Consider the following 72089-nt stretch of genomic DNA (forward strand, 5'->3'; position numbering starts at 1 on the left):
GATATGCTCGGGTGTTAAATTCATTTTTACTTTGTCAAAAATTATAAAAAAAAACTACATATTTGACGTTACTTTAATTATAGCAAAATGTTTGTTTAAACTGAGGTTCACGTTCGCTACAAACTTAACAATTTCAGGTTTGACAGTAATGTTAGTGAACTCTAATCTAAACCAGAGTTTGCGCTTTACCAGGTAAGAACAAACCTGCGTTGTTAACATATAACCCCTTATATTGATACGGCCTTAATAGTGTAACCAATGTAATTATTTACAATAACTACTAATTTATGCTACATGTCGCTTTATAGTGACTAATCAAAACACTAATTGCTTTATTTTAGCAAATCAAAACATTTGAGTTTACCCCTCGATAACTAAAATATACTGTGCAATATTTTAACACGAAACCTTTTCTTCAAAAATAAGAGTTGATGGCCCTTAACTTAAAATTCCAATTATTTTATAAAATAATATTAATGTGGTCTGGAGGCACGCCATACGTCTTCTAACTTCTATCAAAGTTTTTTTTTTATTTATTGCAAATCTAAGCTGCTTTCACATAACATGTGGCTCAGATGACCTAAACCTAAACTAACGTGGCAGGGGTTCAGTTTAGAGAGAGAGAAATCAGAAGAGTTCTCTCTCCAACTGGGGTGTTCAGGAACTTTATAGTTCCTCTTCGTCCCTTACGTGAGAAATGTTTTAAAATATTCATGGAGTTTTTACTTTATTTTTAACATTTCAAAAATATTTGTGAGTGAGAGGAAGGACGGGAGAACTGGACGAAAGCAGCGAAAGTGAAGTGAGCCAGACTTTAGCTCGAGGATGGAGAACCCTGGCGGCTGGCGAATTGGTTTTTTTTTAAAATTTACTGTAATTGATTAGATACCCTTGACTGGGTAAACGGCCCTTTTCAGAATGAGGCTGGGACCTACAGGTCCGATGCCAGAGATTTTGCTGTGTGACCATTAAGTGGACTTTATTTTAGCTCTCTTTGTTTCTTTATATATCATACCTGTTCAGTCAGCCCGGTGGTAAAGCTGCACGTTGTGCTAAAATGCATTCTTTTTTTTTTTCTTTTGTAGAACAGATATTATCTAGAACTTACAGCCTCTTTTATTTTGAATGATAACAACCAGTCACGTGGTTGACATTAGTCATTATTGGTAAATCGGACGTTTCCTGTTAAGTTGGAAACATTAGTTTTTAATGCTAGAAACGGAACCTCAAAAGCGTTAGTTGATGGAAAAAAAAACATCTGAGAAGAAAAGCCGGTTAATCAAGTTACGAGGCCAATGAGAGGTGGCTGTGTTTTTTTGTCTTCGTGGTGAAGAATGGTTTCACTTTATATCAGAGATAATGTCTAGTTTGTTCATTTATATGCTTAAATACAATTTAATTGAATTCAGGCTTAGTTCATAATTCACCCGTTATAAAGACCTTGTTAATACTATTTAGAAAACTACTTTAGGCTGGAAGTGCTACATTTAAGAGTATAATAAAGCAAGTCTAATTAAAATAATTGTAAATGGATTACACGGAACGCTAGTGCGATAGAAACAGAGCAAGGTAGTTCGGCTTGTCAACTGAAATTCTATAAAGTAATTGAATAGGCCTTATGGATTTTTGACAAGGAAAAAATAATATAGTGTTTATGACATCTCTGTAATCTCTGCAGTATAAAGACTTGTTTGTACATACATTTAACTTGCTTGAATATATATATTATTTTGAAGACAAGTGACGAGCGTGCTGTTTATTTGTCGTTGAATTTATCGCCATCAAATCACAGACACCCACTGTAGAAAAATCCTAAGTCCAACAACACAGTATATGTACATATATGTATATTATAGAGAAGTTATAAGAAAAAGCCTTTAACTGACAATTGACGAACACAGCCTTTAACATCTGACAGAAACCATCCAGCAAATAAAAAAAACAAACCTTTTTATCGAACAGTTCAAATCTCAGTTAAATATACCGCCGTGCCACTGGGGCAGTATTTTGCCCCAGTGGCACGGCGGTATATTTGCGGACTTGCAACGCTAGAAACCGGGTTTCGATACCCGTGATGGGAGAGTACAAATAACCCATTGTGTAGTTTTGTGCTTCGATCATGTTGGGAATTTTTGACAAAAAGTGAGACCTATAATGAACTGAAAAGCGAAAAGTAATAATTACCTGGTATTCTTATCGCCAAAAGATAACTTTCCGCCAATTCAACGCGAGGCTTATTTCCTTATTCACTGACACATGACTTTGAGTTGCTGCGCCCGGATTGACTTTTTACACTCCACGGATCCTGAGAAGAAACTTGCGTGCATGATTATTTTAACATGGATAAGATGATCAAATTCACTTAATGGATTTGAGGCCCTTCACTACAAATCATAAGCAATATAGATAGAATGAACAGTAGCAAACAATGTCATTTCAAAAGCCCCACCTAATAGCTCTTTGGGAAATCTGAAGGCTTATAACACTAAAAACCGGGTTTTGATATTCTTGTTGGCACAACACAAATAACCCATTGTGTAGCTTTGCGCTTGGCAACAAACAACCATAATTTACGGTTTGTTGCCTGGAATATTTTATAGTTGATTGGTCTAGAAAAAGAAAAAAGATCACAGATCGAAATGTTTCTGCCGTTCTGTGATCAGACTCAAGCAATAACTTTTCAGTTCAAGAAACTACGTAAAGGGCAATAAACAATTTATGCCGAATGTTTTTTTTAATAGATGGATTAAATATAAACCTTAGATGATGATTAAGCGTGCCACTATAAAAATAATCATGTTATGAATTGCTGCATTTCCTATTACATTATATATTACTTACCTGTATGAGCCTACAAACTCCCAGAGGGCTAAATTGTTATGTCGGGTTGAGTAGAAATTTTTAAGACAAATGTTTATTTTTTACGAGTTTGTCATAACGGGCATAAATTACAAGTTGCTGTTATGCAAACTTACACAATGGTATTTTTACAATCTGTCCATCTTGAGGAATCGAACCCTGAATATTTGCATTGTAAGTCCGCTTACAATGCACCTGACTAAATTAAAAGACTAAACGATCAAAAATTTTGATCGTTAGTATTTATGTGTGTGAGAAATATCTTGCTTCGCAATATTAATTATGTACATTTATTAATATTCTACTAGCATTTACCACAAACTCTAAGACCCTCGCTAGGACAGCGATAAGTCTTCGGATTTACAATACTAAAATCGGGGATTCGATTCCCCTTGGTGGACTCAGCAAATAGCTCGATGTGACTTTGCTTTAAGAAAAACACAAACTCTTAGCTTTTTTTAAGCGTTATGTATTATTGCTTACAAGCCACAAACTAGTGGACGTCTACCATAAGTGTTATGCTAAAAATACTTTGTGTATCATTGTATAAACCCGAATTTCGGAACACCGTATTTTAATATTAGTTTATATGCTTATTAGTAGGCTCAATGAACTTTCTTATGTATCAGGTTTACAAGAAGTTTTTTAACCGACGTTCCACGTATGAAAAAATCATAATTTGGGAAAAATAAAAACGTGAGATGAAGCTCCATGTAATCAGCATCATTTAACAATTTTTAAGCTTATATGAAATGAAACTTCAGCTTTTGGATATGCAGACAATGCGTGGGCCAATTCTGATATCCTTCGATTAAAACTTTGTTATTCATATTTCAATAAAAATCAATCACATTTAAAAAAGAGAGACCGTGTGGAGAATTAACATAAATATTTGATAATATACCTCTATATGCGCAAATATCTTTAACTTGCAAGTTCGAGTAAACCATGGTATTGACTTTGAACTCATACTAGTGTTAAGAAACGTTGGGACTGAATTTGCTGCATATTTAAGTAACAATTAAATCAGAGTTTAAGAAATAAAATAATGGTAAGTTCACCTGAAAAGTCATTTTCATTCCATGTAATACGGCAAGCTCAGTTGTAGGTAATAAGTCAAATCATAAGCTTAAGCCTACAATTTCTGCTATACTGGGAAGAAAAACAAGAAAGAAAAAGATACACTAATTAAATATACGAGCATAATCAAATTGAAATACTATTGTTGTAACCTGTTCTTTTGGATTATTTGGTAAAATAATGCCAAACCCAGTCCATGTAACGTTAACGAATTAGTTTATTTTGTTTATAATGTCTCTACATTATTTTTCGCCACTCCCCTCTCCCGGAAAACTAGAAACATAATTCTTTCTTTATTCATTAAGATTGTATTTTTAGTTTTATAATATAACTTTATAAAGTAGAAATTTTGATCAAATGATTAACAGAATGACTACAGAAATGGTGAATACCTCGTTCATTTATTACACGTTTTGAATGTTGCCTCACATAAGCTAAACGTATACAGACAATTATAGTGTTAAATGTATTCAACAGATGGCACAACATGACAACATTTTTGCGTATTTCTGTATTGTTTCTTTTTGTTTTTCCACCAGAAATTCAAAAACGTAAAGTTTACTTTGGATGATTATTCTTAACTTTGTTTACCGCAAACTGGGGAGTTTATTTTGAGACATTTCTATAAACGTAAATGAAATCATAACATATATCTCCAGAATGTAACTTTATTAGCTCAAGATTTCGCTATTACTGTTCCTGACGAATCTGTTATAGTAAAATATTGAACTAATAAAATTAGTAAAGATATAAGTTGTGATTTTATTTATTTATAACATATAATATGTATCGCTTCGAGTCTTTATTGTTAAACTTATGTTAGACTGAAATATATCGTCATGCAATAACCATTTAATCCAATGGAATTTTATTCCATTTCTAATTTTATCTGTTTCTAGATTAATTATTTGGGAAAATATTTTAACTTTATATTGTAAAAAAAAAATAGATAAATTGACTAAATTTCTGTAAAAACTTTATTTATTTCACCGCATTTAGTTAGTTACAAACTGACTTCCAGAACATTCTGATTAGAGTATAAAAGTAACATGTATATGAAGCTAATTTTCATAGTAAAAGATTGGCTAGATTTCATTTAATACGTTTTTGATATGTAGAGAATCAATTATAATTTTAGGAAATTAAGTGTATTCATTTTGGATCAGATAAGTATTTTTCTTTATGTTTCGTTAGAGGGTGCTATGGTCTTGTCCAGGAAAGAATAAGTGAAAATCATTTGTTTCAGGGTATAATAATATTTTATAAATGTATTTTTTGGTTATGCACTCTTAATTTGTATGTAAGTGATTGATGTAACTTTGAATGAGTAAACAGTAATTATCAGGACATCTTAAAATTATTTATTAGGTTAATATGAAGTAATACATTAGAGTTTGTGTTTATCAGTTAACTTTCCCGGGTTCGTTCAAAAGCTTGGATTGGTGAAATTTGAAAGTAGTTGTGGTGATTGAGAAGGTGACGGTTAGGTGATGTGACAAGTTATGTAAGTTGTAACTGTTTAGTGTAGCGAAGAAATATATATATTATACTATAATTTTATATATATATATATATATATATATACACACACATATATATATATATTATGCTCTTTTTTCATTATTGTTGTATAAATATTAATACTAATAATAGTTCAATAAAAATTGTATATCAAATTTAGGTAATTTTAATTTTCATAGTATAGAAATACAAGTTATTTCAATTAGTTTTTCTGATTACCTTTCTTTGTGTTATAACAGAATATATTTGATAACACTAATAATACTAACAGTAATTCGGTTATACTTACACCTCAGTCAGTTATTAAATTAGGGTACAAGTCAAATTACTCTGATTTAAAATTACAACCGAAACTAAGTCCGTTAATTTAAATTAAATCATATTTTAAAATTGTGAATTATTAATTGATGATAAGTGTAATTACTGACAGTGACTATTGATAAACTTTCATTTTGAAGTTTTATACCTAATGATACTATCACTGTACCAGTATTACAACTAGTAGTACTACTACTGCACTTGTATTAATAGCACTAGTGGTAACATATTGTGTATTTGTTTAAAGTTTACCAATAGCATTAGTAATAAGTATAATAATTCCATTGTCTTTTTTGTTGTGATACTTCTGTGAAGGTTCCAATCACTGTACACATTTAGATTTAGAACTACATTATTTGACTTTTGAACTTAAAGTTTGAGTATGGGTGAGAGAGATTTATTTTAGAGCTATAAAATTAATTTTGAAAAGTTAAAATATTATATGATATTTACTATAATTTAAGAAAAAAAAAGATATCCCTGCATTTGCGTGCAAAAAATTGTTGCTCATCATTTTAGCAAGGTTAGTTAAGCATCTTTTTGAGGAAGAATTCCCAGTTTTAAGTTGAATATAGATTGGCTAAGGAGGGCTTGTATCATATTTAAATGAAAGCATCTGGTAAAACAGTTGTTGATTATATAAAAAAATAAACTTTTCAAATATTGGTTTGATTGTATTGAAAACTGGTGGCTATTTTATTTTTTGCCTCTGAATTTTGAAAAAAACTGATATATGCACTTCTGTGAATAACTGTTCCAGTAAATCAAACTGAAACTCTTGCCCCTCCCTCCAGAAGTATTGTTGGTTCCACAGTAACTTACAATAAAATTCAATAATTACTTGGATTGTAAATAACCAACTAAGACCAGGAACCTTGTTCCTGATCTTCCTGCCTCTTAACTTGTTTTGTAATCATGCATATACAAGAAAAATAATGTTATCCATTTTAGCATAGAAGTGACAGTTACAACTGTTATAAGAAGCAAAGATTTTCAGCAAATGAATGCAAGTCTTACACCAAAGATGTGTACTTACTACTTGACTTTAGTTTATCGGAAGCTTCTGACATAATGTTTACAAGTGAAAAATATTACAAAAACAAATTATTCTGCATGAAACAATAAATAACATAAAGCCCTAATTGAAAGTTAGGACTTATTAAGTTCTGTTCTTATGGTTACTTTATTATATAGTTGGTACTTGTAAGATGTTAGAAATTGTCCACTGATATAATGTTTATTCTCTTCAGAACATATAGTGTAAGCTGGGAAGAGATAAGTCAACATGAATTTTGATGCATCAGGTTTGAAAGTTGGTGTGAATGTAGACATCCAGAGGACTGATGGTAGGTGTGAAGAAACTGATAAACCTAGTTTATTTATGTTGGTTGAAGACAAACTTTAGTCAAAAATATTTATTTTAACTAGACGTGTACTATACTGCATGTATCATAACAAGACTTGTAGTATACTGAACTTACCTTTAATAAGACCTGTAGTATACTATACTTACCTTTGACTAGGCCTGTAGTATATATACTGTGTGTGTCTTTGGCTAGACCTGTAATATAGTGTACTTGTCTTTGACTAGACCTTAGTATACTGTATGTGTCATTGGCTAAACCTGTAGTATACTGTACTTGTCTTTGACTAGACCTTAATATACTGTACTTATCTTTGACTAGACCTTAGTATACTGTACTTGTCTTTGACTAGACCTTAGTATACTGTACTTGTCTTTGACTAGACCCGTAGTATACTGAACATGTCTCAACAAGACTCGTAATATGCTGAACGTGTCTCGACAAGACCCGTAATATGCTGAACGTGTCTAGTGAATACTAAACAAGAAATATATTTCTCTGATAACTGAGAGAGAAAAGTAATCTTTTAAAGAAGTTTGTAAGTGGAAACCAAAGTGGGTGTTTTAGGTAAAACAAGTAGGCATGTGACAATTTAAAAACATGTCTTGGAGAAGGTTGAGGCTATTGTGATTTTTAAGTCCATATTTATATCTGGACTGGTAAACCAGTTTTATTCACTAAAGCATGTAGGTTACTAGCATATGGTAATGTCTGTGATAACACAGTGATGACTGAGATAAGATAATGGTTTTATTGTTTGTTTTCAAATTTTCTCATCATAAAATGTCAGTGCTAAATTTTCCCCTGACTAGTTTATTCTACTTATGATTTGGTAGAATAAGGAATGTGGAACATTAAATATCAACTAAGATAATTATTATATGTAATGACAAACTATAAGCTTTGAAGTTTTTAAGGTATTGGTTAAGTATTACAGAAAAAAAATTGGGTCTGTCAGTGTATAAAAGTAGGTTGCCAACTTAGCATACAAATTTCATTTTAGGAAGTCTGAGACCAAGAACATTTGCTGCTGTACTTTGCCTCTTGTTTATAACATACACTACATTATTTCACATTAATTTACAGCATAGATTTTTTATCTCTAAAACAAAGAGCTCAATTTAAAATATACGATGTAAAGGAAACTTTACTTGTTTGTCACATGCAATTTAAACATTTTCAAAATTGTTTTGTTGCTGTCTTTTAATCTTGAAGAAAAAGGAAGAGTGTTAGAGAGTGTGATAGTGAAGTGTGTTAGTACACATACTATACAATACTTTCACTAGAAATTGCTGAGTAAATTTATTTACTGGCTTAATAAAGTTAAAAATTGAGTATTCTGAATAGTTGAAGCTGAAGAACAGTTATAGTACTTTTATCTTAATCTGGTTTACAGATGTGATGTTTAAAGTAATTTATGTTACCCTACATACTTTAAAAACTTTCTGGTGGTGGGAAGAGTTAAACAGTATGTAACCAGTGGAATGTGTAATTCTGCTAAAACTTTCTGGTTGTGGAAGAGTTAAACAGTATGTAACCAGTAGAATGTGTAATTCTGTTAAAACTTTCTGGTTGTGGAAGAGTTAAAACAGTATGTAACCAGTAGATGTGTAATACTGTTAAAACCTTCTGGTTGTGGAAGAGTTAAAACAGTATGTAACCAGTAGAATGTGTAATACTGTTGAAACTTTCTGGTTATGGAAGAGTTAAAACAGTTGGCCTTTTCTCCTTCCCTCCTCACCTGCTGGTTGTAAATTTATGTTTTAATTATAGCCAATTACTTTCAAAACAGGTGAGGTCAAAGGACATGAAGCTTCACTTTAAACAATTTATTTTCTTTAGAGACATCTGATAAATTTATGAATGGTTTGTTTACTGTTAAGCACGAAGCTGCAAAATGGGAATTCTGTGCTGTACTCACTACAAGGATCAAATATTCAGTTCCAGTATTATAAGCCCTGAAGCTTACTGCTAAGTTACCAGGTCTTCTTTTGAAGATGAAAGTGTACAAGTGTCAGTTAAACACTGTTAATCGCTGTATTTACATTGAGTGATAGGCTTGTGTTTTTTACTCCTTTATTCGGTTAGTCTGTAAATATGTACAGTGCTACGTTATAATGTTGATTCAACAGTAGGCTTGTGTTTTAGGTTCCGTTGACCTCATGGGGTGCTCATAACATTTTACTTCACTTATTTTAGTGAAGGAATATTTTTCGACACTTTCAACACGTATTTTGTTTCACCATAAGAAAAATATTGTGTTGTGCTCTGTAAGATGGCGCTTACACATCGCGTTAAAGCTTGACTTTTAAGGTGGAACAGAGCTTCAAGTTGTACAAGGTTTTGTACATAAAATGTACAGGTATGTCACTGTGCGTGGTTTACTATTCGTATATTTCCGTTGCTACATTTATAAACAAAACCAAGATAGAATACTCCGAGCGCGTGAAGTCACGAAACGATCATGTTATCTAACGAATGACGTCACCCAACCTCTTTATTGTCTGTATGTTATTTTAAAACAATGTGTTTAAAATTGATCAGAGGAGGAGTTTGTTTTGTTTTGAATTTCGCGCAAAGCTACTCGAGGGCTATCTGCGCCAGCCGTCCCTAATTTAGCAGTGTTAGACTAGAGGGAAGGCAGGTAGTCATCACCACCCACCGCCAACTCTTGAGCTACTCTTTTACCAACGAATAGTGAGATTGACTGTCACATCACAACGTCCCCACGGCTAAAAGGGCCAGCATGTTTGGTGTGACGGGGATTCGAACCCGCGACTTTTGGATTACGAGTCGAGTGCCTTAACCACCTGGCCATGCCGGGCCCAGAGGAGGGAAAGAAGACTATACAAGAAAATACAAGTTAGTCCTGGTAGAACATGTATTGTCAGTACCTTGTTAACAAAATAAGTTAGTTACTTGGATTACAACTGAATTTAATAATGTATTAAAAACCTAGCTATCTATATATAAATCATGAGGATGTACTTCGTTAAAACCGAAATTTAGAATGAGTAAAATGTATATTTGAAAATTTCAAATCAGAGCTTGTAACAACAGTTGCAAAAAAGACAATCTATCGATTTAATATGAAGTTCAGAAACCAACCACCATTCTTCGAGAATACTGCCAAATAACGAATAAAAATTAAAAATTTGAAGAGACGCAGTAGCTTCGTATCTGTATAGTAAAAAAAGCGTAATTTTGAATCCCGACTGGTTCAGATTTTCACTTGTTCAGAAAACGTACTTCACCTCTATTACTTGAAGAACCAAGAAAAACAAAGAGAGAAGTCCTGTAAAGATACGATCACGAAGCTTCAAAAAATAGTAGACCAATTTGGCAAAGATAGTCAACAAAAGGAAGAGGTTTTTTTTGTTGTTTTTTTATCTAATCGAGTATATGTTTATGTTAAGGTTTTCAAATAACTCTTAGTGCCTAGCATGACTTAGTGGCGAGGGTACTCGACTCATAGTCTGAGGATTCGAATCTCGTCACTGAACATGCTCGTTTTTTCAGCCGTGGGGACGTTATAATGTGACAGTTGATACCACTATTCATTAATTGAGTTTTCGGTGAGTGGTGTCGAGCAACTTAATAATTTGATGAGGTTTTTGCTTGTGCAGAACTTATACAAAGTTTATTTCGTTTGGTATGAAGCGTTAGAGAGTTTTTAATTTTAAATACGTTTTACACAAGTAATTTTACGTCTGATATTACTCATAACACCTCGATCAACACAAGTTTGAGGGCACGGAGTTTGTTTTGGAATCTGTGTTATGTATGAAGTATTGCTTTACCGTTCTTTCGCCTGTCAAGGTAATCGACACGCTCGCGGTGGTGATGAGTCATCACTCTTTAACGAGAAAGCGCAGGTACTTTTTTTTTTTTTTCGCTTCACCGATCAGGACAGAGACCCGAGATTGTTCGTGTTATGTGTCAAGGGATATCCGACAAGTTTATTATTACCTTTGTGTTTCGTGGAGTTTGAGATTTGTGAATACCTAATAATTCATTTTGTGTGATTGTTTTCTTGTAGCTCCGTTAGTTTAATGTACAATGTAATTTTACGAATTCACATTTTCTATTAACGTGGGTAGGCTGTCTAAGATAAAAAAAAAAACACTCCACCCAGCTGATTCGCACCGGTTTAGCGAAAGTTTAGCCTTATTTAGACATGGTTTACGTAGTCCCAGACCAAGTCTTTCTAAACCGGTATCAGTGTCTGTTTCATACAACGGTGACGTCATAAACGTTGTGTTTGTTTCGGTAATACAAGTGACACACACGTTTCGTTTTTGGCACAGCTATAGCTAATCATAACTCTCCGCCTGGTGATTAAATGAACGAATGAGGGACGAAAAGGCTTTAAACTTTTTTTTTTTAATTGAATAAATTGGAATAAGTGTAATGATGACTAAGGATCAACGTGGATGTCTATAAACATTTATTAGTTTTAAAATACTGATTGCACAGAACAGTATTATATCATCTTGATTTTATAAAGTACAAATTGTTTGTTATTCACAACAGTTTAAATTATGATGAAAGAAAGTTTGTCAAATCATATTTAACAATAAAAACCTGCAAAATAAATAAATAAATATGTGTTAGAAGACATTTATAAAACTAAGCTGAGGAGGACCAGAAGTCAGCTGTAAAACTGTAAGCTGAAGATTTAAGATGCTAGTTAAGTGAAATTTAAGTTGTCTTGTGATACAGTAAGAACAAGTGCAGTAACACAGTGAATGTAATGAATGTTGTACGTATTTAATGGTTCCTGTACAAGAAATATAAGATTGGAAATTACATCACGTATATTGATGGTTTGAATGTTTCAGGCCGCATCCACTCTGCTGTGATTAGTGGAATTAACACAGCTACAAGAAGTGCAACTGTTGAATGGTTCGAGCGTGGAGAAACTAAAGGAAAGGAGGTAAGGTTACCATGGAGACTTAGTAAAACTAAAGAAAGGGGTGGTAAGGTTACTATGGAGACTTAGTAAAATTAAAGAAAGGGGGTGGTAAGGTTACCATGGAGACTTGGTAAAACTAAAGAAAGGGGGTGGTAAGGTTACAAGGGAAACTTAATTTACCATAGTTATTCCTTTTCAGGTAATTTTTAGGGGTAAAAATACAGATAAGGACAGTCTTATGTTGAGAAGTTAATGAATTGTTTTTATGTTTTCTCCTGATTTCCCTTGAAAACTGGAAGTGCCAGCTTTGACCTTCACAACTTTTACTTCCAAGATCTACAAAAGGACCGTTTAAATTTGTCAACTTTATTTGAATCAGTGTTATGTGTAGTCATGGTTATATAGCTTAGTTGTCATAGTTACTGAAGTGAGCTAGCTAGTGTTCCTGTTGTGTGTACTAATAGGTTCATATTGCCATGGTTACTAAGACAACAGTGTTATGCAAAATAAAATTAACCCTTTTGCTACAGATCATGGGTCAAAAGGCTATGTTATTGCATTTGTTAACTTGCATTCAAGTCATGTGGTATGTTTAATGCAGCACTCTTTAAAATTAAATGTTTGTGATGTCAACATACGAAGTCTATAGTTTTGTACAAATTAGGAACTTAAATTACTAACCTTGATAAGCTAGAATATAAAATAAGAATCTAATATCTTTTTTATTTTGCTGAGATATTGGTTATGTACTGAATTTAACACGTTCAACTCTTTCCATTTTTTGAAATGGTTCCTTATATGTATATTCTCACTACAATATATGATGTATGAATAACCAATCAACAGTTTTCTCTGTCATTTTAATCTGTGAAAAGGCTACTACATTCTTTCAGTCCAAGATTTCAATGAGATAGGTTGTGTTTTCAGTCTATTCAAAGTTTTACATTCTTTAAAATCTAAATACATCTTAGTTACTAAGATTAATAAATTATAGTTGAACTCTATGGTATCAGTGTAATTATTTATGATTGTTTGGTTATTAAACTGTACATATAAAACCTAAAAAAAATTTTGTTTGATATCTTCCACATATAAAATTTTAAAAGGCTTAACAACCTATGTCTAGTAGCAAAAGAGTACAAAGGTCATAGTGATAAGAGATAATTGTTTGCTTTACTTCTGGACTTTTTGTTCTATATTTTAAGAAAAATAAGTTTAGTCATTTATATGCATATACATACATATATATAGAGATTGAAATGTGACTGTATGTTACAAAATACAAGTACACTAAAACACAGAGAACACTAAAGGTCAGTTTTGGATATGTAACATGAGTGCATGTGTACCACATCAATGCAAGTTATGTAATATTAGCCAGATGTCACTGGGAGGTCAATATAATAAGTAATAAATATATTTGTACTTTCATGTTATAATATGTAGTTATTCTAGCATGAAAAAACTGTAACTTGTATTTATTTCCTTTTTTTTGTTTATGGTTATGAGGTTGGTCAAATGACAGACCCACGCAGTTAAGATAAAGAAACTAACATAAAATATAAAGTCTGAAATGTGTTTAAGGGGTTTTAGAGATTGTGCAAATAATATTTGAGAATTTTGGGACAAAGAAGAATTTTGTAATCATAACATGAAATTACTTTGCACTCAGACTAATAGTGAAACAGACTATTTTTACACACAGATTTTTTGTAAAAATTTTCATTAAAATATCTGATTTATTGTTTACAAATACTTAATGTGTGGAAATGTGTAGAGAAACTCATGTATGTCATACTGAGCCCATAACAAAAGAGTTAACTGGATTATTCTTTAGTTTCCATAGGTAATAAATCAGACAGTGTTGTATGTACTAATTTGTTCACAGTTGAGTTGCCATAGTTACCTTTTTTTTCATTGACTCAAAAGATGGTGATAAGTCTCCAAGAGTAATGTTTGCTGTGTAACAGAGCCAACAGCTGGCCCATATGGATATATTTCCAGTGACTGTATTATCCCATAAGATCAGCAGACAGCTGTGGCATGTACACTGACACCAGAAGAATGCAAAATATTTTATTTATTTCTTTTTCTTCTCTCATTCTTTAAGAGTATTGGAGCAAAGAAACTACTTTAAAAAAATACAGTAAATGTTGCATGGCACACTGTTATTGGAATGTTGTTACATACCCCTTCCTCTTCCTAGTGTGAAACTTCTGTGTTGTGTGTGTGTGTAATGTGATGTTTGGTATCTGCTGGAACTTTAGTGTTTTCTTCAATTTGTAGGGTTCAGAAAAATTGTCTTTCTTTAAACACAATTAAATTTTCTATGAAAATATTTAAGCATTGGTTAGATTTTATGTACTTGATAGCAGTCATGCTGTGTTTTTAGGTCCCTTTAAACAAACGCAATACACAGTTGATAGATAGATTTAGAACTGAGCTGAATTACAGTTTTGATACTTCAGGTTAAGTGAGTAGTTCAGTTGTTTCTTGTATTCTGTACTAGTTGAAAGTGTTTTTAGTTTAAATACTTTATTTATCTTTGTACAATAAATATCTTTTTTATTATATTTTACAAGAACTGAAGTATGTATTATAGCTTTTAGTTTTGTTTACAATATTAATAACTTTTAGTTGGTTTATTGTACAAGATGAGCTTTATTAAATTGTAATTTACTTTTTAGTTCTGATTTGTTACTTGTTTTTAATCAGTAATTCTGAGTAAACATAGTTTCTGAACAGATTTTGTAAATTTCTTTTTTCTTTTTTTTTTTTAAAGATTGAGTTTGAAGCTTTGTATGCACTTAATCCCGGGATTTGTGGTAGCTCCCGCAGTGTCAGTAGAAAGGTGGGTTCTATTGAACAAGGTTACTACAAATAACAAAAGTATGTTGTGTCATAAGTTTCACAAGGTCTGATCACATCTCATAAAAAACCTAATTGTTACTTTTCAAAATGCTGATGCTTTAGAATATGTTGGACTTCAGGTTAACATGAGATGAATACAACCACTATTCTTGTAGGTCTCTCTCTCAATCTTTTTTTTTTTTAAATCAGGAAATTGTTTTTTGTTGTCTCTCTCTCTCTCTCTCTTTTTTGCTGCCTGGTTTAACAGATTAATATAAAATACTTTTTTAAATGTACTGTGTTATAAAGCTTTTAATCTGTTGCAGTATTATATATTTTTTAGCTATGAAGGAAGACATTGATTTGTATAAATGCTACTTGCAGTCTAAATCCTGTTTTGTGTCAAGGACTAGGGACCCAGTTACTTTTCAGGGTGTTATAGTCTTCTTTTATCTAGGTCTATTTTGGTCATAATTAAAACCATGTAAACAAAAGAAAAACAGTAACTGGGTGAGAGTTTTAGGGAAAACATTAAAGCACTGTTATAAGTAAATTGATGTCCATTTTGAGTGTTGCAGGTTTTGTATATCATGGTAACATGTCCAGGTGTAACTGATGACATGCTGAAAAGCAATTAATGTTAAGTAGAATGTAAAACAACCAGTAAAGATATATTAATGGCTGACATACATTCTGTAATATTTAGAAAATAAGTGAATTCTACAAACAGCTTACATCAACACACACACACATACAGTCTAAAATTCAAATACATATTGAGTCTCTTACATTGTTAATTTTATACTGCCTGCCAGTACTGTTTGCAAAAGGAGTAATAAAAGTTGTGTATCATTCGAAGAAAGTAGTCATATAATCATTTCATTGGTCTTTTGTAGAAACTAAAACATATTTACTCTGACTAGGCACAGAATCGTTTTTAGTACTTTGTTTTTACTTTCAACACAACTATAAATGTTTGTACAGAGAGAGGTGTCTTTACCAGCTTTATAATGTCATATGTTTATACAGAAATATGTTCTTCACATTCTGAGTAAAACAAACATGTAACTATCATTGTTATATATGTAGCAAACACACATTCTTGTTTATAAATCTTTCATTGTTATATATGAAACACACATTCTTGTTTATAAATCTTTCATTGTTATATATGTAACACACACACATTCTTGTTTATAAATCTTTTATTGTTATATATGTAACACACACATTCTTGTTTATAAATCTTTTATTGTTATATATGTAGCAAACACATTCTTGTTTATAAATCTTTCATTGTTATATATGTAGCAAACACACATTCTTGTTTATAAATCTTTCATTGTTATATATGAAACACACATTCTTGTTTATAAATCTTTCATTGTTATATATGTAACACACACATTCTTGTTTATAAATCTTTTATTGTTATATATGTAACACACACATTCTTGTTTATAAATCTTTTATTGTTATATATGTAGCAAACACACATTCTTGTTTATAAATCTTTTATTGTTATATATGTAGCAAACACACATTCTTGTTTATAAATCTTTTATTGTTATATATGTAGCAAACACACATTCTTGTTTATAAATCTTTCATTGTTATATATGAAACACACATACTTGTTTATAAATCTTTCAGTATGTGGAAAAGTTTAAAACCTATTACATGTTAGATAATGTTGCTTGTATTTTAGTACAGAATGAAAAATATAATATTTCATACAAATATAAATATATATTGTTCATAGCTTCCTCAGAGACCTTCCCATGTTGTGCAACCTAAAGGTATGTATAAATATTTGTTTCTATTTTTTTAAGAAAAATGTGTCATTTAAACTATATTGGGTATTATATGATAATGTAAGTCAAAACAGTATTGGATTGGAAAGGTAGTAAGTATTATAATGACAGTAATAACATAACTCTGGGAATATTATTTTGGAAACACAGTAAAGATTGTAATGAAAATAATTTAAGCCTCATAATGACATTGGAAGTATAGTAGGTGTTTCAGTAAACTTTTATTGTTGTCCATGTGATGCAGTCTGTGCAAATATTGTTCTGTTGTGATCTATGTGATCTTCTCATTGTATACATTCTTTGAATAAGGTTTCAGTAAAATTTGTTGTTGTTCAGGTGGTCCATTTTGTGCAAATGTTGTTCCATTAAAGTTTCAGTAAATTTCTCTCTGTCCCTTTTTTGTGGTCCATGTGATATCCATATATATTATTTATGCAAGATTTCAGTAAAACTTTGTTGTCAACCTGATGAGTTTTATATAAGTATTATTTCTATAAGGTTTCAGTAAAATTTGTGGTCTCTGTAATCTCTTTTATGTATATACTGTTACGTAAGGTCTCAATAAGACTTTTATTGTTGTCCAAGTGATCCATTCTGTGCAAATATTGTTTTAGTAAAGTTTCAGTAAATCTCTTGTTGTTGGTCATGTGGTCAGTTCTGTGTGTGTGTAAGGTTTTTATCTGTGTTCTTGACTCTTTACTGTAAATATTTTTATTTAGGGTCAGTTCGAACCCGCCAAAGTTATGCTCAGGCACGAATGCAGAATGGACACTCTGAGAACAACTACTCAACACCAGCTCCTGTTAACAATACTCTAATGGCCCCTCCATCTGCACCTGTTTCAGGACCCCTGCAACCAACTCAGAAGACTAACACAGTTGTGACTAATGCATCATGTATGTAGGGATTTTTATACTGTTTACATAAATAGTTGCTTACTTACAGACCTATGAAGTTATGAAAGGATATTTGATCTGAGTGTGGTGGAAAGCATATTTGCAACATGACACTATGTGTTATCTTAGTCTTCAATGCTGTGATACTGGATAAAGAAGGATGATAAAGAATGTTTTGGGCTGTCTACACTCCAGATGAATAGTGTTAGGATGTGTTATGTAATATCTGATATTTTAATCTGAGAATACTAAACAAAGGAATATTTATTCTTGTTTTCTAATAAATCATAATATTTTGAAAATTATTTACACTTTGTTAACTTCAAACAATTTTGTGTTTTTCAAGTTTCAATAATAAAAGTTTCACTCCATTGTTTAGGAAAGTGAGTTTTTTAAATTCTAAAATAAAAATAACTCAGTTCAACAAGCAGTCTTATATTTTGTAGGACAGAGAAAAAAGTTTTCCTTTTATTAAATCAGAAGCATCACTGATTTTTTTTCAAAAGGAGTTACAGGAAGTTATCAATTTAAACATCACAAATCCTAAGAAATCTGTACAGTTGTAGTACATAATTTACACTGTTGTAAAGAGATGCACATAAGTTTATCTGATGCTTACCTTGATAAGTTAGTCTTAAATGATTAACATTATAAAGTATATTATGGCTGAATTGTGCTGTTATTGATTAGATTTCCTGAAGCGTGTGTTGTGTGCTCAGCTCTGTTAGGTTTAATGGTTTTTTTCACCATTATAGCTCAGATGGCACAGCAACGCAATGCAGTCACACGAGCTGGTGCAAAATCAGGGTGGCGGGACAAAAGACCAGGTTCCCTGACGGTTCCTACAAAGAAAGGAGACATGCCATATAATGAAGACCCTTCAGGTGAGGTTTATTCAATTGGTTTTAACAGTAGCACTTTCTGAGGGGTAAGAAATATGCTTAGAAGCTGGCAGTTGTCAAAAATCATGCTATACTTCAACAATTTCCTTGTATGTTTGTGTGTTAATGATAGTATACTCTTAATAGAAAAACAGGTGCATTTTCATATTTTGGATTAAAGAGAAAATATTTTTAAAATATGATTGAAAGTAAATAAATATATTTTCTATATACTGAGACTTTCCTTGGGTTGTAGTCTCTGTATATACTGAGACTTTCCATGGGTTGTAGTCTCTGTATATACTGAGACTTTCCATGGGTTGTAGTCTCTGTATATACTGAGACTTTCCTTGGGTTGTAGTTTCTGTATATATTGAGACTTTCCTTGGGTTGTAGTTTCTGTATATATTGAGACTTTCCTTGGGTTGTAGTTTCTGTATATATTGAGACTTTCCTTGGGTTGTAGTTTCTGTATATACTGAGACTTTCCTTGGGTTGTAGTTTCTGTATATATTGAGACTTTCCTTGGGTTGTAGTTTCTGTATATACTGAGACTTTCCTCATATCATTGGATAAACACAACAACTTGCATTTTCTTCCAAGGATTGTTAAAGTTTTAGTGCAGATTTTGACAGAATGACTATTTTGTATTGTTTTAAAAGCTCGTAGAAGATCAAATGTAGTGAAAGAAGTGGATAAAATTAAAAAGCAGAGAGAAGAGCGAAGGATGCGACAAGCAGAACAGAAAGCAGAGAAACAAGAACTTATGAATATTGATCCTGGAAACCCAAACTGGGAATTTATAGGAATGATAAGGTGAATATTGTTTTAAGATTGAGTTTTCCTTTACATTTTTTATTGGTGTAGAGAGATCTTTGGAAATATGAAGGCTTAACTGAACTTTATTAGAAGATATACTCTACACTTAAAAAACAAAACATTTTTATCATCTAGACAGTTGCAATAACGTGCTATCTTTACAACATTCTGCTGTTCAGTAAATATAATTGAAAAGTTAAATGTTACCTCTTTGTTGTTACTGTTATTAGAATTAACAAGAAAGTATTTAAAAGTATTTCAGTTTCTTACATGTTTATTATTTCTTTTAGGGACAGTGAATGGAATATAACTGTAGTGGTAGAACATTGTTAAGCTGAGTTAAGTTGATAATTAACCTCAGTTTACCCTCAAAATGGCTAGAACTGATACACAATTCAAAACAGAAATCCACAGAAAAATCATCCATACTGAACTATACATTCCCTGGGACTTGGAACATGAAACAAAACAAAAACTCGACATATTAAGAAACCAATAAACACAGCTACAGAACTATGCTCACCTGATATAATTAATGATGAAATCAACAAAATAAAACCATGGAAAAAAATATTTTTATGCACACCTAGACCAACAACAAAGAAACAACAATAAATCCCAAAATACAACAAACTACAAAACCTTGTACTGCTGCATACCATATGTTCCTGACATCTGCAAAAAAATAACCAACATTTGGAAAAAAACTTGTAACAAAACACAACATTCCAGTAAACACCAAATTTATTCAAAAACCAGGTACAAAATTAAAGTCCATACTATGTAAAAACTACATTGACAAACACAACACCAACATTATTTATAAAATACAATACAACAACTGCCACAACTTCTATATTGGAGAAACAAGCAGAAAAATGGAATCTAGATTTAAAGAACACAAAAAAAACACCTTCACACTTTTTCAAACACTGCAAATCAAATAAGCACAACATAATAATAGAAAACACCCAGGGAAAAAAATATAAACAAACACAAAATCAAAGAAGCCCTATTTATACAGCAACAAAAACCAAAATTAAACCAATATAAGGGAACACTTTTATACCTATACTAATTAATAACCTAACATCTAACTGCAGCGCCCCCTACAATCCCATACCCATTTGTACTCTCGTCCCTAAGACTTGTGCCCGGCAATGGTCAGTTATAAACCTACTCTCTTTCTTAACCTGAAGATGACCTAGGAAGGTCAAAATGTTGTTCTATGCTTATCAAAAAGTGTTACTACCAATACCAGCCATTCTGAGATACATAACCTTAGTTTAGTTTAAGGGTCAAATAGGGACTAGTGTTTAGTCACTTTAGTGTGTGGCACTGTGTATTCAAGGTCCTGTGATTCACAACCCATTACCACTTAAAAAAAATGTGCTCTGCACTTTGGGCAGTGTGTGCATTATAAGAGTGGTAGTCAAATCCCACCATATGATTACACTAGCCCAAGAGATATTGGATAGGTTCTTTCCCTCTGATCTATCACCTCAAAATTAGGGACTTCTGGCACAGATAGTCCTGAAGTAACTATGCAAAATTAACAGCGTGATTTAGCTTGGATACAAATGTCTGAATATGTGTCTAATAAGTGATAAAATAATTAATCATACTGAATTTGGATGTTAATGTCTGGGTCTATTTATCCGTGTGTGTGTGTGTAGAATAATGAAGGCTTATGGTAAGTTGCTGGTATTAATATAAAAAGTTGTAGATACTAGGTGATATATAAAATGATAAAAAGCTCATTTGATCATAGAAGTAGGAATATTTCACAGTATAATCAGGTCTTTGGGATTGATAAAGATTAAGTAGTGTTAGTTAAACTGTATCTATATGTTTTGACCAGAAACTATAATATTGAGAGTATATTCAGGTATTTGATACTAAGGTTTATTTTGAAAGAGAATACCAGTCTCAACTTGAGTACAGACCAATCATGATGAATGATCCTGTTCAAGTCCAACAGATCTGTGTTGCAGTTAGAAAAAGGCCTCTGAATAAAAAAGGTAATGGAGCATATTTTTATTGTTATGATGGTGTGTTAATACATAGTGAAGTAGACTGACTGTCTTGTAGTTAAAATATATGCATACATAATATTGTAAAATATCACTTATATTTAACCCTTTCGGCGCAGTTGGCAACCGCAGTCGACTTGAAGGCTCAGCGTGGCAGGCGATCTTCATTGATAAGATGTAAACAACATACCCTCGTGGCTAATTATCATAATAACACAGGCCTGTAGACCCACTTGAGGCTAGAACCATGTGTATTCATTGTTTACTTGGGATTCCCAGCAGGTATTTAAACCGGAGGTCACATGATTTCTTTGTTTTCTAGCCTGTGTAGATCATACTGTTCATTGTTTTAGAAGATGCCTTCCTTGCATATTCTGTTGATACTTGTGACGTTGTTACAATGCCGAAAGGAAAAGCTTATACCACTAAAGAAGTAATCGATATTATTTGTAACGATGAAGAGAGTGACAAAGAGTTTAAGCCAGATGATAATGAAAGCTTACTTGTAACGGATGAGAGTGATAATGAAGACATTCGTGGCCTGGAACCTGCCCCCGCTTTAGGTAAGCACATGGTGTAGTTAGGGTCATATAACTTATTGCATAAACTGACTAACCAAGGCTAGTTCTTGTTAATGGATATATAATATATTGTGCAGACTGCAAGACCAACGGTGAAAACCTGGTATCTCCAAAACTATTCTGAGAGCAGATTATTCAAAATTTGCTGGAGGGTTATGTCAGCAAAGCCAAACGAAAAGGAAGACCAAGTAGTGATAAAGGTCAGCGCTTGATGGAAAGACATAGTATTGGAGAATATGAGAACAAAAAACACAAACCTGATTGTACTGTTTGCAGCGATAGATACACAGCTGGGTGGAAAAGAAAGCAGACTAATTATTTCTGCAAACAGTGCAATCTCCCCGTGTGCTTTTTACCATGCCATGAGATATATCATACCCACAAAGACTTTTGACGGGCTGCTGCACAAATTGTATACTATTTATAATAAATTATTGTGCTTTACATGGCACTTCTTCATTGTGTATCAGGGTGTCTTCCTTTATTCTTGTTATTCTTATGTATTGAATTTAACATGTATATAGTATTAGGTACAATCACTGACAATTTGAGGGACTTTTGTTGAATTATTGCCGAGATATCGTGCTTTTAGTACTGATACCATAATTAGTTGAAGTATCAAAAATATACAGCGCCATGCCAAAACATTCTAATTTTTTATTCAGCGTGGAAAGGGTTAAGAGAAGGGTAAACCTCAATTAGAAACTATTACAGTTGTGGTTAATAAAAACAAAAAACATTATTCCTACTTCAAGGGGTGTTATATATCAAAGTTGGTTTGGTTCTGTTCCCCTTCTTTACATAAGTAGAGATGAATAGAGTAACAAAGAAGTTGATAGAAAGACATGGGTGAGTAAGTTGATACAAAAAAATCCTTAAGATTCAGTGAAAAGTGGATACTGTTTGCTAAAAACCAAAACCTAGTTTTTTTTTTTAGTTTATTTTTGTAATCAGTTTTATTACCTGTTGGAATGTCCAGATGATTATCCTTTTTGTGTTACTTATGAGAATCTTGTTTTGTTTTGGAATAATACTTTGTGAATGTTTGATACACATAAATTAGTTCTTTGTATTTGTGCAATCTGTGAGAAATAATGTCTTATTTTATGAATAATTGACATTTTGTTTGTCTTTTCATTTCCATATGTGATTGAACTGTTTTGAGGGTCTAAAGATAATGATATGTCTTTGTGTCCTTCAGTTAAATTATTTTTCATGCTAAAAGTATGCCCTTCTTTATAAGATTAGAATTTCTTGTGTGTAAAAATGAAGTTTGTTTTGGACAAAAATAGATACATCTTTTAAAAAGTATTTTCCAATAATGTTTTGAAATAGAAAACATAAGAAAAGAAGTGGATGTAGTCACTGTTCCAAATAAAGAACTTATTGTGGTTCATGAACCCAAGCTCAAAGTTGATCTCACCAAGTATCTGGAAAATCAACTCTTTAGATTTGACTATGCCTTTGATGAGTCAGTTGATAATGAACTAGTTTACAAGTAAGTGTTGACAAGTTGTCTGATAACAAACTAGTTTTTTCATAAACATTAGTGAGATGTTTGATGAAGATTCTTGAATGAGTATTGTTCCACAAAACGTAAGTTGATAAAAGATAAATTGAAATGTCTAAGTGGAAAATTTTCCAATTTATTTTCTGTGGCATTTTGTGCAGATACCTTTCATTAGGCAGTAAAGACAGTGCTGAAATTGAATTAGGCTTAGAAATAGTAGTTAAAAGATAAGGTAATGCAAAGATTCTAATTACATGTATTCAACATGAAGCACTGTGACAAAAATACTGTTGAACTTGTTTTATAAATATTATCAAATATTTATAAGAATGTGATAAAGAAGTAATTTGAAGAACCAAAATTGGATTTAGAAATAAAAACAGGAAAAATAGTAACCATAAATTTGCAAAATAATAGCCTTGTAAAATAGGAGAATAAACTAGAAACAATTCTCATATAGACATGTCTGATAAAGAACTACTTTGTAGCAAGTATTATTGGATTGTTTGGTTATGAAATAATGTAAGTGTTTTGAGTCATTTTATGACAAATTAATCAGCAAATACAAAATATGAATAAAATTATCAACCACTGAATGTTTTAATCTTTCTTTTATCTCCACTTCAGTGAAATAATAACTGTGGTTACAAGGAAAGAGATTATCACATTGGTGACCTTTCTAGATGTATTTTAAAAAATATAAAGTCCAAATTTCTGAAAGATTCAGTTCACAAAGAACTGTAAAACAGTATTTGAAGAAATACATTTGTTACAGCATGAATATGAAAACAAAACATTTTCATATATTTACACAAAATATACTAATTCAATCTTGATCTCATTTAGAAATATTTGTTTTTGTTTATTTTCAATTGAACTATATTCAAGGGGCAGTATTTTTCTTTTACTTAGATTTACAGCCAAACCCTTGGTGCAAACTATTTTTGAGGGAGGAATGGCTACCTGTTTTGCATATGGGCAAACCGGAAGTGGGAAAACACATGTAAGTTTGTTTCTTAATTTGTATTTCCTGCACTATGAATAAATCATGTGAAAACTTGTTATTTAAAAATTTTTCCTCTCACATTTAAAAAAGATTTCAGAGAGGTGCACTTTGACATCGGTGTGAATGAACGTTAGGTGCAATGCAGCTGTGAAAAAATGGTTCCTAAAATTTTTTTGAAATCATGGGCAAAAAGGAAAAACATGGTAGTTAAATTGCTGGTATCTAATAGAAAATCACTTCAGATACAGCTAGCGGTACATCTGTGATTCATGTACATTAAGGTGATAAAAATGGTTACTGTGTTCAGTTTTGCTTTGTGTATCAGTTCTGGGTAATAAAGATGGTTATGCCACAACTGTGCTTCATGCAGTTCATAACATTATACCAGAGTTTCTTGAAAAATTTCTTATTAAGCAGTGTCCTCCTAATTTCTTTGCAGCCCAACATGGCCAGGTGGTTAAGGCGCTCTATTCGTAATCTGAGGGTTGTGGGTTCGAATCCCCATCACACCAAACATGCTGGCCTTTTCAGCCATGGGGGCATTATAATGTGATGGTCAATTTCACTATTCGTTGCTAAAAGAGTGGCCAAAGAGTTGGAAGTGGATGGTGATGACTAGCTGCCCTTCCCTCTAGTCTTACACTGCTGAATTAGGGACGGCTAGTGCAGATAGCTCTCGTGTAATTTAAAACAAACCAAACCTATTTTTTTCGAAGCTAATATTTAATATGAACTACATATTCCTAACCTCTTCTTACTAGTTTGAGAATATGAAATAGACAAATAATAGTTTGTTTCTCATAGAGCTCATTATTTCATACAAAACACAACAGGGATGAAAATTTCCTGTGATGGTTTCCTGCTGTTTTAAACATGAATCTGTTGTAAATCATGTAAGAAAAATATTTGAAAAGGAAATTCTCTCAAATATATTGTGGGAAGTTTTTGTTACAAGTCTCAAAAGTAAACACTGGAGCTTGAAAGACTATATAACCTTATCTCATTGGTTTTTCCTGTGATCAGGTGTGAAAGGGCATTGCGTGTTATCACATTTATAGACTTACCTTCAAATGTTTATGTAACTGCTATTTTATGAATGTATCTCAAATGTGATATGAAAAAAATCCTAAATTTTTTTATGCATCTGGTATGTTTAATGCGGCTTTTTTTCAAATTATATGTTTATGATATCCAAATAGAAAGTATTGTTTTTTTTACAAGTTAGAAACTCAAATTACTTGTACTGACAGGCTAGAATATCAAATAAGAACCTTATTATCCACGTGAAATTTGACAAAATCTAGCAAATTATGATAAGCAGGTACAAAATGTGTACCTGGTTTACTGTTCTATGAAGTTTAAGAAATAATTTTAAATAGTAATACTGTGTGTGTGTGTGTGTTTACACACACACATATGTAATGTATTTCAATTGAAATGTGACTATATTTTACAAATTACTGGTTCAGTAGAACAAAGCCAATACAGGATACTTTGTAAAGGCTAATTATGTATTGTTAGATATAATAACATGAGTGCATGTGTGCCATGCTATTGCAACTTCCATAATGCTTGTCAGACGACAGGGCTGTAGGGTCAATAAAAATGTATATATATGTATAATAGGAGATTTAAGCTATTTAGATTCAGTATTTGTGACTTTATGTGATAACCTATTGTCATTTCAAAACAAAAAAAGCATAATTTATATATATATTGAGATTTTTTATGATGGTTACGTGGTTGGTCAAATCCACCAAATCCCTACAAAAATACAATAGTGAAAATAACAGATAAAATATGAAGTTTTCTCTAAGTTTAATAATTATCTGGAGGTTATAAAAATTTCATGTGTGAAATTTGACAGTTTTCTGAAACATAAAATTATTTTTAATTGTAAAATCAAAATTACTTTACATGTTTGATAGGCAACATTCAAAAGGAAAAAAATGTAGAAGCAAATTGTTATTTAATAAATCTTAAAACTTAATATAAAAAAATCTGATATATTGTCTGCAAAAGTCTTTGTATGTTTACTGGTAACCTTTAAAGTTTCATAAAGATACATTTACTGTATTAAAAATTATAGTATGTAAAGTTTAAGAAGTACAAAATGTTTACACAGTCAATCCCTAGAACTGAGCTCATAATGAAAGTGTTAATCAATGGTGAACAATCCTTTTTTTAATATATTGGGTTTGGCTCTATTTGGTAGAATTTGAATCACATTAGAATTAGTAGATGTGTTTGTGTTGCATTAATTTTGGGATGAAAATACTGCCAAAAGTTGGTGATAAAAATTCATATGAACTAAGAGGGTTTGACAGTGGTAGCAAAGGGAAATTCTGCTGGTTATAGTTTGATAATGCAATGATTTCTGAACTTGAAAATGATTGTGAAAAATATGGCATATTAATTTGGTGATTTTCTCTCAAAAGAATAATATTCTTGAAATAATTAATTGTTCTGTTATGGAAAATTATTGTTTCTTTCTACTGTTATTAGTGCTTCTGTGTCTTGTAAACTTAGTATTAATTTTGCATGTGTATCTACATATTACAATTGAAATATTTCCTTCAAAACAAGCATATTTTAATCTTTCTTCAGTTTTCCCTCATGGAATAAGTGTAAAAATATTATTATATTTATGAACAAATATTACTTTTGCTACAAAAAATGATCTGGAATTTGGATCGTAAATTCAATGTAAAGTGATACACGTGTTTTGTTACTGATATAATCCAGTAAGACTACATTTGTTTGGTTAGTTATGGTATATGTATGTATTGGTCATTTGTTTCTTTAGACTATGGGTGGAGATTTCCAGGGTAAATCACAAGATTGTACTAAGGGAATCTATGCACTGGCAGGTTAGTTTGTGTTTACCAGCATATTTCATTGTTCCACTTTACTATAATAAACAATAGTAGTTTAATTAATTTTTGTGTTTAAAATGTTGCACATTGGAAGTAGAAGCACACAGTCTGTGTTGTTAAATTGTACTTTTGCAACTCTGTAAATTATAGAGAAATGATTTGTTACAGAAAATATTTTTTTGTGTCTATATCATGCTTGTTAACATATCAAATGGTTTTCTTAGACAATCGTATTCACAAAACCAGGGCAGTGACTTAGAAAGGCTCAACATGACAAATTTAACACACAGAGTTGAGAGATTGTTATTGACTATAATGTACCTAGTCTCCGTAAGTTAAAAAGATACAGACTTAGTATCATAACAACAGGTTTTACCCTCCTTAACCCTGAGTATTACCTTCATTAGTTAAATAAATAAAGACAAGAACTGAAGTAACACTTGTATGTTGGATAAAGTTAACAGATAAATCACATTAATGATCACCCTTACTGATGGTAAGTGTAGTGAAGATTTTAAAATAAAATAATTAACATTTACATATTTATCCACACATGCATTAAATAATTTTGTGAATATTTGGTGCAGTTAGACCGGCATGCTCATGAACGATGCATGCTACTTGCCAGCAGACCACTTTCTTAGGACACTATATTCACAGCTGTTATCAGTTTCTTCAAAGTCAGTGTGTAAAACCTGATTGATTATCCAACCAAACTTGCTTTATCACTCAGGTGCTCTATCCCTCATAAGTCGATCATGGTCTAGTGTTACATGTGTCTATAACAGGGGTGGTATATTTTCTCACTTGAAGATTTACAAAAAACATATTTTTTAAAATTGTCCTACCAAGTGATTTCCTTTCCATGGCACAATACCAGTGGTTTGCCATCCTTGGCCTAGATTGACAGTAAAATTCTACTATTTGGTCATGAGACTAGCCCCAAAATTTCCTCTAGTCTATCAATTCAGAATTGGAGATAGCCCCCGTATAATTTTGTTCAAAATCCTAAAACAAACATCTCTTGCTTACACATAATTGATGTTTGGCATATAATATTTTGTTAAGTGCAACAAACAAAAGATTAGCACACTTCATACACTATTATGGAAGTTCAGTGATTGAGTCAAAAATATTGATTGACAAAAGTTTAATAAAACTCTGAATTAAAACACACAAACTTCATAAAGAAACATTAGTGAATGTTCATGTGCTGTTCTGTATCTAATGTAAGTTCTGCTGGTTTATATTTCAGTGTGTTTTGAAGGTGTTGTAAGTCAATCAGATGTCAACCATTTATAGAATCTTAAAGAAACATCATATTTTATGCATTATATTGCTGTTGTCAATATGTTTTGTTTTGTTTTGTTTTCTGTAGCAAATGATGTTTTCAAGATTTTGAATTCTGCCAAGTATCGAAGTGAGGATTTAATTGTAGCATCCAGTTTCTTTGAAATATACAGTGGAAAGGTAAATTTTATGAAATTTGTGAAAGTATTTACGAAAAATTTATTTTGTTATAAGTACAATTTTGATTAGCCTGCAACACATGGTGTTGCTTTGTTTTTGATTTCTTTCAAGTCTTTATGGAATTATTATTTTTAGTTTGTATTTAATGTTTTCCAGGTTATATTGATCCAAGATTTTTTTTTAAACATAAATACTTCTTTACTTGAAATGTTATTAATATATCTTCTTTCAGCTTGTAATGATTACTGTTCACTGTTTGAGACAGTTCTTCCACCTATTCTATATAATGTTTGTAGAGCACAATTTTCCAGTTTGAATACTTTGATGACAATGTCTTCCTGCAGTCATTTTTTGTTGTTTTTTTCTGTTGATGTTGTAGGCTTTCTAATGATAATTTGTAAACTATGATATTCTATCTGACTATTACATCTTGTTGCATGTATTTCCTGTGTACTAGTCGTATTTCATAAATGGTTTAACTTTATATCTTTATCTTATACCAGCTTACTCTAGCTCAGTCTTCTAATTTAACTACTGATTATCTTTTAAAGAAAACCTAGATAGAAAGAGAGATTGAAGTTCTGGATGCTAGTGCCACCTAGTGGCTTGTTTTCCTTTAACCTTAGAAATGACTGTTATAGAAAAACTTGATGGAAATATAAAAAAAACATGTTTTATCTCAACCAAATTTTATGATATGATAGTTTAGAAGAAAGGACATTAGTATTTGGTTTACAACCCCCTACATCACCCATTATTGCTATTATTTAACATTTATCTTTGATGTAAATTAATGTTAAACGCATTCATGTATGGTGCTTCGTCCTTACACTGAAAGAAAAAAAAAATTTGTAACATACCATACACATTGGAGAGGGGGGACACAAACATCTTGTACATCTCAGTGAGTGCACTAGCACTCATTGTGGAAGAATGCAATGAGAAAAATGGCCACTGCCCTTGCAATACTACATAAACTCAGTTAAAGTTTCTACTCCAACAGGCACCATAAGGTTGATACAAATAACTGTTTCTTGATTTGTACCCACTTCTTTTTTTTGACCTGCAACTTTTGAACTTCAGCCTGAAAAACACTTCTGTGGCCAATGACCATCAACTTATTAATAATATGAAACACTGGAAGGGCGTAAGAGGTGGATGTTGAAAGTGGGTAGTAGAAAGTGTTCCTACTGCCACTACTTCATTAATTTGATAGCTACCTCTTCCTACAAAGTCACCCTGACAATTGCACTGTGTATACCATGCTTTTATTGTGTACGTATTGAGTTCTTAAGGCTTATACAAAATCACTGTTGGGTTAATAATGAATACTGTAATAAAATGTTATAAATAAATTGTGTGAAAGTTAGGATTTCTATGTTACTAATCACAGTATCCATTCACTCATTTTTAACAGTTCATAATCCAGACAAAAGACAGGTACCTCAACTTGTTATTACTTAATAGAAGTAAAGTAAGTGTGTGTATGTATCTGTTGTAATTCAGTTCTCTAAACATGGACATCACTAAACCCACAATACATAAACTTATTTTTATATTGTTCACTATTAGTGGGGTTCACATATCTCATCATGTATTGTAATTTTGTTTTTGCTTTTTATAACACATAACGTATATATTTATTACAAGTTGGATGAAATCACAAATTATTTGTGTGAAATACACAGGGGCATTCATCAGTAATTAGTGGTATCAATTGCTGTTTAAATTTTTTTTTTGTCTGGCTCTGTGCTGCAAGGGACCCTGTAAGTGATAAAATCATGGATTTAAGCTGTTTGGTAAATAAGTAGTTTAGAAAAAAATTGTTTAAAAGTAATATGCATCTATGTGGTTTCCATCTGTAATTGTAGGAATTTTTCAAAATTTTCTTTCCATTAATCTAGTGATGAAAACTTTCTGTATTTCAGGTGTTTGACCTGTTGAATAATAAAGCTAAATTAAGGGTTCTGGAAGACGGTAAGCAACAAGTTCAAGTGGTTGGTCTTCAAGAAAACCTTGTGGAGTGTGTGGAAGATGTACTTAGATTGATTCAGCATGGCAACAGTGTACGGTAAGGTTAGTTTTGTATGTTGTAACATTGAAGGTTCAAGAACATGTCACAAGCATTGAGTGTTTTGTTCTTGGGCTTTCACTTTAGAGTTTTGTTAATCCTAATTTCACTGAGTATCTTGAATATTTAGTTTTCATTGAAAATTGACATAAAATTAATAGCCTTGATGTCTAGATACCTAACAAGTTTGTGAGATTTAACAATTAAAAATATACTGAGTAGCATTCTGTTATTTCAGAACGTCAGGACAAACATCAGCCAATCAGCATTCATCCAGATCACATGCTGTTTTCCAGATTATTCTGAAAAAGAGGTAAATTATGTTTGGGAACGATTATATTCCTTTCTTTGATCTCATTTATAGCAATTTATTGAACTAGGTTGGTATTAGTTTGTATTTTGTAAACTTCTTCTCTCATACCTTTTTGTCAGTTTTAATATTTAAATGCAATTATGAAACTTGAAACTACAATTTTTAGAATAATTTTTTATCAAATATATGTTGCTTTGAAATTACACACCCAGCTAATACACCATAATACTCAGAAACCACGTGAGCTGAAATAATATTAATGAGTGATACTATGACAGAGTTCCCAGAGTGGAGGGCATTCCTAAAAATTGTCATTTTTTAAATAGAGGTGTGCAGTGAAGTGATGTTGAAAACTGCAGTATTAAGACTATGAAACTTTGTGATGTGTTCTGTTTGTGGGTTCTTTGGTATAAAATGTACAGTCAACTGTAATGCTGCACAACAGTTTAATATTTTACTTTCAAACACACTGTATTAAATTTAACAAAGACAATTCCTAAATTGTGGACTTTAGAATATAAAGGTCACTTCTGAATGGTGCTATTCTTTGTTAGGTGTATCCATAGCAGTAGTGTTTTCCTTATACTTATACTTCTGTTGGTGTTTAATGTTTTTGTGACAAGACTAAGGTCATGTACCTTTTTTTTCATCAAACAGGATGACTGGTCGACTACATGGCAAATTTTCTCTAATTGACTTGGCAGGGAATGAACGTGGAGCAGATACCTCAAGTGCAAACAGACAGACTAGAATGGAAGGAGCAGAAATTAATAAGAGTTTATTAGCACTAAAGGTTAGACTATATCATAGTCTTTGATATATTTTTTTTAATTTTATGAGTTTATTAGCAGTTAAATTATTCTGATTAACCTGTGTCATACCTTATGCTTGTTTTGTAAGACTATTACCACTTAAGGTAGAATTAATTTTCTAATAATTGTCTTTTATTACTTATTTCCTTGCCACTATTTGAGATCATTTGCACCCTATAAAGTTACCACCTATCATTATGGATACAGTTTTCTCTTCTTCTAGGTAAGCCACTGAAAAGCTAGTTTAGGATTGAAATGCTATATCATTTGTAATAAAATAGTTTTGTCTTAGCCCAAAAATTGTGTGATAAAAAAAAATTACTAAAAATGTATGTATGTTTTAATAATCAAACTGGAAGGTTGAAAATATTTTGACATATGGAACACCACTGCTCAGAGTTAGAGTTAAGTAAAGAAAAGCTACATGAAGTAAAAGATGCTACTACAACATGTGTTGTTTTCAGAGCTTGGTGTATATTAACCTTATTTTTGTTCTTATGATGTGGAAACTAGAACTAGATGATAAAATTACCTATAAAAATCAGTTACTGTCACACATGTGTACATATATACAAGTTTGTTATAACTCAAAAACAAGCAAAAAAAAATGCATCAACTGAAAAGATCCTAGCATACAAGCTACAATGTACCCTAGGTTTTGGAGGTGACTGATAACTAGGACCCACATTGCTGTGGGGATACACTGTCTATCAGTCTCAACCTTCATTTGCCAGTCTCACATAAGAAATAAAGAGTAGCAATAGATTTAGAATTGGAAATAGAAATTAAGAGAGCCAGATGTGAATGCTCAACCCCACAACATCCCTCATCTGTATCAGCCTTTTCTGCCTGCAGAGAGTTGTGGGAATGTGACTGCTCTCCCAAGTAAAGAATTAATTGAAATAAAAAATAATAATAAGGAAATAAGGTGCTACCATCTGGGGGTAAGTTAGATGAAAACATACCTCTTGATGTTAGCATTCCAGCCCCAATATGGTAGAAAGGCACTAATTGGTAACACAGCAAATGAACTATACCAGCGTGAAGTGTCCAATCCAGCTGTCAAAACAAACTAACATAGCTCTCAACTGCTACCCATTCACCAAATCTACTGTGATTATCATGCTCTAAACAAGCCTTTATATGCAGCAAGGTGTACATCCACATAAAGTAGTGCCAAGTTGTTAAATGACCTCATTCTTAACTAAAAATAGTTTAGAAAGTTTAAGTAAAATTTCAATAATTTTTATTTTATATTTATTTAATACGTTCTTGCATTTGTTACAAAATAATTTAATAATTTCAAAGTTTCTTCATTAAATTCATTAACTACTAATTTTTGCATCAATATTTCAACATTACTGATAAAGTCTTTCCACCTCTATTATTGTTGTTATTAAGTATGTATTATATTTCATTCATGTAAGTTAATGTTAATTACATTTGTAGATGGCACCATATCCTTAAACTAAGTCAAAAAGCTATAAATTTTCTCTAACAAAACACACACACACAGTGTGGGGGAGTGGACACAAACGTCTTGTGTATCTCAGAGAGCACACTAATGCACTCTATGAAAATATGCAATAAAAAAGTTATGGCCATAACTATTGCAGTAATGCATAAATTCAGAGCTGTTTGTTGAGTTACTTCACTTCCTACTTTTACCTGTGAAGTTGCAACTACACACTGTAGCTAATGACCATCAATTAATTAATTAATAATGTGAAGTTCAGAAGGGCATTATGAGGTGAGTGTTCAAAACGAGTAACAGAAATCACCATTACTACCACTACTTTGGCTGCAATCTCATTGTAGAAAGTCACTCTGACCATTACACAGTGTATACCATGTTTTAAGTATATATTTAATGAGTTCTTAAAGCTTATACCATACATTAGATGAGGTAATAATGAATACTGTAAAATGTTATAAATAGTGTGAAAGTTACGCTTTGCTTGTTACTTATCATGGCATCCACCTCCACATTTTTATAAGTTCATAGCCTGGACAGAGGATGGATACCTCAGCTTGTATGAAATAATCTATTAATACAAGTTGCACAAAAAAAAAAAAAACTGGTCAATGTCACAAAAATAATGAACTGGCACTTGCAATTATTACTTTTTTTCTTTTATACCAACTTTCTAATAATTGGAATATTGCCATTATGATGTTTCATTATTATATTTAATTAATTCAGGTTTGTTCATCTGAATTGATTGATGTCAATTAATCAGAATTAGTATTTTTGGTTATTACAATCTTTAATTATTCTAGCAGTCCAAGTAATCAAAATACTGTTGTCTGTTAAGTACAAAGATTCACAATAGGCTTTTTGTACTCCATGCATCATAAGTATCAAAATCTGATATTTAGTATTGTAGTTTTTTTCATTTTGTGAGAATTATCAATTAGTTTAGTGTAACTGATTAATGAGCCTGACGATTAATTGATTAGTAAATTCCACTAATTATCCAGTTGTGGTGAAAAACTTTTAAAATGTTCTTAACTGTCTTCAGAAATCTGGAATATCTTTAAAAAGTTCCAGTCTTTGGTAAGAAGTTTGGTAAGAAGCTAATAAAAAGAGAGATGGATGTAAATTTTTCTGTGCCATCTATCAAACATCAGGATTGTGGAAATAAATGTGACTCAGTATTCACTTTTTATCACATGGCATGCCTTACATGCAGACTGCGAAACATGTTTGTACTATATAGTTTAGGCCCAGCATGGTCAGGTGGGTTAAGGTGTTCGACTTGTAATCCGAGGGTCACAGGTTTGAATCCCGGTAGCACCAAACATGCTCTCCCTTTCAGCCGTGGGGCATTATAATGTGATGGTCAATCCCACTATTCATTGGTAAAAGAGTAGCCCAAGAGTGGCAGTGGATGGTGATGACTAGCTGCCTTCCCTCTAGTCTTACACTGCTAAATTAGGGATAGCTAGCACAGATAGCCCTCGAGTAGCTTTGTGCAAAATTCAAAAACAAACTATGTAGTTTTAACTGAGACTTGCCGAAATTTCTGAGACTATTATGTTTTAAAAAGTTCTTTTGGCTTGATATTTTTTATGAATATTTTGACCCAGCTATGTTGAAATTTTCCATACAGCTGTGGCATCTAATTAATTATTATGTACTTGTTTATTGATCTGGTAAGTTGATGCTGCATTGATTCTCTTGTTAAAAAAATCAAATCTCTTTGTTGATCTAGGAATGTATCAGAGCTTTGGGACATAAAGGGGCTCACCTACCTTTCCGAGCAAGTAAGCTAACTCAGGTTTTGAGAGATTCTTTCATTGGGGAGAATTCTCGCACTTGTATGGTAAGTAAAAAAGTTATATAATTAAAATTCATTACACTTTTAAACTTCATTTATGAATCCAACATCCACTGATGATATATGATTTGTTTCAAAGTACCCACCAGTTTTAGCAAAGTATTTAATATTTGAAACTATTTTTGAAGTTATGATAAAAAAAAACCTGCATATTATACCATTTTTATTCTCTAAAACTGAAAAATAAAGGGAAGGCTCAAATTTTTTGTCCTGTCTATTCTTGGAAAACAGGACTTGTGTTGGTTTATCATCATAGTCAAAACTGAAACTTGAGCTTCTGATACTTCAAGCATATTACACAACCTGCTAAGATAACTACCAATACTGTGTAAATTTAGGGTTATCTACTGATAGTTTCTTATCTTATGACTGATTGAAATCACTAATTTAATTAAAATATTTTGTACTATGGCCTATCTGACCCATTGCTGTCCATATGTTATAACTGAAAATATTGAGAGAAGTTTGAGTAATATGTTACTGAAAAGTTAGACTCATTATTTTGTGACTTATGTTATATAGACTGTTAAGAGCTTTGTCAGTTTTTGTTATAGATCTTAAAATTCACTGTGGGGTAAGCTTCAACTGTTTTTTGTTTAATGCTTTAAAACCATTGCACTTGAACTTCTGTATAACCTTAGTGATTTGGAATGTTATTGTTTTTATTTATTTGTTTTTCTGTCTGCTTAAACAGATAGCAATGATTTCTCCGGGTTTAAGTTCCTGTGAGCATTCGCTGAACACACTTCGATATGCAGACAGGTAATATCAGTTCTTGTTACTGTGTCTCATTTTTTCTGTATGGAGAGAGCTAAGTTATAAATTCATTTCATGAATCATAACACACCATCATTGTATCTTTTAACAGGGTAAAAGAACTTGGGGTGGATAATCCTGAAAACCCAGAAGTTAGAGCTGATCAAAATGAAGATGTAGAGATGATGACACAAGATGATGATGATGACGACTTTGCTCTTCTGAGATCAACAAATGCAAGTTTTTTAGGCTGAAAATTTTTCTAAGTGTTTGTTTGTTTGTTATAAAAGAAGCATGACCATAATCATTTCTTTTAAGTTGTTCTGAAATTTCTATTTTTAAATTTTATAATTACACAAGACAAATCCTGTTTCATTTTCACGTTGGTTAATACTTAAAATGTACTTCCCATAATTTTTATTTTTAAGTGTTTTCTGACATCATTAAGGTTAGTTTCTGCTGATTTAAATATGTAAGTATTAATTCATTATGGTAGTTTCATATCTTTGAGTTAAGAGTTTTACTGCTGTTAAACCTTGGTTTTGTTTCATTGAGAATAATGGTTTCACTCTCCGCTAGGAGGGAGAGCTTTCTGAGGATTTAGTTACATTCCATGCAGCTATTTCTCACCTCCAGAGAATGGAAGAGGAAATTCTGGATATTCATAAAGCTTTGATTGATGTAGGTTCTGCATTTATTTTAGTAAATTATGTGCAACTGTGTATGTAAAGTTTGTAAATTAGAGCTCAACTTTCATAATTACTATATTCAGAAATTTCTTACCAATGGGAGATATAACAGGGATATGAACTGTCCACAAATGTAACTAGTTTTTTTAAGTTATATAATATAGGCAAATACCACTAATAATGGGTTGTAGTTCTATAGTTGTTAGTGCTTTAGTACACAAGTTTAATTGGTTTTGACTTAATATAATTCACCTTGAAAGAAAAAAGGTTCTAAATTGCCCAATGACAGGATTCTTTTATTCACTTGTTTATTTATCTAATTAAGCTCTATTATGACAGGCAAGTCACAAGTGGTTAGAAGTTGATTGCAGCCTACTAAACATGGCAAATGAAGTAGACTATGACGTTGATGGTAAGTTGTACTGTACATCTAGCAATACTGTGCTTAAGTAACATTAAAAAGAACCAAATAGCTTACACTCAACATATTTTTAAGAAATAGTATTGAATTACTTAAATTTGTGGATTTCCAGTAAAATGAGTGATAGTGTGAGTACTGGTTTTGATTTAACAAGCCTGAAAGAATTATTATCAGTCCAATTAAAATGGACAAAAGAAATAAATTTAAGTATTAAGATATTAAAATAGTTTGTATCAGAATCATAGACTTGAAAACTAAATTACTGCATGTTGTTTGATCTAATAACTTTTTTACTAAGAAAGAAACTTATGATGATTGAGATTCTTATAAGTATTACAGTCAGTTTTCTGTAAGAGAAATGAGGCTGGAAGAAAAATAGTTTACTGATTCGGTGAGATTTTGATTTATTCTGTATCTACAAAATGTGACTGGATGAAACAGTTTACTGAGCTAGTAGTTTCTGTTTCATTCTCTCCTTACATTATGTCAACAGTTGACTGAGTCAGTGAGATTGTGTTTGATTCTATCCTTAGCTTATGTCCACAGTTGGAACAGTTTACTGAGTCAGTGAGATTCTGTTTGATTCTGTTCTTAGCTTATGTCCACAGTTGGAACAGTTTACTGAATCAGTGAGATTGTGTTTGATTCTATCCTTAGCTTATGTCCACAGTTGGAACAGTTTACTGAGTCAGTGAGATTCTGTTTGATTCTGCCCTTAGCTTATGTCTACAGTTGGAACAGTTTACTGAGTTAGTGAGATTCTGTTTGATTCTGTTCTTAGCTTATGTCCACAGTTGGAACAGTTTACTGAGTTAGTGAGATTCTGTTTGATTCTGTTCTTAGCTTATGTCCACAGTTGGAACAGTTTACTGAGTCAGTGAGATTCTGTTTGATTCTGCCCTTAGCTTATGTTTACAGTTGGAACAGTTTACTGAGAACAGTGAGATTGTGTTTGATTCTGCCCTTAGCTTATGTCCACAGTTGGAACAGTGTAGTGAGTCAGTGAGATTTTGTTTGATTCTGTTCTTAGCTTATGTCCACAGTTGGAACAGTTTACTGAGTCAGTGAGATTCTGTTTGATTCTATCCTAAGCTTATGTCCACAGTTGGAACAGTTTACTGAGTCAGTGAGATTCTGTTCTTAGCTTATGTTCACAGTTGGAACAGTTTACTGAGTCAGTGAGATTCTGTTCTTAGCTTATGTTCACAGTTGGAACAGTTTACTGAGTCAGTGAGATTCTGTTCTTAGCTTGTGTTCACAGTTGGAACAGTTTACTGAGTCAGTGAGATTCTGTTCTTAGCTTATGTTAACAGTTGGAACAGTTTACTGAGTCAGTGAGATTCTGTTCTTAGCTTATGTTAACAGTTGGAACAGTTTACTGAGTCAGTGAGATTCTGTTCTTAGCTTATGTTAACAGTTGGAACAGTTTACTGAGTCAGTGAGATTCTGTTTGATTCTGCCATTAGCTTATGTTTACATTTGGAACAGTTTACTGAGTCAGTGAGATTGTTTGATTCTGCCATTAGCTTATGTCTACAGTTGGAACAGTTTACTGATTCAGTGAGATTGTGTTTGATTCTATCCTAAGCTTATGTCCACAGTTGGAACAGTTTACTGAGTCAGTGAGATTCTGTTTGATTCTTTCCTAAGCTTATGTCCACAGTTGGAACAGTTTACCGAGTCAGTGAGATTGTGTTTGATTCTGCCCTTAGCTTATGTCCACAGTTGGAACAGTTTACTGAGTCAGTGAGATTCTGTTTGATTCTATCCTTAGCTTATGTCCACAGTTGGAACAGTTTACTGAGTCAGTGAGATTCTGTTTGATCCTGCCCTTAGCTTATGTTTACATTTGGAACAGTTTCCTGAGTCAGTGAGATTGTGTTTGATTCTATCCTAAGCTTATGTCCACAGTTGGAACAGTTTACTGAGTCAGTGAGATTCTGTTTGATTCTTTCCTAAGCTTATGTCCACAGTTGGAACAGTTTACCGAATCAGTGAGATTCTGTTTGATTCTTTCCTAAGCTTATGTCCACAGTTGGAACAGTTTACCGAGTCAGTGAGATTGTGTTTGATTCTGCCCTTAGCTTATGTCCACAGTTGGAACAGTTTACTGAGTCAGTGAGATTCTGTTTGATTCTATCCTTAGCTTATGCCCAGCAGTTACAAGATATCCTGTCAGAGAAGATTGAAGCTCTTTCAGGATTTAGAGGTATGGGGCTTTAGACCTTTTTCAAATCTTAATAGAAAACTTAAATTGTTTATAAAGAAATACATTCTCCTTAAAAATGTTTGGGTTTAAAGTGTTTGTAGGTAGGAATCTTAACTTCATAGATAGATTATTCAACTGTGTGTTAAATGTAGGTATACCCATTATTTTATTGAATATGGAATGTAAAATTATGAGCATTTTAACCCTTCAATGTAGAAACAGCATGATATTAATCCGTGATGATGAGAAAACCCACTTGTAGAGAAAATTATATATTTAAAAATGGCTGGAATGGGTAGAGAAGGTATTAATAGTTCACCTGACGATGACTGAAGAAGGTTGAAACATTGTTCACTCTTCTATTAGTGCCTTCTCTACCCATTCCAGCCATTCTTAAATATGTAAGCTTGATATTAAAGCTGCCAATGACTAAACTTGGAATGCTGATGTGCAGTAGATGTATAACTATTTTGCTGGTTAGCAGTTGAAACGTGTTATTCGGGGCTATTATTAAATACTTTAGGTGGGGTGTGGATTTAAATTTAATATGCTTTGTTTCTAAGTCAGAATTTAGAAAGATGAAAGATGTGAATGATTTGAATACCTTGGCTACAAAATATTGTAACAGCTTGAGGGTTACACATTTTAGATAAGGGAGTTGAGGCCCACTCCTCCATAATCCAAGTCTTGGTGTTACTGAAATTTTTCTTATTTTCAGCTGATTCTTATGTAGAAAGTAATTGGCTGTATTCTATTGGTTAACATTTATATTACAGTGTTATTAAAACTTTATCTAGGTTTAGGATGCTATTTATGTACAAAGATAGTGGGTATATTCTAGTGGTTGCATTTAAATTATATTGTTACTAAAACGTTTTTTTTTAGGTTTAGGTTGCTATTCATGTAGAAATAAAGTGGGTGTTCTTCTCTCCTTATGTTTTGTACAGATAAAGTTGTTTCCTTTCGTCACCAGTTAACAGAAGAAGAACAGATTAGTAAGAATATCAAAAGAGTGCCAACTAAGTAATATTTCCAAAGTAATGCATCTTTCTTTTCTGTCCTTTTGTTGTCCACCCCAACAAGCAAGTACCCAAGGGACCAATTGTGTGAAGTGTACCACAGCTTTGTGATGCTCACTAAAAAAGACCTCAAAATTGCCCCAATATTATAGCTAAGAGTGTAGGGCTCTCTATCACAGATGTTGGTAGTTTTTTAACAGGAATGTTGGTAAAACATTATGGCTAGTTTTGACATTACTTTAATTTTTACCAACCTTTTCATTAATGATACAAAATCTACATTTCTAATGTTATGAAACTAAGTCTTGAGATGAAGTACTTTTATTTTAGAGTTAAAATATATTCAGGTACAATATTAACATGCAATTTTCTTATTCATTGAGGGAGAAACTTATAAGTAAGGTTTTTAAAACTTAATAATAACAGCATTTACTTGTTGCATTGCTTAAAATACATATAGTAAAAAGAAATGTCAGTGTGTGTGTGTGTACATATATATATATATACGTAGAGAGAGACACACACAAAATGCTTGTCTTTTTTCCAGATAAACAAGTTTTAGTTAAGGAATGGACTGTGATTTTTCTGTTCTCTGCTTCTGAAATGAAAATTGTACAGTAACTTAAGAATGGTACAGTCCTCATGTAATAGACATTAATCTGCAAATGTTACACAGTGATTTTCTTTCTTAACTTTTATTAACTTGTATGAAAGGTGCCACAAAAACTTATTTTGCTATTTTTAATAAAGATTTTTTTGTTTAATAAACACCCTTTTATACTATACAAAATGGCTATTTATATTTTTGTGCATAAATACATTGCTACTAACTAGAAGTTGTACTGAAAAACTTACGAGTTTGCCAAGAAAAACACAAGCTGAAAAATGTATTTTAGACACAGATGATTGAGTAGGTTATATTAAAATGATTTTGAATATGCAGGTCAGTAAGTCACATTATGTAGATAGGTGATGTAAACAAAAATTGATTACTTTTATAAAGGTATGTACAATCCATTATTAATGCAAAATATTCAAACACTAAGATCGTGAAGATGTTTTTAGATTTAGAATTTCTGACATGGAAATATTCCCTTGTATTTAATGCCATTAAGAAACAAATGATTATCAATCAACTTGGGGTACTAGGACCATCCAGAAAGAGATCTGCAATAAGTCATATCCCAGTAAAGGTAAGCTGAGTGCTGTAATTTGCAATAAGTGAGAATCCACTAACACAAAACTTAATAGAAGCCATTCATGTGTTGTAGATAACAGTACACAGTGTGATGAAGAAAAATGTTCGAGTGGAAGAACTTGCTTGCAAGACATGTTTGTTCAGCTGTCACGTACCTCAAGCAGCTGGAAAATTAAATGGGTATTCCTACTTTTCCATGCAAAGAGGTACTGTTTAAGTTGCCAGAAGCATCACCTTTGGATTTCTGTGCAATTAGGCTGTTGAAATGAGCATCGGGAAATAGTCGTGCTTCTTTATTAGATGGAGTATGGAGAAGACATAGAAGAGCAGTGTGATTTGAACATGATACCTTATGGCATAGCCTTTTCAAATGGAAACCACAATACAAATGTCAGATCTCGAATAGACATGGACTGAATTGATGTGAGGCTCCAAAATCATTTTAATATTTCCTTCTCAACCTCTAAAATCAAATCACTGGGTAACAGTATTTTGAACCTTTCACTCTTTAAATTTTCTTTTTGATCAGATGAGATAGTTGGTAGTTAACTTCTTTCCTCAAACCAGCAACAAAAATATGACAGGGAATAGTGCAGATGATATATATAAAAAAAAAAGATATCCAGCAGCTTCTTGTGTTGTTAATATATTATTGTAAGTTAGGAATTTCATTTATGCTTTTTGTGAGCTTTATGAACACACAACAAATATTATACTAGCTAGAATGGTTTCCTTACAAAGTGTATATTATACTAGCCAGAATTGTTTCCTTACAAAGTGTGATGATGTTAGCCCATCAGATTTGGACAAAAACTGATAAGTTATGGTTTTGTTACAAGTGTCCCTCGGTGGCATAGCAGTATGTCTGCAGTCTTGCAATGCTAGAAACTGGGTTTTGATACCCTTGGTGGGCAAAACACAAATGGCCCATTGTGTAGTTTTGTGCTTAAATATAAACAACAAATCATTAAAAAATTTTAAAATTGTGTTTCATTGGGGAGAATTTGTAAACAGATGACATTTTTTTTGTCCAAGTATGGTCATTCAAATAACAGTTAAAGTGAATAAAACTTTGATTTTTTTTTCAATTGGACACAAAAAAAAAATAGCGCTTACAATTGCAGGGCTTTTCCTGTCGTGAATCTGATCACAACCTTTCTCTTTTCAATATTGATTCTTCTACTTATTTTCATGCACCTAGTCAGTCCTTTACTGCTATTGATCTCTCAATTTGCTCCCCTTCATTATTTTCCCATTTTTTCATTGGAGGGTTGACAATAATCCAGGAGGCAGTGATCATTTTCCTATAATTTTAAGAGAGACTGGCCGTGGTCGATGCCAACCGACTCGTGTGTCCTGGTGGAAGCTGGATCAAGCACACTGTCTCTCTTTCACTACTCTTGCAGAACTTGATCCTGCCATTGTCTGTAAGCCATCAATAGACAACTGTGTGGCAGCAATAACTGATTGTATTATATAAGCAGCTGCTCAATGTATTCCTAAAACCTCGACACGTTTTCCACTATATCCTCGTCCATGGTGGAATCCTGCCTGGCACGGAAGGCTCAAAAACGAGTCTGGGATACTTTCTGTAGATATCCCACACTCTCGAACCGCATAGCTTTTCCAGTGGGCCTGTGCACATGCTCAATGGGTAAGACATCAAAGCCAGAAGGAATCTTGGATTAAGTTCACAACAAGCATATCCTCTTCCACCAGTTCCAAAGTCATTTGGGATAAGATTTGAAAGGTCAGTGGGTGATATCACTTTGTCCCCTCTTGATCTTGCTCTCTGATGACCAGGAAGTAACTGATACCCAGAGCATCCCCAATACTCTAGGTGAAAACTTTTGTCAGGTATCTAGCACTTCTACTTCTTCCATCTTCTTAGCCATCAAGACTCAGGCAGAGCAATTACCTCTTTCTTTTTGAGCTAATTGTCTCTGTGACTATAATCGTTCCTTTACATTGGTGGGACTCAAACTGGCCCTTCATAGGTCTGGTAGTACATCGATTGGACCTGGTTATATACACTGAGATGCTACGCCATCTCTTTATCCTTCTGGTTGTTTTTAACCAGATCTGGCAGGAGAATGTTTTTCCTGATGCCTGGTGCCAGGCTATTGTCCTGCCTTTCTCCAAGGCTGGGAAGGATCCCAAGATTCCTTCAAGCTACCGTCCAATTTTTTGACAAGCTCCTCTCGCCAACCCAGTGTGGGTTCTGACGTCAACGCCCAACCATGGACCACCTGATTCGACTTGAAACGTCAATCAGAAAAGCCTTTCTCAAACGACAACATCTTATATCACTATTCTTTGACATTGAGAAGGCTTATGATACAACCTGGAGGTATGGCATTTTGCAAGACCTCCACATATATGGGTTAAGTGGCCATTTGCCCATTTTTATTAAAATAATTTTAATGGACAGGAGATTCCACGTTAGTATAGGTTCAACACTTTCCTGTTCTTTCTGTGTTTTGAGTCTCACACTTTTCCCCAAATGTGACCTTTTTTTAAGTCATCTGAGAAAAGCAGACACTCCTGATTGGAAATACTGTCTGCTATATGCTGAACATCTTTCGAACCATCCTTCCATTCCTATGTATACAGATGGTTCAAAATCAGGTGACTGTGTGGGCTCTGCCATGGTTTGGTGGTTGCACGCAGAATCCCCTCTACAGCTTCTGTGTTCACTGCTGAACTGTATGCAATTTCTCTTGCCCTGAATCACATGGAAGCTAAGCAGTACTCAAACTGCACTATTTATACTGACTCGCTTAGTTCTCTACTGGCCCTGGAATCGCTTCACGTTGGTTCACACCTTGTTCTCGCTGATATTCAAAACCGACTGGCCCATTTGTCTTTAATATCTACATCTATCCAGTTTTTCTGGATACCAGGCCATGTTAGTATTCGCAAGAACGAGCTTGCAGACACAGCAGCTAAATCTATCTGCTCTGGCACTATCACCACTGTGCCCATTCCATACATAGACTATGGTCCTGAATTCAAGGCCTGGCTCGATTCCAGCTGGCAGTCGACTTGGAGTGAGCAACGCGAAAACAAGCTTTTCCAAATAAAACTATATTGGACTTTGGCCGTCTTGTTACCGTAAAGATCGTAAAGAGGAAGTTGTTCTAACTAGACTACGCATTTGTCACAGTTTAACTCATTGTTTTCTTTTTATCTGAACTGATGCACCAGTGTGTAGTTTGTGTAACACTCAGATCACAAGAAGCCACATTTTATTTTCTTGTCATCTTTATGATTCACAACGACAGTACCACTTTAAACATGTTCTGTCGTTTGTTCATAATGTTAGACAGTGTTATTGGTGGCGCTGTCCACCTTGGTAATGTTTTTAGTTTCTTAAACGCCATTAATATTTTTAATGCAACTTAAGTTTTTAATTTAAACATTATACCTTTTTTTTAATGTGATTCCCTTTTGAGAATCAACGTTCATCTAGTTCGATTTAAGATTAGAAAATAGCCGTAACATTAAATAACTTGAAACCAGGACTGGAAAGGCCAACTTCAGGTGACTGAACTTCCTAGCAAGTTATGATCATTACAGTCACGCTACAGAAAGTCCTTTACAACTTGTATTACTGTAGTTTTTCTCTTGACGTTGTAGACTATATGTAAACATTGGTTTTATGTTATTTATTTTTTAAACTTTGTTTTGTTTTACCTTAATTTCCTTTTATGAATTTTACTGAATTTACTTTTACCTTTTTAACCGGACGTTTGGCGCAGATAACCTAGCTGCTTTGTGCCAGTAAACGCTAAATCAATCAACCAACCTGTTGTAAATTTCTTTAGCTAGAATTTGTATTAAAAAAAAAGAGAGAGAGAGAAAAGAAAGAAAAGAGATTATGTTTGAAGGATAATGAATTAACCACTTGTGTAAAAACAAAATGCAGCCAATCAACAGCACTGACTGCCAACTCTAATCCATTGGTGGGACTTGACAAGTTTTAATAACAAAAGATTTGAATGGACGAAGACATTTAAGAAAAAGAACGGTATAAAACGATTGTAAAACACTCGCTAAATTAAAATAACTTTGGCGAATACTAAAAACATTCCGTGCATTAACCCTTCATTGGATTTCCAGTGAGGGGGGAAAAAAATGTTAAATGAAAACCCATGAAAGGTAGTTATCTGAAACTATTTTCGTATTTGTTAATAAATTTATTTTAATTTTTATGAATGTTTCGCCGTTTTTCGTCTTATTTTAGTTAGTGGAATTTGACTGTCACTCGTAACTAACGGCCCCAAAGTGTGACGCGCATTTTGTTTCATTTTTACATCACCAAGTACTAATCGTGGAATGCTTTCATCACCATTATGTGCTTGAAATTATAACAAGGGCTACTTCCACTCTATTATCCATTGTTGCCTTTTGTGTTTGACCGTGTATTTGTTCTTCAAACCTAAAAACATTAGTACATTAAATATATTCCAGGAATTTGCGCATACCACGGAGGGGAATCCAGGCTAGTCTTTTCTTGACCCGAAAAGGACATTGTCAATTTCCTAATCTACTGGTGACGCTGATTTCCACAAATACAGAGCCAATAGGTATCATAAAATATTCGTGAAAAAATTCTTTGGTGATTTTATTGAGGAGCGCAGATTAATAACAAATCAAAGGTTATAATTAATATTATATTTGTTATATTAATAACAAATCAATGAAATGAAACAAATTGCAATAGAAGATAACGACCCAAAATTTTTTCTATGAGAACTAAAAATTGAGACAATAGGTCTAAGTGGTATGTTACATTTGTGGTGTTTTGGTAGACCATAAAACAGTTATGGAGTTTAACACCAAAGCTTTCTTAACTTCTGTTACTCAGGGTCAAAGTAAAAGACCGTTCTTTTTTGTCCGAATGGTGACGATCTTCTACACAGATTTTACATACAGCTAAATTTTGCATGCCTCCTTAAAGGAATAACTTGATGATACCGTTTCTTTGGGGGCAAAAATTTATTTTTAAAAAATACGAATTTAAATTTAAAACATTATTAGTAATTATAATTAAATGTCCATTAGAGTGTTCACAATACTTATTGGTCCAAGGATAGAGCAATTCAAAGTCGACGTTTTAATGCATTCTCTTTCCGTTACATCGTATAACAGCTTAGTGGCCAAACTGAAGAGTTCTTGTGTTGAATGAAAGGCTTCTTTGTCAGTGACTTACCAGAGACAAAAGATATATCTGAAATATTTTTTTACATGCGTCTGACTTTAAATCGACCATGGACAAATAAAGAGGAATGTGAAGGGGAAAAAAATCTGTATCTAACGTCAATTTTTATCGCATATATTAAGCCTATTGGCTTCATACAAAAGTTTATTATATAATTGAAATTGGAAGCACGGAACAAACAAAAATGAGTTATACATTGTATGAAATATAGGTGTGGAAAGGAATGTGTCGGTCAAACCTCTCGCTTTTTTACAAATTAAATGCAACTAACACCAAAGGGTACTATGAAAATCTTACAGTAATACTGCACCAGTTCGAACTATAGTAAATTTATGTACCATATCACACACAAATGCATTTATTTTAAGCTATAGAAATTATATATATATTGGTTACTTACTACTAAACTATGTAACCCTAACTAACTCTTGTAACCCTAAAAACACTGAGTTAATTATAAGCCGGTTGTGATGCAATCCAGAATCCAAGAATATTCAGGGCGTTAAGACGAATCCTAGACATGGGCGTAACAGGTGCACATCGCACCGCTTCATTTGGTCAAACCTTGGGCCTCTCCACTTTTAATTTGGCTCCTACGCCTCTTGTTTTTCTTGTATTTTGTAAGCTCTGGAGAATTATAATTAATTACACTTTTCAGAAGATATTAGTATTAAGTCTATATTTTGTAACAATAAGAAGGACTCAAAAGTACGAAACAGACTGACCTACAATTAATCAACTTCTGAGTGAAACAAATTATGATAATTGGTGTCTGTCAAAACGATGTAACCGAGAAACATAATTTAAATAGAAAAGTCAAGTGTTATCTGAATTTTGAAACATACTTATAACAAAAGTGATGAGTGTGACACAAAGCATATCGTAACAAGATATTTGGATAAGTGTTCTGGAGAAGACAAACAGCCAATACCCAATGAAGTATATAACACAGCGATAGAAACTGTATATAGACAACTTTGCTGTTTTCTGTCTCGTTCAGGAACATGTAATCATATGACATATTAGTAAATTGGAATGAATCCTCAGTAGCTGCGGCACTTGAACTACTTTTTGCTCTTGATTAGAGTAAATTAATCTATGAGACGTGTTTTTCTTTTATTTTTACCTTAAAAGTTATATTTTTGTGCAACTGCAATACGAAGCGTTGTGCGGGCGTATACCCAGTTCAGTTTTATCACTCATAAGGGGCCAGGTGATTAGGGCGCTCGAATTGTAATCTATGGATTGGGGATTCGAATCCTCACCAAACATGCTCGCCTTTCACGCCATGAAAGCGTTATAAAGTGTCGGTCAGTTCCACTATTCATTGGTAAAAGAGTAGCCCAGGAGTTGGCAGTGATGACTAACTGCCTTCCATATAGTCTTTCACTGCGCAATTAGGGATGGCTAGCGCAAATAGCCTTCTTGTAGCTTTGCATGAAATTCCAAACAAACTGTTCAGCACACAACGTTATACAATACGGCACTTGACAGATGAAAACCTAGACTTTTAATGGCTATAAGTAACGTAAAATTAAATGTGAGAGAGAAATATTAACAAATCGTAAAAGAGGGAGAATGCGAGAGGAGGGGCCTGATTTTTTATTCCATAGCTCTGCAACCAAACAAAATTAAAGAATATAAAAATTATGGTTTGTCTTAGCAATGACGATTTTATAGTGAGTAATTTATGTTTAATTTCATACATTTCCAAGTAATGGTAGATAAAATAGAGAAAGTGTTAAACGTGTGTCACAATAGGGGAATATTCATGATTTTTTTAAACTCTTGCTTCGTAGAAGTATGAACTTAAAACTTGTATACCACTAAACTATGGATAATACTTTAAGTAGCTTAATTAAATTTTGAATGTGAGACTTTGCCAGGCACAGTAAAGAATATCTGTGTATACATGATCATAACACCTAATTATTAATTGTTAGAATCCCTCAAAAAAAAAAAAAGACAACATCTATTTCTATTTCTACAATGCTTTTAACTTCAACTTGTAGTATTAGAATCCAACAGTGCATATTAATTAAATTTTTAAACAGTAGTCTGGTTTATAACATTAATGTTCTACAGAACTGTAGTTATATCCTAACAGATTTTCACTGTGGCATTATTAGCAGCGTCTTTCAAGGAATTATTTGAAACTGTTAAATCAATAAAAATCCTCTTTGATTCTTATTCAATCTTTAAAACCCTAACAGAAGGCTGTTCATTGGTAATAACTTTTTTTTTTCGTTTCTTACTTAATCCTTGATATTCTCTAACTCTGTATGAAGTTGTGTTTGCTATGACAGGTTAACAAATGTGATATTTTTATTATTACCAATTTTCCTATTCTACATAGGCCTTTCAAACGGAATAATTTATTTTATTGATTTTGTGTTATTTCGTAATAAATGTTGCTCCCATCATGTCTCTCAATATGCTTATACCTATAGCTATTCGGCCCTTTTCTCCAAGCTACAGTTATTAAATACCAAGAACGAGTGAAGATTCATGGTACGTGAGGGATTAACTCACGTAGAAAGCTGCATTTTTTCGTAGTTACAGTGAATATCAAGATGGTGGTATTACCTGCTATTTTATGGTGTGATTGTTACTACTAGGACACCAGTTAAACTGACTGATGTCATTGTTACTACTAGGACACCTGTTAAACTGACTGATATTGTTGTTACTACTAGGGCTTCTACAGACAATATATTTCATTATCACAAATATTTGGCATTTGGGCTTCGAAGAATAGAGTGAGTTTACTACCAAACTTAAAATTGGTAGAAAAGAATGAACAAAAGTAAGTAATGTATTATATACAATGTGGCTGTGGAAAGTAATTTGTAGGTCAAACCTCTCACTTCTTGCAACTTAGGTGCAAATAACACAAAGGAGGAAAGAAAAAAAAAACAAGTATTTACAACACATCAGTTTTTATTAATGTGATGAAAGTAGCTTTTGTTGTATATAACTCTTTCACACCAAACGACGTCACTGAGTGTGAATTGAGATCGAAATAGGTTTAAACATTGTATTGGCAGTGTGTATAGCTAGTGCTGTTTGGAACAATGGATATTCCAATGGGTAATGTTCATGAAATGTCTTGAACTGCAGTATAAAAAATCAAACAAACTCGGTGTCTTCTCTGTGTAGCATATCATTTTGGGAGTTTAAATGCCAAAAGCCAACGGGGCACAGGAACCAATAAGCTTAAAATGTGTGACAAAAATCACATCAGCTGCAGTTGTTTTTTATACCGCATTCCTCTTAATTTTTCATTTCGGATTCAACACCAGAGCTGTGTCAAAGCAGTTTTTCACTTTTCATACATACATATATATAAAAACTGTAACTCTTATATCATTTCGGTTGCTTTTTCGTTAATTAAGTGGGTGGGGTTACTTTTATATCGTGTAAAATGCTTTACATGTTAATTACAATGCAACTATGTGTCAGTGCACATGTTTACTGAGTAACTACTACGTAAATACAACTAACCATAGACACTTCACCCTATCCGTATCGATAAGCACTTACTAGGTGCTGAAAACACATCTGTATAAAATATGTAAAACATTATGTACGCTTAATCATTCCAACTGCATTTCAACAACTTTTAAATGACACATATTTTAAAATCGATATTATTAGTAAGATAGCAGCGGGATTCTAGTACCTGCAGTCCGATATTTGGGAAATCCTGATGTAAAGGTGTAGAACACCAGTAAAATGACCTGATCCTGCTGTGCACCTTTATATAAATTAAATTAACTTGTCCTTTTTTAAGTTACGTTTTTGGTGTTCTTAGGGCTCTTTGCAACGTTACAAAAACTGTCTTTCTGTTCGTTGACAATTGTAAGATGCTGTTTTTTTAAAAAAAAAGATATAGCAGTACTTGAAATGTGTTTTATTCCAGTAAACAACTCACAGAAAACATCTATTTTGATTAAATTTGGTGGATATATGCAGAATATTGAACTTCATTGTTCTGTTAGAAACGGCTCATGTCCGTTGATAACAACAAACATACAAAAACGTTTTCGAATTGTTCAGATCCTGGTATGATTAACGCCACAGGAGGGAGGTATAAGTTCTACTGAGTGTCTCTCTAGCTCTGTTATGAGTTACAGAGGAACAAATAGAATTTTTTGTCGCGACAATGTATTAATTTTTCATATTGTTAAAAGAAAAAGTCAATAGCACATTTTAATTAGCTTCTCGGGAAACATCACGTGACCAAGTTTACTATATACACGAATATCACTTGGCCAGATGTATCATAAACATAACTTACACATTAAATAATTTAAAAAAATCTCCCACGAAGGTGACTTAATGAATATTAATTTCACTCTTGCTGTTATAGTAAAGGATACCGGTCTCCAAAACGTGATTTAACTGTATTTATTTGTTTGTTAATTTTATTATAAACATCACAAATTAAATGCTTATGTTGATTTTGTTGTCGCTCTTCAGTTTATTACAGTGACTGATAGGGAAGCTTCAGTGTTATAAATTATAACTAAATTTAATATTTACAAATGACTCTTCTTCATGTCTTCAAAACCCCTGGGCCCGGCGTGGCCAGATGGTAAAGGCACTTGACTCGTAATTTGAGGGTCGAGGGTTGGAATCCCTGTCGCACCAAACATGCTCGTCCTTTCAGCCTTGGGGGCGTTATAATGTGACGGTCAATCTCCCCATTCGTTAGTAAAAAAGAGTAGCCCTATAGTTGGCGGCGGGTGGTGATGACTATCTACTTCTCTAGTCTTATACTGCTAAATTAGGGGCAGCTAGCGTAAATAGTCCTCGTGTAGCTTTGCGCGGAATTCAAAAACAAATGAAAACCCCTTATTGTGTTACGTACAAATGCAACAGTGAGAACAGATAGGAAAAAAAAAAAAGTGAGAGAAACATGTTCGTGTAAGACTGCTTTTAATTTACAACACCTCGATGTACAGTTAAAGTTTTACACTGTATCTTGTGATTTCACGTTTCAACCGTTTGAAAATATGCTGTTATTTTTAACTTTATGAATCACGTACAAGTATTTAATGTTATTTTTAAAGCATAGGACAGTAAAACAAATGGCACGATAACTGTAAGGGAGTACTTAAATAACACTTTTAAATATCCCTTTGATAAGCCCTACGCTAGTACAGCGGTAAGTCTACGGATTTACAACCCTAAAATCAGGGTTTCGATGCCCCGCGGTGGGCTCAGCAGATAGCTCGATGTGGCTTTGCTATAAGAAAGAAGAAACCACAAAACTTTTGATAAATATATATCAAATATACTCTAATTTGCACAATAAATCATAGCAGAGGTTTAAGTCGAAACCCATTAATCCACCAGTCTTCATTATCTGTTTTTAAATCTTGGCTTTGACCATGGGTGTTATTCAATTTTTTTTATATTTTCGTACACAAATAAAATAAGTAAAAAGAACGAAATATGTATATATATATATACACACACACATACAACAAACTTGTAATATATACTGAAAGCTTGTCAAATATCGTTGTAGTCAGCAAAATTAGGCGTAACTTTACAGTTACAGGGTCGGACCAGTAGTTCCCTCGTTATACACCACTCTTATGTCACATGGTCATTCGGCCACTGCCTTACTAAATTTCGGTAATTTCAGTAAAATGAAACAAAATCTCAACAAAAGAGTCCCATTCTAAGCATGCTGTACCAACGGTGACTGCCCAAGTAGTGTTATTAATTTTTAATGACATAAAATTAACAGAAAAATATGACATTACAACTTTATAGCCGATGTCTTTACTGAAAGGAAATACATAATAATAAAATTTGCCGGATTATTTTGTTAGTTACTTGCAATAAATATATGTGAATAATGTATTTTAAACGGCTGTACGTGTTTCTAAGGCATTCTTATTGCACACTTGTAATTCCGAACTGTTTTTTTTTTTAATATACAAGAATTTTCCATAATATCCAGAGCATTGTGGGTAATATATTTTTATGATCAAACTTCCATGCATTATCGTTATTCATTAGTAATACAGAACAGAGAGCCGATTTATTTATCTAGATAAATACTCAAACTGAGTTTCTTCATGATTAAAATATCAAACAACAGCAATTAGAGACTGCATACCCTTATATTGGATAACGTCAAATTTCACCTTTGAAAACTAAGACAATCTTTCTTAGATCTAGAATGAGGAGTCCCAACCTTAAATGTTCCCACGAAACTGGGTATAAATCCGATCACATTTTACAGGGTTATTCGCCACCTAAACCGCGAAAATACCTCATCTCTTCATTATAAACAAAATACTTCAAAGTGTTTCAGAATCCGGATCTGGGCCAAATTTGGGAAGAACAGTCCCATCTCGTGTAATATGGACGAAAGTTACCCTGCTTGTGTTCGCGTTTTTCAGGAAGACTTCTCGTTAACGGTTAAATGAATTTGACGGATGTCAGTACACATTTGGATTGTGATTCAACTTTAAACTTATTTGTTTTTTGTAGGGTCGAGATCAAAGGTTAAGGTCATGAAAAATATCCTATTTTTTAACATGAGAACCTATTTTTACACCATTTTTCCTCCTTGACTTAGTTAAAAATGATCGGATTTTGATTAAACTTGGTGGATATATGTAGAATATTATACCAAATTCGGGATGGGCTTTCCCATCTTTTGTATCAGTCTATTAGTTTTCGATATACCCACGTGAAAACACACATACAAAAGAACTGATTGCAATGTCCTCTTCTCCCCAAATGGTATGACTACAAACGTTAAATAATGATTATAAATGTATGTTTTCATGACAGTTGATATAAATAAGCGAGATGCTACAGGTAGGACAGTAAACATGAACCACTTCGCTTCTTGTTTCTGATTAATAGTATACAGTGAAAAATAAACAGAACAGAGGAAATATACTGATATTTGAATTATATTCCAGAACAACTAACTACAACAATATCTACAGCTTTAGTACAACTACAACAATAACTACAGCTTTAGTACAACTACAACAATAACTACAGCTTTAGTACTTCTTTGTAATTTCTATTCTCGAGGAACGTCATGGCAACAAACAATACAAGTCGTAACCCGAATCTTCAGATGAACCTTCTACAGATTATGAATCTTCTCGAAATAAATATTATTTCGTTTTTGTATATGATATTTGTATGACTTCGCAGCTTTGAACCTTCGAAAACATTTTACTACAATGATTTTTAAGAAACAATTTAAAATATTAATTTTGTTGTAGATATTAATTACTGTTTCTTATGTTTTTCTACAATCTTTTGAAGCTTTTCTATCATTTTTATTGTTGGTTTGCAACTGTAAGTTTTATTTTTATTCAGAATCAGAAAATTTATACAATTTCACTATGTTTTTATTCAAGGTGTAAAAAATTACTAGTATGCGAAATCTTATTATTGGATATACAAGACTATTTTGTGTAAGTGTTATTATTTAGTTTATTTTGTGACTTAATGTTCAATAATTGTTTAGTTTTTATGACAGGAATGTTGAAGATTGATTGTTTTAAAAGTGTTGGTTGTGACAACTTTTGTTACGTAACTCTGAACGAGTCGTATGTTCTGTTTGCAATTATATTGTTTTCTAGGCTTTAAAAATATTGTAGACGTCACGTTACTTTGAGTATTGTTCCACTATATTTCCGCGTAGCTTAAAGAAAGTCCGAGGCCTCAATGAACAATATATATATATATATATAAGTGGCTTGCGTTTGTTTCTTTGTTTGTTTTGGAATTTCGCACAAAGCTACTCGAGGGCTATCTGTGCTAACCGTCCCTAATTTAGCAGTGTAAGACTAGAGGGAAGGCAGCTAGTCATCACCACCCACCGCCAACTCTTGGGCTACTCTTTTACCAACGAATAGTGGGATTGACCGTCACATTATAACGCCCGCACGGCTGAAAGGGCGAGCATGTTTGGTGCGATCGGGATGCGAACCCGCGATCCTCAGATTACGAGTCGCACGCCTTAACACGCTTGGCCATGCTGGGCCAGTGGCTTGCGAACGAAAGTAAGAAAAACAGGGAAAATTCAAACTCAATGAGAATTATTTAGACTGTGTGATATAGTAGTTTAGCCATGCCGGTCGATTTTTAAAGAAGTTTAAAGTAAAGTAAAGTTTTGTCAAAAAAAAAATAAAGTGTGAAGTTAGTCAGGGTGTGAATAATTAGCCATAATGAGCAATACTTTAAAGTGATTTTCATAGTTTAATAGAAAGAAGGTGGATAATTTGTCTTGTCAGAGGGTGTTCTAAAATAACTGAACCCGTCCGTCTGCGTGGCCTTCATGGAAAAGAGACAGTTACTTCAAGTTCAGCATACAATAGTAACCCACGGAGTAAGTGAATCTATCCTAGCTTGTGCAGTAATAAACAAAGTAGAGGAAATGTATATGCAAAAACGGCTCGTTTGGGTTGAGAAAATATTTTACATAGAAGAGCGAACAACGTTTCGACCTTCTTCGGTCATCGTCAGGTTCACAAAGAAAGAGGTAACTGACCGGAAGCTGACCACATGTTTGAAAGGGGTTGTGTAACTGTGTGTCGAAATGTAGAGGGCGGTATTAGATGTTTGAATATATAATTTTATTTATTTATTATATTAATATAGGTATAAAGGCGTTCCTTTATATTGGTTTATTTTGGGTTTAAGTTGTTGTATAAGTAAGGCTTCTTTGATTTTGCGTTTGTTTATGTTTGTTTCTTTATTTAGTATTTGAGTGTTTTCTATGGTTATGTTTTGTTTATTTGACTTGCAGTGTTCGAAAACGTGTGAAGGTGACTTTTTATGTTCTTTGAATCTGGTTTCCATTTTCTACTTGTTTCTCAATATAGAAGTCGTGGCAGTTATCACATTGTATTTTATAAATAATGTTGGTGTGGTGTTTGTCAGTGTAGTTTTTATATAGTATAGACCTCAGTTTTGTGCCGGGTTTTTGAATAAATTTGGTATTAACTGGAATGTCATATTTTATTACTAATTTTTGCCAAATGTTGGTTATTTGTTTGCTGATGTCAGAATATATGGTATACAGCAGTATATGGTTTCGTGGTTTTTTGATTCGTGAGCTGTATTTACTTTAGTTGGTTGATTTTGCTTTCTGTCTAGGTGTGTGCGTATAATGTTTTCTACGGTTTGTGGAGTCATCAACATCAATAAGTTTCATCCACAAACCGTAGAAAACATTATACGCACACACCTAGACAGAAAGCAAAATCAACCAACTAAAGTAAATACAGCTCACGAATCAAAAAACCACGAAACCATATACTGCTGTATACCATATATTCCTGACATCAGCAAACAAATAACCAACATTTGGCAAAAATTAGTAACAAAATATGACATTCCAATTAATACTAAATTTATTCAAAAACCAGGCACAAAACTGAGGTCTATACAATGTAAAAACTACACTGACAAACACCACACCAACATTATTTATAAAATACAATGTGATAACTGCCACGACTTCTATATTGAGAAACAAGTAGAAAAATGGAAACCAGATTCAAAGAACATAAAAAGTCACCTTCACACGTTTTCGAACACTGCAAGTCAAATAAACAAAACATAACCATAGAAAACACTCAAATACTAAATAAAGAAACAAACATAAACAAACGCAAAATCAAAGAAGCCTTACTTATACAACAACTTAAACCCAAAATAAACCAATATAAAGGAACGCCTTTATACCTATATTAATATAATAAATAAATAAAATTAGATATATTCAAACATCTAATACCGCCCTCTACATTTCGACACACAGTTACACAACCCCTTTCAAACATGTGGTCAGCTTCCGGTCAGTTACCTCTTTCTTTGTGAACCTGACGATGACCGAAGAAGGTCGAAACGTTGTTCGCTCTTCTATGTAAAATATTTTCTCAACCCAAACGAGCCGTTTTTGCATATAAATTTCTCAACAAGTGGGTTTCCCGACATCACTGAAAGTAGAGGAAAATATTTCATCTTCTCAATCGGATTTTAAAGTAACTGAATCTGCCTGAGTGGACCTTTGACAAGAAACTAAAATTATTTAGAGTTTTAGATAAAACTGCAACATTATACAGTGTAAAGACGTTTTGTACGTACGTTTGACTTGTTTTCAATACATATTATTTTAAAACCAGTGGATTGTGTGTTGTCCATTTATAATTTGAGTTTATCGCCAACAAGTCACAAACACATACAGTAGAAGAAACAAATCCCAACCTACATATTTAAAACCCTGACACTTATAAACTGTTATTAAGAAGGTTTCGTCTAATATATGTAACAAAGTAATAAGTTTTGAACCCGTTTATATTCTTTCACGTCTTCTTTTTGGCATTTCGGTGACTTCAAGCAATCACTTATGTTAATAAAGCTTAAAAGGGCGAAACAAAACTTGATACGATCGATTCCAAAATTACTTAAGAAAGCCTACATTTTCTAATGAAGCTCAGAGGCTGATATTTTGGACTTCTTGTTGGAAAATTACGAGTTCCAGGCTGATTGAAGAAATATTTGGCCTCTGTGGTTGCTTATTATTCACAAAGACCAGGTCTGTGTTTTATCTGGTAATTCAAAATTATTCTCTTATTTCTGTGAATTTATTAACAATAATATTTATCACTTATGAACATCTCAACAGTATAATATCTTAGTAATATCTACCACACTAGACTGGAAGGAGCCAAATTTCACCCTCTGGCAGGACTGAATCCTGGTCAGTACCAGCACAGCAATGTGAAATAAAGAGTTCGTAATTAATAACTACTTATAATGAAATCTGCTCATTAATAATTATATTTAGGTGATACTATTAAGCATAAAAATAAGTTAGTATTTTATCCAAAAAGTGGCATTCATTATAATACATATGTGAAAGATGACATTCCATATATTCAGTATTATACCTGAAAGACAGCAGTATTATATCCAGGGGCGTAGCCAGAAATGGCCATTGGGGAGGGAGGTTAGTTTGAGTGCTTGATGAAAGCCTCGCAGGCGCAAAGCCATGATAGGGGGGTCCGGGGGAATGCCCCCCTGGGAAATTTTAAAATAAAAACATAAAATAAGAGCCTGAATTATACATTCTGAGACCACCATTTTGGCAAATTTCAAAATGGCACACTTAGGTGTTTGTCTTCTTTTTTTAATCATAAATAAATATATAAGCCTATATATATTATATATAACTTGAAGTTATCAGACCCAGCAAAGTAGGCCTACAGTCCTGTCATCAACATATAAAATATAAAGTCATTCAGGAGAGTGCAAAATATACGTATAGTGTGTATAATCTGTATTCAAATATCATGGACAGTGTATGTTCAGATTCCCTGGATTTCAAGAATAAACTTCACAAATAAACAGTGGGTGGCACCGTGGCAGGCTGGCAGCACCATGACACTAATCTAATACCATTGGCGCCATCTATAGTGAATCATTCATTATAGATGACGCCAATGGTACTGTGAATGTGACGTTGACAAACAGAGGTTGCGATAAACAATCATTCACTGTGTGAAGCCTGAAAAAGCAAAAAACTGCATGGGTTCTTTAAACCCATTCATGAGGTTGAACCTGATCAATCTGCTGCAACCAATCAGGTTGAATCAGAATTGTCAACTGAGTTGTCAGAGTCATCACCGTGGCCTTCTACCAGTGCTGCCACTACCACCTCAGGTCCGGTCTGGGATATTGGAAATTACATTTCTGACGATGTCAGCATTGGTAAACAGGTAAGTCGACTCCTCATTATATTAATTTTGTATTAAAAATCATGCAAACACTCTAATGAGTTTTAGACTGAATATTCATTGCTGTTAGTGATTGTAGGCCTACAGCCACAGGATGTTAGGCCTGCTCTGTAAAGTACAGCTCTAAGCCTTTCTCTTCGAGGTTATTGTACTCCCGTAACAAACTTTCCTATGTGCAAAATAACTTAATTAAAACTATGTCTTTCTGTTTCTTTTAGATAAACGCTGAAACCAAAAATGCCTCCTTGAGAATGCCTGGAAACCAGGGAGTGATTAGGTTTTCCCCCAGTGTTGTCCAAGAAAGCTGCGTTTTCAGCATCGTTGGCTTTCACAGTGGAAATGGCTACTCTACAGTCAATATGCAAAGGGTACTTTCTGCAAGTACTGCTGTCTTTTTGCTCCTGATGGTGCTGGTGTTGGAAGCAAGAAATTGGGACAACTAGTGAAATTTCCATACACAAACTGGAAGTAGGCTGTTGAAGACTTCAAGGCACATGAATTGAAACAGTACCACCAAGACAGCAAAGAAAAAGCTAACAATTTTATACGGGTCGTAAACACAAGTTCATCTGTGCACTTGCAGCTTGATGCAACTTACAAGCAAGAAATTGAACAGAACCGGCAATATTTAATGCTTATTATTGCTGTGTGGGAGACAGGGTTTAGCTTTGAGGGGAAAATATGATTCTGGTCCAATGTTTGTTGGTGAAACTGATGAGGAGCCCATCAATAATGATGGGAATTTTCGGACAATTTTGCACTACAGGGCAAAGGGTGATGTCAAGCTTTCAGCAAGCCTAGCCTTAAAAGTACAAAGAAGAATGCTACGTATCTGAGTCCTCAAATTCAAAATAAAATTATCAATGCCTGTAATACTCATGTTCTTGATGCTTTGGTCAACAGGGTTAATGCTGCAAAGTGTTTCTCAATATTAGCTGATGAAACAACAGTTGTTTCAGGCATTGAACAATTTTTTGTGTGTTAGATATTTGCATGCCAATGAAACTTTGTTGCAATGAGAGAAGATTTTTTGCAATTTATACCTGTTTATGATGTGACAGGCAGAAACTTGGCTGATGTTATTATAACCAATCTGACAAAATATGGTATTGACATGGCTTACCTGCGAGGACAAGGGTACGACGGTGCTGCCTCTATGAATGGGAAATTCAATGGTGTACAGAGACGCATAACTGATAAATTCCCACTTGCACCCTATGTACACTGCAGTGCTCATTCCCTAAACTTGGCAATTTCTGATGCTTGTAAAGAACTAATGGGAGTAATTTCTAGCATTGAAAACTTTCTCAATACACCCAAACAAAAGGACGTTTTGGCTCTTTCGGTGGAGAATAAAGCACCTGAATAAAAAAAAAAAGTTTGAAAGGTTTCTCTCCAGCCGGTGGATTGAGAGGCATGATTCAGTCATTGTCCTTAAAGAATTAATCCATGCAGTTGCAGATGCTCTTAAGACCATATCAGGTTGGCAAGACAGAGATTTTGCCACGCAAGCCAATCAATTGTTGTGTTCTATAACACAGCCAGAATTCATCATCACTCTACTTACCATTGCTAAATTGTTTTCCTTTAGTTTACCTCTGTGCAACTTACTGCAGTAACAGAACATTGATTTAGGTGCTGCGATGCATCATGCAGAAATAGCGGAAGATTTAATCCATTCACTCAGAAATAATACTGTGAATGAATTTAACATTTTCTGTGAGGCTCAAATTCTGTGTAGTGAGCTTCAAATTGACATCATAATGCCAAGACACGCTAAAACACAGATGTACCGTGCTAACCCACAAACCACTAGCCCTGAGGAGTACTTTCGTATTCTTGTATTTGTACCATTTGTTAATCACTTTCTTTCACAAATATGTGACCGTCTGTCCAACTTGATGATGGACATCAAGTGGAGAGTCACAAAACTCTCCTTACAAACTTTATGTGTTTACTACCATAAGGATCTACCACAGAACGGTCAGAAAGTACAGCACAACAATGTGACCAAATTAAAGAGTTGGTTAATATATACAAGGCTGGCATTGACAGCATTTCACTAGCTGCAGTAGGTGAACTTAGTACGAATCACTTGCGAACAGCAGACCAAAAAATGTCACAGATGCATATGCAATGTGAAATGCAGAAATGTTCCCAGTCATTTCTAGACTGTTGAAAGTATTTGCCACGCTGCCTGTGTCAACGAGCTTAGTGGAGCGTTCGTTTTCAACTCTCAGAAGACTCAAAACGTATTTGAGAAATACCACCACTGAAGATCGATTGAATGGCCTGGCCTCATTATACATTCACTGTGATATTAAAGTTGAACCAAACTGTGTTGCAGATGTCCTGGCAAGAACGAACAGGCGTTTGAGCCTTTAATAGATATTCGATTGTATTTCTCTAGTTCTGACAAAACTTGCTGTATTAAAAGAGTGTTTAATTAGAAATTTCCATTTGCGCATTTGTTATGTGTGGAATTATCTGCCATGCAATCACGAATCTTTATGAAACTTCACAGGTGGCAACTAAACTTGTCTAAAAAGTTTGGATCCATGGGGGTTTAACCCCCCTTGGCTACACCCTGATTATATGTATAGTATTTTTAGTTTATATGCTTTGAAACATTATAGTCAAGAAAATAAAAAGAAAATAGAGTTTAATATTTTTATGGTTCGAAGGATGGCATAGCCTGGTGGTTAAGGCGCTCGACTCGTAATCTGAGGGTTGCGGGTTCGAATTCCAGTCACACCAAACGTGCTAGCCCTCTCATCCGTGGGGTCGTTATAAAGTTACGGTTAATCCCACTATTCTTTGGTAAAAGAGTACACTAAGAGTTGGCGATGGGTGATGATAACTAGCTGCCTTCCTTCTAGTTTTACACTGCTAAATTAGGGACGACTAGCGCAGATAGCCCTCCTGTAGCTTTGCGTGAAATTCAAAACAAACCAAACTAAGGAAAGCATATCGTTTTTGTTAATAATTAGTATGGTGCATGGGAATTAGCAGCTGCATCTATTCAACTCTCAACAGTTTTTTCCATGACAGAAGTCATGAAATACTCGTGTCTGAACTTTGTATAAGAATGTTGCTAGGTGACAACAATCAATCAAAACATTGGTTCACTCTTTCATAACTACTGTATGAAATGAATTTTGACCTTTCACACCTTGTGAAGACTCCATCAGACTTGGTCACGAAGCAAAATGTTTCAGTGTAAAATAAAGTTCTCGGCCACCTCGACCTTTGTAACAGTTGTGTTTTTCTTTTCTATTTTCACTCCATACTCTCTGACCAGAGTCTACAGAAGCCTTCCAACACTACCAACTGGCTACTTGCTCAATGAGGGACAGGCTCTTTTCGACCAAACTACAGTGTTAAAGCCCTTCCAATGTGCAGCCAAGTGTAACCGTTTTCGGACACAGTGTTTCGGTTTCAGTTTTGGTAACAGCACTTGTCAACTCTTAGGGAAAATATTGTCACCATGTACGACACTGTCCCATAGTCCAGGAATGACTTATTATCAGGTAGTTTCATAATAGCTCGTTAAAGACAAAAAGTCTTTAATGTTTTTATAGATCTTATCATATAGGACTTGAGCATTTGCCAAATTTCAATTTTTGCTTTACTGATTACTTTTTTCGCACAAGCAGAAAAAAAATGTTTTTAGTGAACTTTGCACTCAGATGGTCCTGATAATCACGTCTTAAACATTTAAATACAAAAATAGATTAGAATTAAATAGTATTAAGTAATATATTTGGTGTTTATAAAAAAAAAATGTGATCAAAATATTTTGTGATGTGTTTATTTTAGTTAGAATTCCTCAATTAAACTAAAAGGATTTAAACACACAACTGTGTTTATTACTGGAATAATATTATACTTTCACGTTATTTGTTTGTCTGCGAACTCTTTTCACAGTTTTGGAGTTAGCTGTACCATTCTTCACAAGCGGGATTGCATAGATTAAAAGTTTTCCTTATCTATATGACGTAGTTATCTGCCAAGAGGGAATAAAACACAATCTGAGGTCAAACAGTTATAATTGGAAATAGGAGTAGGTGTTCAGGGCCAATGGACTAGTATTTGTTAGAGGATTTTGTGTTCCTAGGCTCCTGTTAATCAGACATAGTAAGGCCTATGAGGGTTCGGAATCAACCCAGGGCAAGGAAGCGCTCCTCCAAATCTTTTACGTAGAGTTATTATTCAGTATTTTATTTCACATAAACCAAACTTAAATAGTTCGACTGAATGAAATTATTACAAAACAATAACATTCTTACCTTTATAGTTTCATTAGAAGCGGAGTTTTCTTACTCTCTTTCTCTGTGAAACATTTGACCGTATCCTCTGTATCTAAACATTTGGCTCGTTTATTCTTTATTGACGGACTGGCAAGTCTGTTTGAATATATTTACTTCCTTAAACCTCGTATATAACTTTGGGTTAATTTTAATTTGGAGAAGTAGTGCCCTGCTAATGTTACTGTGACAGAAAGTATAAAAATTAACAGTCACGCTTCATACACATCCGGGTATGACGTAGAAAGTCTATTATAAGTAAGTTCTTTCACAGTTTAATTTTGAAAGTTCAGACTTCACACATGCTTTTAAAGATAACAGTTGTTCTGACAGCGTCGAGGGATCTGTTTTGTAAGTCTTTGGTAGGAGTTATTATGCACTGTAAATCAAATTTACCATTTATTAAAGTATCTAATGGTTCTATTACTATGGGGCGGAAAGCACTTTTTCTGTAATTAATCTTTGATATTATAACAAAAATAAGTCCTTTTTATTTTCTACACACTCGCAACTCTACATCTTTTTACTTGAGGCACTCACTCAACTTTAAATCTGTGCCAGGCTGTGGCCATTTTTGTTTCCATTTCTTTTAGTCCATCGAATTTTTTCCCAATGAAAAGTTCTGTAACTATCCAGACGCTTTCACAGTTCTTGTATTTAAAGAAAACTGATATTTAATGGGACACAATAAATATTTAAGAAATGAGATAACTTCCAGTATCGAAATACAATAACATATTCACTCGGTAATTTATTGAATTATACGCGCTCTTGATAGCGAAGAAGTAAAATGTTGAAACATTTTACGTATTAGACTGTACTCAGTATCGAGGTTTTTATCTTCATACACTGTTACCGAGTTAATGTTTTGTGGGAAAAACGACCGGATCCGTCATAACTTTACGTAAGCTTTAACATTTTGCCATGGAAACAAGAACGAAACTTCTTTTTAAGTCATCCATATCATTTTGGAATGAGTCCGATGTTTGAAATGAATCATGATTTAAAACAAAACAAATCAAAACGTTTTTAGTCTACCTTTATAACATCAGAAAAATTATCTTTTTCAAACGTGTAATTGTTATTAACTAAACTGGAAGAACAATTATTAGAACGATTAATCACTGGGGGCCTAACTTCCTTAGTTTGAAGTTCTGTTCGACGTCTATTACAGTTAATACCATAATAACGTGGGACTAATGTAAATTCACTTGGGTCAACAACATCACGCTTCTTTGTAGTTTCTTCTTTAAAATCACATTTATGCTTACTATCAACACTTTCTAAGTCGACATTATTGTTATAACCTCAAGGAGAATTAGGACTAAGCCTGTTTGCAGTATCGTCTGCTTCCTCGGCACTCTTGTTTTTAAAATGAACTTACTTGTTGATAGACAACGGTTGAACAATTATACTTCACGTTTTCTTATGATTTCGGAACCACCATTTAGACATACTTGGTTTGACACCGTTATTTGAATTAAAAGTTAAAACCACAACCTCATAAGTATTAATATTAATAAACAACCAAGTCAAATACAACGTGAAGGACAGATCCCAACTTAACCTCTCGTCGGGTCGCTATCTTCTGGCTTACAAAGAATAATGTATATCTGCTGTGCATTTTCCATCGACTGCTGGCGTTTCCAATGTTCCAAGCAAAATATTTACATCTATAATTATTTTAACGAGTTTTGAGAGTGTTTACTTTTCAGCTGAAAAAATATTCACATTGCTTTTATTTTTGCATTTCTTTTTGTCACTCTTTAAGTTTTAGGGTTTTCGTTTTATTGTGTTATTAAAGTTACATTTAGGTTTGTCATCAAGGGGACTTAAAACTCTTGAGGACCGGGCGCTATTGCTTCTACTACTTCTACGCCTTACACATCTGATTGTTTGTGTAGTTAGGTACGTTATGTATTACTGCTTGAGTGAGCTGTTCACTTTATGCGATTTGGTATGTTATTTGTTAATTGATCATGTTTTGGCGATAGATATATAATGTATTAGCATACTACTCGATTATTCTGATCAGGTTATTCCATTGCGCACCACATGGTCCGGTATGGCTAAGTGGTTAGGGTGCTCGACTCGTAACCGGAATGGGGCAAGTTCAAATCATCGTCTCGTTAAACATCTCCACCCTTTTAGCCCTGGGTACGTTATAATGTCACGATCAGCCCCATTATTCGTCGGTAAGAGAGCATTTCAAGAGTTGGTAGTGTATGGTGATGAGTAGCTGCCTTTACTCTTGTTTTACATTGCTAAATTAGAGCTCGTGTAGGTTTGAACGAAATTTTAAAAAATAAAGCGTACGTCGTTTGTTGATTGATCATGTAATATCTTCAGGTACATTGAGAATTGTAATGGGAATTACAATAATTTTGTAAACTATAAAACTTCGGCTTTATGAGCTTTTAAAACTTTGTTTTTGTTTTCTAATCACCTAACAGAAAAATATCGATATCATTTTATGTTGTTGTTGTTTTTGGAATTTCGCACAAAGCTACTCGAGGGCTATCTGCGCAAACCGTCCTTAATTTAGCAGTATAAGACTAGAGGGAAGGCAGCTAATCATCACCACCCATCGTCAACTCTTGGGCTACTCTTTTATCAACGAATAGTGGGATTGACCGTAACATTATAACACCCCACAGCTGAAAGGGCGAGCATGTTTGGTGCGACCGGGATTCGAACCCGAGACCCTCAGATTACGAGTCGAACGCCTAAACGTGTTTGGCCATGCCGGTCCTAATCAATCTTGTATAAGAACAAAAGATTGCGTTATTTTATGCGACGTATCCAAAAATAACATATTCGTCAAATCACGATGCATTGTTGTTTTGAATTAAGCACAAAGCTACACAATGGGTTATCTGTGCTCTCCCCACCGCGGGTATCGAAACCCGGTTTTCAGCGTTGGAAGTCCGCAAACATACCGCTGAGCCACTGATCACGATGCGTACATGTATCGCAGAAACATCGCAAACACTTCCTCATGATAAATATTTAGACTAAACATAAATGCGAGGATACTTCTCTAATTTTACAAATTTATAAAAGCCGTTAAGCGCACAGCACGGGGATAATTGAGGTAAAAATGGGAAATTATCACAGTTTGGGTGAAGATTGCATGTAATCACTGTTAGAGTTAAGCTCGGAAGCAATCGTTACTAATTGAAGTTCACATGAGAGCAGGAAAGGTGAGCTATATATCATTTTGGAGATTTTTTTTCCGGCCATGAAAACTAAACTGTACAGAACCTGTTCGTAGAAAGTATAAAATAGCTGTATAAGTGTAAATGTCGTAACATGTAGTGTATTGAGACAAATAATTAAACACCGTTAGAATGGAAGTCAGAAAAGCAAAGCAAGACATATTATAACAAATAAATGTATAATATCGTGTAGAGTACTATAAAATAAAATAGTGGATGTTAACTTTATTTCATTTTACATAAGAGATAAGTTGTAGGCCCATACTCCAGTTTGTTGTGAGTATATATAAAGCAGTAAGTCCGTCACTGGGACAGAATTATTATTAGGGTTATGTACACAGGGTTATTTTGGTGTTTAGTTCATTAAGTTGTCAAAAGAAACATAGATGAAGGTCGCATCTTTAAGAAAGTGATGGTTGTTTTGTTTTAAATCTAAGTTGTGTAACATAACGTAATTTCGGTTTTTATCCACTTTTCCAGGCACCAACTCATGGCCTTTATCATCATCTGCATGAATCGTACTTCAATGAGAAACAAATAGGTTTATCCAAACGATCTTCTGCACCAGCGAGCGAAATTTGGCTCAACGACTGTAATACTGATCAATGCTTGAGTGCTGGCATGACCGGTTTTTGGTTTGTTTTATATTCCTGTTTTTCACATACATTTGTGAAGTCGAAAATGATAAGTTTCGAAGTTTTTATCCAAAGTATTTCCAATAAAAATAATTAAATTTAGACCAATATTTGACAGTTTGAAATAATATAAACATATAAATATCGTGGTTTTGTTATTTGTATTTTTAAAGGTCAAATGACTTGGACTATGTGCTCTGTCGAACTCCTGATACCGTGGAGTCATTTCTTGATCCCAGTGGTGGTGTGGTTTTAGATCTTTCTCCTACTAATCCACCGAGTGAATGTCCGTCTAATCACGTCATAACAGGTATATTATCGGATATTTTAAAATGGTAAGACGAATTTCAAGTTATGATGGTGGATAAAACTTGAGGTTCATATTTCTTCGCAGCAGGTACCCACGAAGACAAGTGAATCCCAAGATTTATACCCCGTCATAACACTACTAATTAAAGTACGATGAACTTAGCATGTATGTCTATTTTTGTAACTCAAACCTTTGCGTCATCTATTGAAAAACACCACAAATAAAAATCCGTAAAAAATTCAAGTTTTTGGTGTTCAAGATCGAGATAATTAGAAAAATCACTGTCGTGTGTGCAATAACCATTTCTTTATAACAGAACAGGATTTTGAATAAAAGTACCTTCTTTACAACTTTCACTTGGACTGTACGTGAGGGTTTTGTTATATTTTTATTGATGTTATTTGTAAATGTGGTTTTAACAAATTGGAGTTATCTGTTACTTTTTCAATAAACAGTACAACATTTAATATATAAAAAAATACAATTTATATCAATAAAATTTATTAAAATTGTTAAATCTGTACATTAACTAATTTTAATGCAATGAGTTGCGTATGACTAAAGAAAACCCTAGGTGGATTCAGCAGATAGCCCGATGTGGTTTTGCTATAAGAAACCACACATACACACTAAAGAAAAGAATGCCAAAACTATTACCGTGCAGTACTTCCCACAGGGAGAAAAAAAATCCATTGTTTCGTTTGTTTTTTAATTTCGCGCAAAGCTACACGAGGGCTATCTGCCCCTAATTTAACAGTGTAAAGAGGGAAAGCAGCCAATCATTACCACCCACCGCCAACTCTTGAGCTATTCTTTTACCAACGAATAGTAGGATTGCCCGTAACGTTATAACACCCCCACGGCTAAAAAGGCGAGCATGTTTGGTGTGATGGAGATTCGAACCCGCGACCCTCGGATTACGAGCTAAGCGCCTTAACCACCTGGCCATGCTGGGCCGAAAAAAAATTAGGAAAGGTTCACTTTTATAATTTTTCTTCATTTTTCAATGAAGTATAAACAATGTTGAATCAAGACGATCGTAGGGCTTAGGAACAGAAGATTAACTTTTAAGGAAATTTTTCATGGACCCATAGTTTTCGTAGGCCCTAGGCAATGTGTCTAATAAATATGGGTATGAATACTACGATTAATAATTACTAGTACAAACACCCGTTTCTGCTAGCATGATTAATTTTCAGAGGTGCCGAAAAAAACAAATGAAACAGCATCCATTGCAATTTCCTGAATACTTCTAGTTTTGGCCCACTATGACCAAGTGGTTAAGGCGCTTGACTCGTAATCTGAAAGTTCCGGGTTCGAATCCCCATCACACCAAACATGCTCGCCCTTTCAGCCATGGGGACGTTATAATGTGGTGGTCAATCCCTCTATTCATTGATAAAAGTAGTTGTAGTCCAAAAGTTGGCGGTGGGTGGTGATGACTAGCTGCCTTCTCTCTAGTTTTACAATGCTAAATTAGGGACGGCTAGCGCAGATAGCCCTCGTGTGGCTTTGCGCGAAATTCAAAAACAAACAATACCTTTAACTTCAACTTACAAATGCTGCAATTGTGGGGAAGAACATATGGCTAACTATAAAGTATGCCAGAAATATAAATCCATTAAAACACACTTGTATGAAGTTAAAAATCCCAACACGAACAAGCCGCCACCACCACGAACAATTAACGAACCCATACCTACCACTTCAGCATCACAAAACACAACTACACAAACAAACACTTATGCTGCAGTGGTCAAAACTTCATCATTCCGACAGGAAAAACCATCACCATGTGAAGACGAATTACCCAAATCACCTCAAGACACACAACCAACAACGATTGAAACCACACTGACATCTGCCATAACTTCCACCTTCTCGGAAATTATGGCAGAATATATAAACCCTACAAACACCAACAGTCTCACAGACATAAAAGTTAAAATCATATTGAAAAACATACATAAATTCTTGCCGCAAATTTTAACCTCCATCATAAACTCCACTAAACATGGATAACTTCACAGTTTTACACATCAATATCCAGGGTGCTCTTGCTTCCAAGAAACATGAGATTGAAGATACAACAAACTCCATAAAACCAGATGTTATTATAATTAGTGAAACTCTCCTATATAACTACCATCGGTTCAAATTAAACGGCTACTCCATTATTAGACATGACAGGAAGGATAATAGAGATCCAAACAGAGGTATTTTATTACTGTACAGGACTGAACCTATAGTTCAGGAACTTAGCATTCCTTCTAGTAACGAATCCATAGTCATCAATATAAAAACACATAATAATACTGACGTTACTGTGGCGGGCATCTACTGCTCGCCTAGTACAGTGTTAGATGCAAATCTTTTGCAGTCATTGAATAATAACAGTCCTAATCTAATTATTACAGGCGATCTAAATAGTAAACATATAGCATTCAACTGTCGAAGTACAAACGCAAACGGCAATATACTTTTTCAATTCTTGGATGAATCTAACATGACTTTATTAAACGATGCACCACCGACACATATCTCGTACGCACACGGCACCAGTGAAATACTGGACCTATGCCTGTGTTCGTCTAATATGAGTCGCAAATTCGTAAACTTTCATGTTGGTCACGATTTGGACAGTGACCACCTCCCAGTTTGGTGTATCTTCAATCTCACCCCCATTTAAACAAAATTAAAGTTAAATATCAACTGAATTACAACAAAGCTAATTGGCCAGTTTTTCAAACTATCTTAAATCAAACCTTACCTCATATTGCCGCGGACGCATCAGATATAGATGCATACTGTCATATCATCTCTGAGTGTCTAAAACATGCAGCCAACAGCTCTATACCGAAACAAAAACACTTCACAACAACTCACTCATGACAACCATATAAAGACATAATACACTTAATAAAAGACAGACAGTACATACAAAATCGCAACCCCACACTTAAAACACAGATCAACACTATAAGGAATAAGATACGACATTTAATCCGACAACAAAAACAAGAAAACTGGGACACCTTCTGTTCAGAACTAAATCACAAAACTGATCCAAAACAATTCTGGACACACTTAAAAAGATTTACGAATACAGGAACAACAAACACAGTATATCCACCACTTGAACTGGATGGAGAAACAGCGTACACCAACATAGAAAAAGCTGAGATATTTAAAAAACACCAAGAAAACACGTTCAAGATACATCATGAACCAGACATGAACAGATACTTCTATAATACAGTTAATAACTTTATTGATCACAACAAAAGCATTTACACATCTATATTTCCAGTTAACACTATTATACACCAAGAAAAAACAAAAGACTGGAGCACTCATCAACTGATTAAAGATATCACTGTAACGGAAGTCGTAACTGCTATTAACAACACAAAAAACAAAGCCCCTGGAGAAGATGGTATTCAAGCTATCCTCCTAAAACGAGGCACTCAGAGATTATATGAACATCTAACAGCGTTATTTAATCTCTCACTATCAGCTGGATATATCCCCGTTTCTTGGAAGGAAGCAATAATATTAATGTTCCAGAAAGAAGGAAAGCCAGCGAATAAACCAAACAACTACCGCCCGATTAGCTTAACCAGTTGTATTGGCAAAGTATTAGAGAGGATAATTAGTAATCTTCTGTCAGTTTACTTAGAAGAAAATTCAAAATTACCAGAAATTCAAAACGGATTTCGAAAATACCGCCAAACCTCAGACCACCTGATTCGACTTACAGAATCAATTACCAACAGCTTCAACAAAAACGAATGCACTGTAGCTTGCTTTCTCGATATTGAGAAAGCTTTTGACACAGTGTGGCATAATGGTTTGCGTCATAGGTTACATGAAATGGCCTTACCCCAGGAAACTATTCGCTGGTTGTCCAACTTCCTGGAAAACCGAAAGTGCAAAGTAAATGTGAATGGGGCCCACTCAGGATATTATTCAGCAGACTCAATAAGCTGAAAAAAGATCCACCAAAGCTCTATATGAATGAGTCACTTTTACTGACTGCTACTTCTGCTAAATTTCTAGGTCTAACCTATGATTCAAAATTAACGTGGTTACCGCATATTAAAAATATACTGAAACGAATCTGGAAAAGAGCAAACTATGCAAGAAGTCTTTCAGGTAAAAACCAAGGAACATCACCAGACAATATACTTAAAATCTACAAAACGTACATTAGACCCATAATAGAATATGCATCACTTGCCTGGATTAACATAGCACCCACACATTTACAGAAACTTCAACGAATACAAAATTCAGTTCTAACTTCGGCATATAAAGTACCACGTAGCACTTCATCCACATTCATGCACAAGTATGCAAACATAGACACAATATCTGAAAGACTCTTGCATAATTCTTTAAAATATTTCAATAAGAATTGGCATAAGAATGACTTAATGTATGATCTCGACAGATACCACGTACATGATGTAAATAGTCCTAAATACCTCTCCCCTTTTAACATGTATTTAAGGAATATTGCACGAGCTCGCCACCTTGCACTAGACACTTAATCCTTGTTTTTCTTTCAATGATCCTAAATTTTCTCATTATTATTATTATTTATTTTTTTATTCTTTATTTTATTTTATTTTATTTTTTTTATTTTATGTTATGGTTACTACTAGTAGTAGTAGCATTTTCTCCATGGAGAAAAGCAACAAAAGAAGAAAAAGGAGAAAAATACAAAAAATATACATATATTAAATGAAAATCAAAAAAAAAAAAGAAAAAAAATACAGAAAATGTATTAAAATAAAAAAAGGGAAGAAATAACTAAAGGAAAAAAAAACTTTTCTTGTGCGTCTATGCATGGACTGTGCCCTGAAATGGGCCTGAGTATGGTGTTATACTTTTACTCTGGCCCAAAGCTATTATAAGACAAATCCCTGAAAGACAGACGCTATCAACGTTCGGGAGGGAGGAAGAGGTCTAATGT

The 72089-nt window shown here is 33.5% G+C and overlaps 2 protein-coding genes across 7 annotated transcripts in view; both read left to right on the forward strand.

The window, feature by feature from the left end:
- Positions 1-5175: 5175 nt before the first annotated feature.
- Positions 5176-41214, forward strand: LOC143236674 (kinesin-like protein KIF2A). 6 transcript variants are annotated; one of them, XM_076475069.1, is made up of 23 exons: positions 5176-5443; positions 7029-7124; positions 11984-12078; positions 14840-14908; positions 16670-16706; positions 17441-17617; positions 18373-18501; positions 19161-19314; positions 21235-21338; positions 23267-23429; positions 24354-24444; positions 27254-27317; positions 28702-28793; positions 30722-30864; positions 31103-31177; positions 31835-31970; positions 35205-35315; positions 36025-36092; positions 36199-36322; positions 36666-36767; positions 37115-37187; positions 39343-39405; positions 40353-41214. In XM_076475069.1, the coding sequence occupies exons 2-23, from the start codon at positions 7064-7066 to the stop codon at positions 40430-40432; spliced, it is 2211 nt and encodes a 736-aa protein (XP_076331184.1). In that variant the 5' UTR covers positions 5176-5443; positions 7029-7063; the 3' UTR covers positions 40433-41214. The 6 variants fall into 6 exon arrangements, with proteins under 6 accessions (XP_076331184.1, XP_076331186.1, XP_076331189.1 ...); XM_076475071.1 differs by lacking the exon at positions 14840-14908 and having other exon boundaries at positions 5318-5443; XM_076475074.1 differs by lacking the exon at positions 7029-7124 and having other exon boundaries at positions 5419-5443.
- A 20566-nt stretch (positions 41215-61780) lies between these two features.
- Positions 61781-72089, forward strand: part of LOC143239637 (uncharacterized) — a 12629-nt gene continuing 2320 nt past the window's right edge. Inside the window, exons 1-3 of the mRNA XM_076480945.1 lie at positions 61781-62171; positions 66647-66801; positions 66975-67111. Coding sequence (XP_076337060.1) covers positions 61851-62171; positions 66647-66801; positions 66975-67111 — 613 coding nt within the window. The 5' untranslated portion in view covers positions 61781-61850. The remainder of the gene's footprint in view (positions 62172-66646; positions 66802-66974; positions 67112-72089) is intronic.

The sequence above is a fragment of the Tachypleus tridentatus genome, chromosome 13, assembly GCF_004210375.1.
Source record: "Tachypleus tridentatus isolate NWPU-2018 chromosome 13, ASM421037v1, whole genome shotgun sequence".
Taxonomy (NCBI): domain Eukaryota; kingdom Metazoa; phylum Arthropoda; class Merostomata; order Xiphosura; family Limulidae; genus Tachypleus; species Tachypleus tridentatus.

What these genes read in the sequence shown, in the direction of transcription:
- LOC143236674 (XM_076475069.1), top strand. Translation starts at nt 7,064, where the DNA reads ATGAATTTTGATGCATCAGGTTTGAAAGTTGGTGTGAATGTAGACATC. An exon ending in CCATGTTGTGCAACCTAAAG is followed by an intron (nt 16,707 to 17,440) that starts GTATGTATAAAT and finishes ATTTTTATTTAG; the next exon opens with GGTCAGTTCGAACCCGCCAA. An exon ending in CTCTTCTGAGATCAACAAAT is followed by an intron (nt 36,323 to 36,665) that starts GCAAGTTTTTTA and finishes ACTCTCCGCTAG; the next exon opens with GAGGGAGAGCTTTCTGAGGA.